Raw genomic sequence first — 72,089 nt, forward strand, 5'->3', positions numbered from 1 at the left:
CAATCCACTAGTCTTTCAGTCTCCTAACTGTTGACAACCATGACTGTCAGACCAATCTCACAAGCACTTCTTACCCACTCATACTAGCCAGCCCAAGATCCGTATACCTTCACCTCATGATACTGATGAGATCAGCTGACTCAAAACTAACTCTGTGTCTTCTTAACTAATTTTGACTTAGAATCAGTTCCCTAGCTGTCAGATTAGCGCACACAAGGATTCAACCTTCACAATCTCAATCAAAACCACACATACACCACCACAAAAACATCAAAATCAAAGATAATACCCAAATCCTCTGTTTGCTTTAGATAAACAAAACATAATAGTCTCTCAATAGCCCCGAGAGACTGGGGCTTCACAAAAAGGGAAAAAAAACAAAACTTTCGGAGGTCCTCCACCAGAGGTAGAACTAGGAAAGAACCTTTCACTGCTTCATCTTCATTTAGTTCAAACTAGCTTTTACTTGTCTGACAGAGCGGGAATAGATGAGAAAGATCTAACCTAGGCGAAGTATCTAACGAAGGGGCTACACAGAAAACACATGGGACACATCTCCTTGGCTTTGACTCTCCCTCTTCTCTAGCTCAAACCAACCTTCTCACACTACTTCAACCTTCTATTTGAAAACCTTTATCATCAACAACAAATCCAACTTGCAATCATTGCGGCAAATAATTAAACAACCTACAGGAGTCCACTCTACTACAGTTGCTCACTTTCTCTCCTATTGTTTGACATCTCTAAACCTTTAGACACCTTAGATCTCACCAAGATTTAACACAACCGACCCTTAGTTGACAACAGAGCTAAGGGATATAAACCTTCGACAACCTGCAGGAGTCCACTCTACTCCAGTTGCTCACTTTCTCTCCTATTGTTTGACATCTCTAAACCTTTATACACCTTAGATCTCACCAAGATCCACCATAATGAGCCCACTAAGGGCCCTCAGCTGGATAGCAGCTGACAATTTGCTACCAGAGACACTTCCAACCCACTAGTCTTTCTATCTCTTGATTGATGATAGCATAGACTGTGGCACCAATCTCACAAAAAAAGTACTTCTTACCCACTCATGATACTAGCGAGCCTAAGATCCCTATACCATCAGCTCATGATATTGATGATCAGCTGACTCAAAACTAACTCTATGGCTTCTTAACTAATTATTACTCAGAATCAGTTCCCTATTTCTCACATTGGCACACAAAAGGATTAAACCTTCATAATCTGAATCAAAACCGCACATACACCACCACAAAAACATCAAAATCAAAGATAACACCCAAATCCTCTATTTCTTTAGGTAAACCAAACATAACAATGTCTCAACAGCCTTCAGACATGGGGTTTCACAAAAAAGAAAGAAAATACAAAACTTTTGGAGGTCCTCAACAAGTAGAACTCAGCAAGAACCTTTCATTGCTTCATCTTCATTCAGTTTAAACTAGATTTTAATTATTTGATAGCAAAAAAAGATAAGTAAGATCTGGCCTAGGCCAACTATCTAACAAAGGGGCTACACAGAAAACCTAGGGGACACACCTCCTTGGCAACTCTCTTGTCTTTGACTCTCCCTCCGAAACCAGCCTTCTCACACTGCTTCAACCTTCTATTTGCAAACCTTTATCATTTATAGGAACTCTAGCCTGCAGTCACCGGAAGGAACTAAACAACTTAAAGGAGTCCACTCTATTTCAAATCCTCATTTTCTCTCATGGTAGTCACTCCAGCTACCTTCTCTTAGAGAGTCCCGCCCAATAAATCAAATCCGCTTCTTTAACTCACGTCGCCGCCTTTTCATCCTTCTAGAACACGCATTGCCAAGCTCTTGGGACGGCCATGTACTTGCTATTTTGATTTAGCGCACCTGCGCCTTATCACCTTGATTTCCACACATCTTTTGCCATATTGCATTCACCCCACACTATCATATACACTCATAATACATACATACATTGTGTTTGTGAGGGGCTTAGATTTCCCCTCACAACATGTTTCAAAAAAACTTTGGCCAATCCAAAAATAAATAAATTATAAACGAGAAATATAAAAATTTTCCAAACTTCTCTGGGGCATCTGTAGGATTTTCCTGCGCCATATAATCACATGCACCTATAATCTAGGCATTTACTAGAGGCCAATATAGATGATATTGCATCTATCAAGCTAGGCACGTACTACCGGCGTACATTGGACTCAAGACCTTTGATTAGAATTAGTTTAGTATTATACAAGAAACTCTATTAGGGACTAGTGATATATCGTCAGATTTCAACTCAATGTGGAAGGTCCCCAACCCAAAGAAGTGAGAACCCTAACCAGGTCTCACCAGCCAAACTAGCTACTAGTCTGCTGACCTCAACCGCTACCTTTGAACCAAATTGTATGACCTATAGGCGATATGATGAAGGAGTTGAGGTTAACTCTAGAGAGACACCTCGTTTACTCTCATACTTAGAAGGAGGGAGCGTTCATGTTGATATCCCTGTCCACACAGGTTTTGTTGCACTGCTGCACTATTGTGGACATCAAACCACCTCCTACACAAGTGATTATGTCCAATGGGAGGACATTAGAAGAAGTTCATGTGGTAGAGGCATTGATCCAAGCTTCTAGAGAAAAGGAAGAAGAGACCTTGTAACAAGCAATAACATTGCATCCACCTCTAGAAAAGAGATAGGCTTACAAATCTTGGATCAACATTTTCTCACAAATGATTGGGAGTATGATGCATCCACAGAGACTCTTGTGGATTTTGTCATAGGCTAAGTGTATGGTGTTATTTGGGAATGGACTGTACACATATTCAGGGCCACAACTAAGAAGGAATGATTGCAGGGTATCTACGATTATATATATAGGGTCATTGAACATAAAAGGATCCAAAGACCCATGGCACAATTTTGGATGTCCAAAGCCAGAATGCCCACAACGAGCAAAATGGTAACACCTCCTCTCAGCCTAGTGAATCCTACTTCTGTAGTATCACGAGCTTTGCCATGGACCAAACCACATCTTTGTATCCATGAGGCCATGTTGCAGGGACTCCAGGGAAGACTAGCATGATCTTTACCTTCTTAGATCCCAGAGCTACCCCCACCCAAGATAATAGTAGAACACTACCTCCTCCTATGGTTGGCATCACATTAACTATGACACCTAGGACTAATGTAGAATTGCCTCTAAGACACATGCCCATAGTTACCATGGTAGCCAACACCACTTCACACATGGAGCCCCCTGTATTGGCATGTCTAGTATGACCATTCCTAGAGGGTTCACATCTTATTATAGTGCACCCATGAAACATCCCCTCCCTAGAGTGAGTGTGCTACCAACTCCTGTTGCTAGACCAACTGCACCTAATGCCCACATGACTAGATTATCTATTGGGGCACTAGTAGGAAACATGCCTTATGTTGCACATCTACCCCCACCAAGGTTTAGACCAATGCATCCTCATGTAGTGCCACATGCTACACCTCCATTTGCTCCTATCATTGCTCTAGTTATGCCAGACCAGCTCTACCCACAGACCCATTTGCTTTTGCACAGGCCATGGGAAGAGTGGTAGCGGAAAGCATAGCACTCGTTGTGAGAAATGGTGGTGACAGAGCCATGGGAAGGCTGCCCAAATAGCCAAGCTAACCCACAAATTCATTGAAGATGTTGATCCTAGGAGACATCTAGAAGTATTTGATCAAGTGTGTGAGGCCCTAGGAGAACAAAATGAGGTTTGAAAGACCAATTCCTTTAGTCTAACATGAGATGGTAAGGTTGGGGATTGGTACAAAACTCTCTAGTTCAAGGAACGCTTGAGCTTCACCGCTCTTAGGAGATTGTTCTTGAAGCAATTTGTGCATGAATGAGTCCTATGGGGTGTAGCTTCCTAGCTACACAAAGCCAAGAGAGAGGAAGAGGAGTCAGTTAGAGATTTTATTAGCCCCTCAAGCATTTGAACTCTTGTTGCCTTCTTCATGAATGCTATTTGAATAATCAATTGTTGTATAGGTTCATCCACACGCTTAAACATGAAGCGATCTATAATGGCTTAGTTATTAGAGGGATAACTAGATGGGATGAAGTCAAAACAAATGCCATCCAACTAGAGGATAATCTCATGGTCAAAGGAGTTAAAGCATCAGATTCTAAATCTATTACCTCTGAAGTCATGCGACATAGCACTTGTATAATTAAACCCCTTGATAAAGGCATCGCATTAGCCGGAGATGAATTTCACAGATTTCATGAAATCACTACAAGAGAGAATGAAGGCCAATAGAGCCCCCAAAATGTACATATGTACCCAAGGCAAGAGCTTCAATGGTGCTCATTCTGTTGACAAGAACATTTGACCAGTGAATGCCCACTCCTAAAGGCACACTATAATGGTAATTGTACTTTTTTGGATGTTATGGTCATGAGGCATCACAGTGTTACACACGTTTGCAAACCCTTTCTAATGCTTCTAGGCCCCAGCAGTTGGCTTTGCCGGCTCCATCACAACAACCATGATCCAAATGCATGTAGCAACATCACAATTGAAAAGATGCAGGGGGGAAGAGAGCTTGAGCTCTTGCAAGCACACACACACACTCACAAAACCCTAATACAGAGCACACAAGGTGAGAGGCTAAAAATCTTCTTCTTCTTCACTCAACACTCAACACACCAAATACAAGAAAGATAATAGTACACATAATATGAAAGGTACTCAACCAATACATACAAGGGTTCTCTATAGTGTGAACCCAACTAAATGAGCTGGCGCTATAACTATGCCAGTCTCTAGAATGGCTGTCACATAGCTTGTCATCCCACTGGCCGCATATCACCCAAGATCTTCTTCTTCTTCACTCAACACTCAACACACCAAATACAAGAAAGATAATAGTACACATAATATGAAAGGTACTCAACCAATACATACAAGGGTTCTCTATAGTGTGAACCCAACTAAATGAGCTGGCGCTATAACTATGCCAGTCTCTAGAATGGCTGTCACATAGCCTGTCATCCCACTGGCTGCAGATCACCCAAGATCTCACCAACCATGCCAGTGGTATAAGTGTGGGACCTATCCCTGAGACGGGTCATCAATGTCCACCGCCTCACTAGATGAGCTCGATATCTCAATAACAATCCAATTTGGATCAAATGACACGACAACCCATTGCAAGGGGGATTTACAATGCATAAAATGTGTCATTACTTCCACCAGTTTTGGGACCTCAACCACCTGCCCCGAGGATCACACCTCTTAATCAAGTAAAATTTGAGAAGCCTATTGATTATCAAAGAATATGAGGTAGATGTCAAACCCACCCCCCACCTCTTTAAGGACTCCTTAGAGCTTCATCCTAACTAATATGTAGTGGATGGCAAAGGGGGGAGTTAAGCCAGTTTACCAACTTGTTGCGATGGGCAGGGGCCGGGACATTAATATCAAATATAGAAGACTTCCTCTTCAATGCTACCATTGCCAAGGTCCCCATCGAGTTTTGGAATGCCCTTGATGTCTCCTCATTTCAACCAATCAACCTCCTCAAACATGCTATCGGCTGTTGTGGCATAGATCATTGGATTAAGGATTGTCCCAACAAGATTGTGGTGACAAGTCCACAAACAAGACCCATCATCACACCCCTAAATATGATTGGGGAAAGTAATCAAACTCAAAGGCAGATACTTAAAAATCTAGATCACACATCATTGAATCCTATCACCTGGCTACTACATACCTAAAACCAACATGTTCTCTAGCAACCATTTGTGGCCTTAGTAGAGGAATCCAAGAAGAAGAAGAAAAACATGAGAAAAAAGTCACTTAAGAATGGTAAAATAAAGGAAACTAAAAAGACAAATCTCAGGATATCTCAAGAGCCATCCTTCATTAGGGACCTAGATGAGGACTCAGACTCCTCGGACACAAGGGCTGATTCTGAGAACAGGGTAGGGAAACACCCTCCAAAATGGAGAGCACGGGGAAGGATACCCCATGGGAACATGCGATTTGTGAAACTAGATTACACATGATAAAACTTGTCTCTTATCTTGACCCTTAGAAGGAAATTGAGAAACTCCAAGAATTTGGTGATTTAGTTACAAAAACCCAAGAGGATCTTGAATCAAAACCCAAGAAAGTGAGAGTCTCAGATACTCTATACCCTAGTACCTTAACACCTACTACTATTGAGATTTGAAAACCTCTAGATGTGCCTAGTGTCATCATGGAAGAGACTGAGGTATCCACCTCTCATAGTTTGATCCCATTGATTAGTTCAAGGAACAACTACCATATGGAAACTATGAGCCCATCTTGGAAATGGATTTTTCAATCTTATTGGCACCTAATTATGGGGAAAGGAGGTCATGAACACACCTCTAACACTACAACATGTCGAGGGCATAATAATGTTTTCTAGAGTAGCATTTATTTTGTCGGGGTGTTGTGGATTCCGCTCATTAGCGTTGCCGAGTAGCAAAATTTTGCTGCTCTCAACAGTGCTCATAATAGAGAATTTTCGTTGCTCAACAACACCGATCGCAACGAAATTTCACCTGCTATATTGTGATTTTACTGTTATTTTTGCTGCATGAAATTCCAGAGAGTTGTTGGATGCTGAATTTAAAAAATTACATATCACATACACACACAAAATGATGTATAGTTCTAAAAAATCATCCATTACAACCCTTGGAGCCATGTTTTGAGCAAAAAAGATAGTTGAACTGGAAGCTCAATGAAAAGATGGGGTTCCATATATCAATATTAATATCACTATCATGATCCAATTAAGAATTATCATGATTGATAGGTGACTTATTATCTTCTTCGGATTGATGTTCCTCCTGGTCTTAATCGGTCCCCTCCAAAATGTTTTCTTCATCGTCATCTTCCAATGAGCCAATTTGAGGTAGTACTTGGACCTTATCCAGAGATTGGCCTCCACATCTATATCTTGAAAGATATGTTTTGAAAAGGGGGAAACTTGTATAACATAGCACCACTTTGGATCAATTCAATTAGCATGAAACACAACCTAATATCACAAAGCAATGGGGTTACACTTTTATTATACTACATCAAGATTTAATTTGGGATTGGTTGGGTTACTAACTTGTGGACAGTGTTGAGGTAGTACGAAAGTATCTTTCTCATCATTCCAAAACTTGGTGGGTCACATACTCTTGCATACGCATGCTCTTCTCTTGTGATGACCTCTCCATTTTGCGATGCCATCGATATTGCTATACAAAGCCATTCTATATCGATCACATTTGGTAGAGGTTCCGAGCTAGTGGGAATGGCAAGTGTCTATTTGCTCTTCTCTCATCGTTTCATTTATTGATTGCATCCTTATATCTCCCAATCCACTTCTCCATGATGGGAATTTTTAGAATGCAGAATATATTTACCTTGTGGTGTAATGCTTCATCCAGTCTTTGTTGCCTTCCATTTCCCTCCTGAGGCTCATTAGTGATTAGTCAATCATCCTCCTCATTGCTCAACAATCGTGGCATGGAAGGATCTATGCGAGATAGATATTTTGAGATATACACAAGAGACTCTTGTATCGACCATCCCTTTGCCATGCTTTCTTATAGCCTTGCTCTTTGTCTCACAAAGTCCTTTAAGGTTTTCATGAACCTTTCAAGGAAAAACATCCATTGAACATGAACAACACCACACAATGCCACTTCATTACCCAAATGCACCACAAGATGCAATTGGCTAGTGAGAATTATTCTAGGAAAGTTTTCCTTGATCATACACACTTCCTAATTAGCATTGAGACGAGCCATCTCAATGGATGTAGGATTTATCTCCTTTAAGGATATGTACCTACATACATAGCAATCATGTGTACTATTTACCAATACATAACTTGTGAGCGCATGAGAATACCAATATCTACCTCTCATCATAAGTGGTGAGCCATCATGTGGCACATACTTGGGATGCAAAGGACGGAGAAATCGATGATGTTTGTCATACAGCACCTTCTTAAGTGTAGAGGGTCTTTCCAAAACAAGTGATGGTCCACAAATCAGACAAGCATGATGTCTAGAGGTTGCCAAATCTATTTTCAAATTTAGATGATTGAGATAGAGATATAAAATTAAAGTTGAAAGGTTAAAGCCTTATGCATATAAGGTTTAAGTAGGTACCTCAGCACTCTGAGAACCCGGGATAGTCATATATCATCCAAAGAAAAACTCATTTCACTTCACCTCACGCCTATTTATTGGCCATGAAACGTCATGTAATTTGATACCTTGTCATAGTGTCTCAAGCTCCTCAATCAAAGGCTCGAGGTACACATCCATGCTTTCCAGCTTATTCTTGCCTGGTACAAGGAGAGCAATCATGATATGACCTTTCTTGATTGCCACCCATGGAGGGAGGTTGTAATTCACCAATACAACAGGCCAAGTAGACCACCATTGTGTGGACTTGAACCCAAATGGTTAACACCATCCATGCCCAAGCCAAGACATAAGTGACGAGGCTCATCTTAAAACTTTGGTCATTGATGCTTCACATGTTGCCATGCTGGTGAATTAGCTACTATGATCCTCTCATGATGCCATCTATTGAGTGATGAGAAGCATGCCATGTCATGAGTTCTGTAATCCCTTTACATTTAAACATGTGTTGGATGCAAGGAATGATAAGGAAGTGTCTCAAAACCTTTTGGGAAACTTTATCTCCTTGCAAATTATCCCTATAGTGACTCTCCCCACATTGTAGACATTGTGTTGCATCTTTATTAACCTCTCTAAATAACATGCAATCATTGGGACATGTATGTATTTTTATGTAATCCATATCTAGCATAGAGAGAATTTTACCACACCCATCTCGTGAGTTTGGTAATAGATTTTGAGGGGGAAGAATGTTCTTCATAAGCCTACAACAAAACATAAGAAATCAAATGTCAAAATATTAGTAAGGAGAGTATATAGACATGAAACATTTTCTATTTGAGAGAATAGAATGAGATGGTCTTACTGAAGAAGACTTGTGACACTTGCATCACTCCGTCCATACGTTGTTTGCAAGTTTAATAGCTCTAAGTTTTCTCATAGTGTGGAGTACAAACATCCCTCATACAAAGGGGTGCTTGCCTCTGTATGCAAGGTTTCCTCCTCTTGTGACATTCGAGCTTGCTCACTATCATCTACTATGATCTACCGTCCAAAGAAGTCATTTACCATGTCGTCCATGATGAGATTCTCTTCCTCCTCATGTGGCAATGGTGGAGGCACCTCATTCATTGGTTGGGGAAGATGAGTCTTAGCCATGCTTTCCATATGAAGCCTTGCTACCTTCTGTACTCTACTCGATGTCATCCAATGGTGTGGCATGTTACCTAGCACTCTCCTATGGTTATCCTCCATGTCATCATCCAGACTTGGTCATGCCGATGCCTCATGAAGACCATATGTCTGGACATGCTCAATTATTATACGACATTGTCTTATATATTGGTCCTTGCATCAATCACACACAATGAATTTTTTCTCTCAACCATGCCTTAGAACCAACTTGCGGCTCTTGATGATCACTCTAAGACATCTTTAACTTGGCCAAAACCGATTTAGGGTTCATACAACACCATCCAGAACTATAAATAGAAAATTACCCAGGGTTTCGTACTGCACAACAACTATAACATGAAATTTCCTATTGAGTGTAGCAACTGTGAGTTGAGGCTCCCACCTAAAACGCCACTGAGACGGGTGTTAATAGGCTACCTACTTCCCCTATCCTACACATGCATAGGCTATGCCTCCTGTAGGCTGACTATTCCTCCCACCACACCTCTTCTTTCAAGGCTATTCCATCAATCATCTTTTCCTCTCCAAGGTAATCCCTCTTTCTTGCTTTCTCCAAGCTTTAATGGAAAGCTTTAATGCTTTACCTTATTCCAAGCTTTCATGGAAAGCTTGTTCATAGCTCAATATGAGGTTTTCTTCCTCTTCCTCTCTCTTTCCTTCCCCTCTCTTCCTCTTCCTTGCCTCACCCTAGCCTAATGCATAGAGCTCTAATAGAGAGCTTTGATGGAGAGCTCTCTATCAAAGCTTTCTATTAAGCATTCTATGCATAGAGCTAGGGTTAAAGATTAACATAAACTAATTTTTTCATTCACTTATGCATTAAGAGTAGGGTTTAGGGTACTCACCTCTTGTTCCTCTTGTTCTCTTTGCTCGCTAATATGTTAATGAGAATTAACTTTTTTATTTATTATGTTTCTTTTCTGTAGGTTTATTCAAGTGAACAAGGGTTTAGGCCAATCCTCTCAGACGAACGGTAAGCCCTCTTTTTTCATTTTTTGGTATGCTTCTTCTCTTTATGTTTTTGCACCCCTGGGTGTGCCAGGGATTAGGGATAGGTCAAAAGGCTATGCATAAGCCCTCTTGCAATAGGCTAATGCATAGCCTTATGAAATAGATTATGTTTCTTTTCTGTAGGTTTATTCAAGTGAACAAGGGTTTAGGCCAATCCTCTCAGATGATAAGCCCTCTTTCTTCATTTTTTGGTATGCTTCTTCTCTTTGTGTTTTTGCACCCCTGGGTGCTAGGGATTAGGGCTAGGTCAAAAGGCTATGCATAAGCCCACTTGCAATAGGCTAATGCGTAGCCTTAAGAAATAGGTTATGCATAAGCCCTTATGCAATAGCGTATTGCATAAGGCTTATGCATATTAAGCCTTATGTTATTGGCTATGCATAGGGTTTGTGAAATAGGTTTAAACATGCAATAGGCTATTGCATCAGCCCTTATGCATTAGGTTTATGCATAGTCTACACATTAGGATTATGCAATAGGGCTTGTGCACATAAGCCTTATGCATAGTCTTATGCATAAGCCTATTGCATAAGCCTCATGTTGAGGCTTATGTAATAGGTTTATGCATAGCTTATGCATACGTCTTATGCAAAGGTCTATGCAATAGGTTTTTGCATAGCCTTATGCATAAGGCCTATTGAAAAATATGTTAAAATGAACTAATATTTTGATTTATTATGATAACTTTTTGTAGGTCTATTCAAGAAGCTAACAACCACCAAGGGTTTAGACCACGAGCGGCTCATATGGATTCGGCCAGAAGAGGTAAGCATTATTTTTCCATTATTTGTTTATGCTTATTCTCTTTGTGTTTTTACACCCTTGGGTGCCGGGGGTTAGGGTTAGGTCAATAGGCATAGGCTACGCACAGTGCCTATGCATACCCGATACATAGTGCTTATCCATAGCATATGCATAGCCTCTGGATAGCCTATGCATAGTGCATATGCATAGCCTATGCATAGTTCCTATGCATAGTTTTCAATAGGTTTATGCATAGGCCTATTGTAATAGGCTATTGCATAAGCCCTTATACAATAGATTTATGCATAGCCTTATTTATAAGGCTTATGCCTCATCTTTATGCATAAGGCCTATTGCAAAATATATTAAAATGAACTATTTTTTATTTATTATAATAATTTTTTGTATGTCTATTTAAGCGAACAACCACCAACAGTTTAGGCCATGGACAGCTCATTCAGCTAGAAGAGGTAAGCCCTCTTTTTCCAGTCTTTGTTTATACTTATTCTCTTTATGTTTTTGTACCCTTGGGTGCCAAGGATTAGGGTTAGTTCAATAGGCTTATGCACTATGCATAGACTTTGAATAGTGCCTATGCATACCTGAGATATGGGGCACTATTGTGTAGGCCATCTACAATACTATTTATGTCAAGTTAGGAGTGGTTATCCATGAGTAGGTGGTTATAGTGGAGGGGGAGCCCTCGATCTTCTCACTATCCTTCTTTTGTAAAAGAGGAGTTGCCTTTGGCTTTAATAGTGGGGAGCATGTGGAAAGTCCTTAGAAGCTATCATCCGAAAGGGGCACTGTCCACCCTGCTTGTCTAAGGAGTATTATAGGAGGTCTCAACAATGTTCTTTAAATATCACATGTTACCTTTTTTGTCTAAGATTTAGGCATGGATTTTGTTACAAAAATCGTGTTTTGTTGCCTCATGTATGTATTTATAGGCAATGCCGATCGACCTCTCATAAGACCTAGATGTGGCAAATCTGCTATCTATTATAAACCAATCATATGGGAGCAAATCTTGGTCTCATTTTACTAAGACACATGTATGGTTCCATCAAACCTTTTCACATACACAAAGTTAACCTTTTATGCGTTCTATAAGTCTTATTTTTTAATCTTATATGTAGGGGCAAGCTTACAATTGGGTCAGTCAATGAGGTCAGTCAATGTCATGGGGGCAATCTACCCCACTTGGCCACTTGGGGAAAACCACGCCTTTGATAGGTGCAGGGCCGAGGGGGGCATGCCCATCACGATATGGTTGTGATGACCCCACACCACCTTGCTTAACTAGACCCACGCTCGCTTCTTCACATCTATCTTCACCCACGACAACAACGTAGTAGAGAGTTTGGGGGGCTAGTAGACGTGCTTGAGAGGGGAAGTAGGCTACTTTTGCTTTGGCAAACGCAGCACCACCAGGTCTCTCGATGCGTCTCCCTAGCAGGGGGCTCTTTATCTACACATTATGAAGGAGCAAGCCCCTACAAGACCAATTCCACCATTCAATCCACACACCCTACCATACATCGTGGACGTCAATGGTTCCCTCGTGATGGATGCACGAGGGAAGCAAGTCATGAACCGTATGCATATACTTACAAACCTTGTATTCATGGAACTCCTTCAAGAATTGGAAAAGCACAAGATAAGCTTTCAAAACAATACATCATTGATGTGCTTAAATTGGAGTTCCCTGTTCCACATGCGAGTCTTTGCTTCTCCAAGGAGTGGATGAAGAGATGAATAAAGTTTTTGCTCTCTAATAGGAGAACAAATATCAAGAGATCAGAAAAGAATAAATTGGAGAAGCCTAGTGTTTGCATGACCCAAGAGTGGAGGCATGCATGCAGTTTCGAGAAATCACCCACATGCTTTTCAACAACAAGCGGTGGCGAGTGCTTCCTGACTACGGAAGTGAGGGGCTTCACACTTCGGCTTAGGAGGAAAGTCCTCCTTCATTTCTTGTTTTGTAAGTAACCATTTGTTCTCATCTTTCATTTTGTTTTGTACTATATTGTTTTCTTTAACTAATTATATATTTTCTTAATTGTTTTTTGTAGAGGGAGGTTTTTGGTCATGACCCAACAAAGGAGGAGTATGACTATGGGTATAGATCCTCCCATTCGTAATTGTGGGTGTGGGCATGGATGTGTACGCGAGGCATATACTTGGATGAGTCTATTTTGGGGAAGCAAGAAGATGAGCTAAGTGAGCCTGAACCATTGACTTTTCTACATCTAATTGTATTGTATTGCCCTTGCTTACCTTGTGCTTGATGGCATGTATGTAGGATGAAGGGAAAGATGAAGAGGAGAGTCCTAATTATGAGCATGAAGCGATGGTGGAAGTGAAGTGGACGCCGAACATGATGATGATGATCACTCAGAATTTGATGAGGATTCCAGTTAGATACCTCTTCATTGTAGACATTTTATGTATATATGGACAAATCCTTAACACTTTGTGAACTAAAATAAAATTTAGGCTCAATTTCATTCTTCACAATCTATGTGTTTCTTATGTATGTGTCTGTGTCATAAAATTGAAACTGTGACTCTATTTTAATTTTAAAAAAGGGATGGGGTAGACTAGGGAGTCATGTGTAAACTCCCCAGTTTGCCTCAACTCTTTTTTTTACTATGCAAAGATTTTGCTGTACTAAGCAATGAAAATAGCAACAAAATATCGTTGCTATTTTTGCTGCTGTGAGCAGTGAACCCGTTATGAAAATAGCAATGTTTCTAGCAGCGATAATAGCCAGACATATTCCTACCCTTCTAGTTATAAAAACATTACTATTTTTGTCACTATACGCTTATTCTATTATAGTGTAAATATCCCCAGATTTTTAGACTTTATGGCCTCACAAACAGGTACAACTATAACAGCCCAATTGCGTGGAGATCCTGAATTGTTTGAAGTAATGAGAGGTATCCTTAATGGGGTGATCAATGTTAGATTACCATCATTTGCTTATGTGCATAAGGCACATCACCAATATATAATGGAGACACCTCGAGTTGTACCCAAATCAATAGTCCTGGTGGAAGAAGAAAATACTAAATCTATGGTCAACATTTCACTCAACAAACATGGAAAATATTTTGAAGGTAATGAATCTAACGCACTGCTACCAATTATGACCAAGGGCATCACAACAATGGGAGTCCTAGAGAGTAGTGCCCGAGTGAGCATAATCACCAAGAAATACTTAGATAAGATGGCCAAGACACATCTAAAAGTATTGGACATCATTGTCAAGATGGTTGATGGGATTGTCACCAAACCTATTGGGATGCTACAAGATTTAAACATCAAGGTTCTTAAACATCAGGTTAAACATACCTTCATTGTTATGGAATTTTCCAAACATAAGAATCATATGAAATGATCTTAGGATGCATGTTCATGAGAGAAGAAAATATTGCCTAAGAACCATATCTACCTCCATTTTGATGATTCCATCATCAAGGTTGATCTTGTGACTAGTCGTGTACATCTTATGGGTAGTGAAGGACTTTTTGAAACTATTTAGACACCACCACTCATTCCACCCCATTGCAATATTGATATAGTTGTAGAAAAGACACACTAAGGTAGGAAATGATTCAACCCATAAGGATCTAGCCCATAAGGATGCTAAAAAACAAACTATTAAGCCTAAAGATGATCTAAACTGGATACATATGATGGCTACAATCGATAGCTAGGGAGTTAGAGGATCTACATGGGTTACACCTGATGGTGAGGAGATCCCTAAGGTTGTGCCCCTACGAATGATTTGTGCTCTACCTTTCGATAGCGAGGGGATATGTTATATAGTGAACTTGATTCCACATGGGATGACTTAAGCTCAAGCACAAATAGTGATGAGGGGTTTGAAACAGAGACTGAAAGTACACCAACTCCTTAGTCACCATAAGAAAATATGGAAGAGACATAAATTCTATCAAGTGAATCATCATCATAAAAGGCTATACAAGAAAGAACCACTACCTCCCAATGGCTCTAGTACATGGGTGCAGTTTTGACTTACATCAAAACTTTATAGACGATTGGGTTGAAGAATTATAAAAGGTCCAATATTTTAGATGACCCGAAAATTGATGTAGCTGATGTGGAAGTCTCTAAAGAACCAAAATCAAGTCGCTCCACTAGAATGAAACAAAATCACAAACTCGCAGAGAAGGAAGGAGAGGCTAAAGCTGTAGCCAATGATTTTATATTCACGTGATCACAATTTTTTTTTGTTAATAACATGTGTTAACATGTTTTTAACATGTTAACCCCAAAAAAGCCGGTGGGAGGTTCCTTGGTAACCGGCTAAAATCCCGCCGAGATTTTTGCAATACCCGACGATCCCGTCGGGAATTTTAAAACCCCGGCGGGCCCGCTGGGGTCGTCATTTAGCCCGGTGGGCTACATTTTTGTATATATACGGGCCCGGGGGCCCTTTGGGAGTTCATTGCTGACAGTATACACAGGTAATGACAGTTGTGGGTGTTTGTGTTTGTGTGTGGGTGTGTGTGGGTGTGCGTATGCTCGTGTGGGCGGCTAGCCGCCCATGGTCGCAATGCGCGACAGGATGTGGGTGGTCCGCCACACGAGGGGTGTGTGTGTGTAAGGCCATTCTTCGGAATGGTGCTTATCATGGGGCACATAGTCGGTAACGCAGATGGTTTGTGTCCTATGGTAAGTATGGCACGCCGTAGCAGTACTAGTCGGTAACGCGGCAAGCATAGTATCATTATGGCGATGTCACCTTCCCTTCCCTTCCCTTTGTCAAATGCGGGCATATGGTCAGTAACGCGGCCAGTGTATGTCTGTATCCTATTTGTATTCCCATAGATTCGTGCGGCATTTTGTCGTTAACGCGGCAAGTTGGTGTCGTCCGCTAGTGTATATATTGTTTTTTGCATATTGCGGCATCTGATCGTTAACGCGGTCGAAAAAATGTCATAAATTTGCTTGATGCGGCTTGTATTGTTTTTATTGTGTGTGATCCATGCGATACTTGGTTGATAACGCGGCATGAGTATTTCATGGATCAAAGTTTACATCATATTGTCTTTAAGTGTAATTTCATGATGTCGTGACTCGTAAAAATGAATATCTCTCTCTCTCTCTCTTCCTCCCCCCTCTCTCTCTCTTTCTCATATACACTTCACAACTCTCTCTCTCTCTCTCGATACACTTCACAACTCTCTCTCTCTCTCTCTCTCATGATACACTTCACAACTCTCTCTCTCTCTCTCTGTCACGATAGGTGTGTAGATGAGGAGTTCTTTTTTTTTCTCTTAAAATATACATAATCCGTAATACATTACCTTTTCTCCCTCTATTTTCTTAAAATATAAAACAATACTAAACATTATTTTCCTCTCTTTAGGAACTCACAAAACTATTGAAAATGTCATCTAATGTTCCCTCTCTCTCTATCTATTAACGACTCTCTCTCTCTTCCTCCCCCCCTCTCTCTCTCTCATGATGCTCTCTAGTGATTATGTATAGAAGCTTATGTCTGATGCACTTGTTCGATCACTGATAAGTAATGATACACTTGTTGCGATTGTCTCATGTTCGATAACATTGATAAGTAATGACGCACTTGTTGTGGTTGTCTCACATTCGATAATGTATTGCATGATGTTGAGTTCAGTAATATTGTTTGATATTCCGTTTTTGTTTGATCATTGATAAGTAATGATACACTTGTTGCGGCTGTCTCACGTTTGATGATGTATTGCATGATGTTGATTTCAGTAATATTATTTGATATTCCGTTTTTGTTTGTCATTGATAAGTAATGATACACTTGTTGTGGTTCTCTCACCTTCGATGATGTATTGCTTGATGTTGATTTCAGTAATGTTGTTGGATATTCCGTTTTTGTTGTGTTTAGTGATATTTGCTAGATTTGCAAAGACGACCACCATGCTTTCCCCTGCAGAGCGTAAAATCATTCTACGAGCAATTCGCATTGAAGCAGTCATCGCAGTGTCACAATGTTCAGAAGACATCGTCAAAAAGATCAATGAGTCTGAGATACTCATGCGAGATCTATTAGAGCAGATATGGGAAAATGCATAGCGTCGACTTCGAAGCGGAGGAAATGTTGAGTTGCTTGATAGACAAAAGATAGCAGACTTCAACCATCAACATATAACACGAACTATTTTGGGGAGCATGCGTGTAGCATGCAATGATCTTAGAGATGCTGCCCCGCCTGAAGCTAATATGCATCGTCTACAGTTATGGGATGTTGTATGGAGCGAGTAAAGAGACGAGCAAGCGCATGAAGGCACTGGATGCAGAGTCACTCCCCAAAAGAGTGCGCATTGCCCAGGAAGTCGCTGCAACGTCCAGCTAGCCAGATCCGAGTGGGACGGGTGCCATTAATCGCACAATCTACAATTCTATGTGCACACACCTCATTGGTGTCCCACACGAGGCGCTGGTTGAAGGGCGAACAATAGGTGCCATTAATCGCACAATCTACAATTCTATGTGCACACACCTCATTGGCGTCCCACACGAGGCGCTGGTCGAAGGGCGAACAATAGGCTCTGGTGTTTTTGGCACAATAAAAGAGAATATAGTCAGAGGTATATCATTTTTGCCAGAGAGCTATCGGTGTCATTCACCCCAATTTTGTAATTTAATAGTATCAGGAGATTTAGTTTCAAGAATGGCTCTTTGTTTGTCTCTCTTCAAAATTTGATATGTGTGCACTGTTTGAAATATTTTCTCATGGAGTCTTTGCAATCTCTCTCTCCTCTTGTGGTGTTTAAGTTTATGTTTTCTCTTCAAAATTTGATGTGCGCGCATTGTTTGAAATATTCTTTGAGTCAAGTGGATATTTCTCATTGAGTCTTTGCAATTCATATCTCATCTCGTGGTGTTAAACTTTAAGTTTTTGAGGGTAATGGTCAATTTACCTTACGTTGATCTTTATAGTTCATTAAAATCCTAAAGTCATTTACGTTCATGCTGCAGATATGGTAGAAGCACAAGCAAACGAGCATCAAGAGTTAGCCAAGAAGGCATATGAGCGAATGAAGGCCCTTGCACATGGACTGACAGCCCGCGAAGCTACGAGAACAGCATGCAGGTTGTCGAAATGGACAAATCCTACTTATGCCCAATGGAAAGACATAAATAAACGCGTAACCACAGAGATGATCAAGGAAATATGGCCATGTCCAGATGGCGAGATTAAGAAGGGAAGATGGAAGGTTTCGCATGTTGAGATTCAAGCTCGATGTCAGTGTGAGCCAGCTATGCTATGTGCTGGCAGATTAGGTAGGAACATGTGTGAGACATAAATGACCGCGTGTTTAGCTGGTCATAGTGTGTGGACATTAGTTAGGGTTAGTAGAGTGTGGACACAACTCATTGTGTGTTGTGTGGATTATGGATTAGTGCATTATGCTTTGTGTGAGAGTGGACATGGCTTCCCTCTATGGTTAGGGTTTGCAATATACTTTAGGGTTTGCTCCTGTGTGTGTGTCTCCTCCCCCTCTACCGATCTTTCAACATGGTATCAGAGCCTTGTGCTGTTTATTAGGGTTTATGAGTGAGTGAGTGAAGAGGGAGAAGAAGAAGCTGTGAAAAGAAGCTGTGAAGCTGCCATTGGAGCTGTGAAGCTTGGAGCACACCAAATACTATCAGATCTGAGAGCTTGGCCTATCGGGTAAGGTCTTCTGAACATCCTTGAGCGGATTGCAGGTAATACAGGCAAAAACAAAGCAAAGCAAAGCAAATCAAAGCAAAGCAAAATTTTGGTTTTTGAAGCTTTCCATTAAAGCTTGGGAACATTGATGTATGGTGGAAATAAGCGTGATTCTGGCAAAAGACATATGCATTTGTCAAAGAGGGATGTATTGGCAACCCATGAGCAAGCCTTGAACAAAGTTTGGAGCAATTTGGATGTATTTGATTGAGTGAAAATTCTGGTTTTTTGACCTCTCACAAAACAGTGAAAAAGAAGCCAAAAATTGATCAATTTGGAGCATGTATTTGACAAAAATCCAAGCATTGATGGGTTACACACATGCCTAGGTGTGTTGGGCACCTATAGGCATCTTCAATTAGCATCAAAAACTCTTCTAAACCCCTCTACAGCAGGCGGCGCAGCCCATACAGACAAAACAGAGCATTTTTCTGGTTTTTTCACCACGAGGAGGTCGATTATCACTCGGTTGCTTGATATCTTCCACAACTCTCTTAGCAATTGGATGCTTTACATCTTGGAGAAGAGGGCTATGTGATTTTTTTGACCAATGATGCTTAATTGAGCTGGGAATGAGCTGATTAAAACAGGCTGTCCACTGGTTGCAGAGAAACAGAGCATTTTAATCGAGCAATTAATCTTTGGTGTTTTACAATTGGACAAATTCCTCTTACATGGAGTTGATGGACACTATTGCTAAGCCAATGAATGCCTGGTTGCTCAATTTGGTGAAATATTGAAGGAATTAGAGCCAAATCATTACTGGTTTTTTTGGTTTTTCTGGTTTTTCCAAAAACAGAAAAAGGGGTTTTCAAAAATTGATAATTATACATGTCAAATGGAGTTGATACTCAACATTGAGGTTCATTAGGTGTAAATGCAAGTTTCCTAGACTTGATTGCACCATTACATTGCGATCTGGAGCCTTGGAAGGCATGTCAATTCAGGGTATCTCGCACTGCGTGAGTCAGTTCATCTTGGGTGATTACAGGTTGATTTTCTACATCAAATTTGGAGTTTGTTGGCTACCTTGGAGTATCTGGAACATTAATTGGAGTGTGGTTGAGCTGAGGAAGGCTCATTTACAGATTTGAAGTGTGCGGAAGGTGTATGCATTGAGCAACATGTCGGACAATCCAGTTCAGATTGTTGGTGAAAAGCTGGATAGGAAGAACTTCCAGGCATGGAAGTACAGGATAAAGAGTTTCTTGAAAGGAAAAGGATTTTGGAATCTCATTACAGGTGCTGAGCCAGAGCCTGAGCTACCTCGGCAACCTACACAGCAGCAGCTTATTGCTCATAAGCAATGGTCAGAGAGAGCATTCAAAGTGCTGCATTATTTGTCTATATGCATTTCTGATGCTATGCTCATACACATTCAGGATGCTGAGAATCCCAAAGATGCATGGGATACTTTGGTCAAGATGTTTGATACAGATACGAGTGCTCGCAAGTCTCAATTGCGACAGCATATACACAATGTGAAAAGGAATAAAAGGAGCATACATGATTATGTGCAAGAAATCAAGAAGTTTGCAGATGCATTGGCCACAATAAATGCCCCCATGCCTGATGATGATTTGGTGGATATTACCTTGCGTGGTCTTGGCAAGGAATACAAATCTTTTGATACATCTATCTCAGTGAGGAGTACAGGTCTACCCGACTTCGATGAGTTGGTTTCACTCTTGTTGGTTGAGGAAATCAAGCTCAATGATTCATTTCTAGATGCATCTTCTAGCCATGATGATGGCAGAAATCAGGCATTTTACTCGCAGAGAGGTTTTAGAGGCAGGGGGAGATTCGCATCACGTGGACGTGGTGGTAATGGTCGTGGATGGCAGGATAGACCTCCACAACAGAATTTTCAGCCTTCTTATGGTGCTCGAGGTGGTCGTGGTTATGCACCTCAGCGAGGCAGAGGTACCCCCCGTGGTCGAGGACGTTGGCAAGGCCAACAAAATTCTATGCAAGATGTGGAATGCCATTATTGTGGCAAATATGGTCATATGGCGAGAGATTGCTTTCGCAAACAGAATGATTTGAGAGGGGGAAGAGCACAACGTGGTGGTCATTATGGTGGAAACTATGCACAACATGGTGGTAACTATGCATCAAGTAGCAATGATGGAACTGCAAATCATTTGTTTGCCATGAAGCATGTTGTGGGTTCTATGACAACAAATGCTGAGAATGATGATACATGGTACATGGACTCAGGAGCATCAAACCATATGACATGTCATGGTGAATGGTTTGAGCATATGAAGCCCATGGATGTGAAGGGCTATGTGGAAACAGGTGATGATACCCAGCATGTCATTACACATGTTGGAAGTGTACCATTGGTCATGCATAATGGTCAGACAAAGTCTATGTCAGATGTGTTGTATGTGCCTTCGATCACTAAAAGCTTGGCCTCAGTTGGTCAAATGGTGGAACAGGGATTACAGGTTTGCTTCAATGAGCATGGATGCTTCGTTGAAGATTTCAAACATGGATGTAGAGTGATTGCTAAAGGCAAGAAAGAAGGAAGACTGTTTAAGCTGGATGCTGGAATTCCTGAGCTAAAATCAGCCATGTTCTCAAAGAGCAGAAATGTGGTACAGGATATTGATATGTGGCATAAGAGGATTGGACATGTCAATATACAGATATTAAAGAACATGCAAACAAGAGGCATTGTCAATGGATTGCCTAGGTTCAAATATGATGGACATATGCATGTTTGTGAAGCCTGTCAGTTTGGGAAGCAGGCAAGATTGAGATTTCCTAGAGAAGGAAATATGAGTAACAGGCCACTTGAGATAGTACACAGTGATGTATGGGGTCCTGCACAAAACCCATCTATCAAAGGCAGCTTATACTATGTTACATTCATTGATGACTTTAGCAGGATGACATGGATATACTTTCTCAGGGAGAAGAGTGAAGTATTGGAAAAATTCATGGATTTCAAAGATTTTGCAGAAAAGCAGTATGGCTGTTGGATTAAATGTCTGAGGACAGATGGAGGTGGTGAATACACCTCAAAAGCTTTTGAGCATTTCTTGAGGAAGCATGGAATAAGGAGACAATTGACATGCAGGTATACACCTCAGCAGAATGGTGTGGCTGAGAGAAAGAATAGAGTTATATGTGAAGTGGCAAGGGCGATGCTTAATGAAAAGAGCATGCCAGATTACTATTGGGCAAAAGCATGTGCTACTACAGTATACATATTGAACAAAACACCTACAGCAGCCATTCATGGAAGCACGCCAGAGATGCGGCTCACAGGTTACAGGCCAGACATTGGACATCTTAAAGTTTTTGGATGCATAGCTTATGTGCATGTGCCTGATGAAAGAAGAAGGAAGTTGGATCCTAAGGTAGAGAAATGTGTATTTGTGGGATATGCACAGGATCGAAAAGCCTACAAGTGTTATAATCCACAAACTAGACAAGTGGTCATCTGACGTGATGTGGTGTTTGATGAGCTTGCTAGTTGGTATAAAGCAAAAGATGAAGGTGTTATTGAGTCACTGGAAGCAGATGTGCCTGTGAACTTGCCATCACAAGCAAGTTCTAGTTCTACTACTATATCTGGGCCAGCAGCAGCAGAAGCTGAGAGTAGCAGTGTACGTCCATGGTCAGGACGTTTGAGACATGAGAGTGTAAGCACTGGGAGTAGTGCTATGGATAAAGGCAAAAAGAAAGTTGAAGGAATTGGAATCACAGGATATGAGTCATCCAGTTCTGAGAGTTTGGATGAGGAGCTTGGCATACCTGTTTTACGCACACCTAGTGCTAGACAGGACAGATATGTGCCACCACATGCTAGAGTCACAGGTGTACAGAGTGACCCGCAGGCATTGCGGAGATCCCAGAGAGTCAGATATCCTGTTGACAGATTGACATATAGAGATTTTGCTATGCACTATGCATACATGACATCTATGGTGAAGCATGTGGAACCTACATGCTATACAGAGGCTATTGGAGAGCATGTATGGGAAAAAGCAATGGATGTAGAGATGGATGCATTGGTCCATAATGATACATGGGACTTGGTTGCACTACCAAAGGACAAGAATGTTATTGGATGTAAATGGGTTTACAAAGTGAAGTGCAAATCTGATGGTTCTATTGAGAGACATAAAGCTAGATTGGTAGCAAAGGGTTATGCACAGACCCATGGATTGGATTATGATGAGACGTTTAGTCCAGTGGCTACGTCAAAGTTCCGCTTGAAGGAAGATGTACTGGGTAGATTACTTTCTGGTTGCACATTGACGTTCGGAGTACAAGCAGGCGATGTAGCCAGAGTTTGATGATTAGAACAACAGTGTTCTTGCTGCCTTGATACATTAATGGTAGGAGTGTAATGTTTTCTTGCATCTTTCTTTTGAATTTCTTCTCTTATGCGTTTGGCCACTGCAGGTGCAGAGGGGTGGGTACATGACTTTTTCTTCGCTCCGCCTAAAAAGTGTTCTCTTAGGTGAGGTGCCCCACCTGATTTTACTGCGTGGCATAGCTTACACTCCCAATCTATGAATCGATCACCGACGTTAATTGCATATTGCCACTCTATCCCAGGTGCCTTTTTTTTCCTACTATTTGGAATTGGACTCTATTGGAGGTATCACTGGATCCAACATTGTCCTCCATCTCAAATAACCTATTCAAGCAAGCATATAACTCATTAAGATACATATAATTGATAGCATGCATACAATACACATTGCACCCCCAATGAAGGATGATCATCATATATGTAGTTTATTGTTTTAACTTTAGAAAATAAAGATATCCATGACGATTCATGCTAAATGCAAAGGATGACTGAAAGTTTTTAGACCATGAATTATTTTATTTGGATACTTACATAACCATAAATATTAATCCTTGCTAAACCTTTAGCATCACGACAAGACGAATGCATAAATGTGTGTTCTAAGATTAAGATACATATAATTGATAGCATGCATACAATGCACATTGCACCCCCAATGAAGGATGCCTTTTGTACCCAATTAAGGATACTTTACACAATCAAAGATCTATGCTTGCCCAATACTCTAGTATAGGACAATAGACCTTCTCTAACATTCACAAAGAAAATCAAAGATCTATGCTTGCCCAATACTCTAGTATAGGACAATAGACCCTTGTCTACTCTAAACTATATCAAGTATCAAGAACCAATACAAGCCCCTAAGCAGGACTCTTGGCTCCATCAAACCATTCATAAAGTAGAATGAGGTAGATTACCTACGTAGCTCAAATGCAAAGCTGAATGACTCCAACTTTGTCCCTAAATCTCCGCAAGTATTAGCTACGAACCACACCCTGCCCCCAATTCAAAGAACTAAGGACGAGTGGCTCAATAGCCTTAGGAGTGCCTACAAGGAAAGATGACAGCCCCTAAGATAAGGACGTTCTTCCCAAGAGGACACTTCTAGCAACTCAAGAGCTCTACAAGTACTTTGAGGAGAGATATCACGCCCCCAAAACAAGGACTATCTCCCCAAAAGTTGCATGATGGGTGTCGGGCAATGTTTATAAACATGACAGAACCCCACCGGGATTGTTTTCTCGGCGGGCCCGCCGGTATATTGAGATATCCCAGCGGGCCCGCCGGGAAACAAAAAAACCCGGTGGGATTACGAGACTAGTAGGTTTTGGCAGGTCATTGCTCAGGTCATGTGAATATACAATGTGATCACAAGTTTTAATATGTTAATAACAGGTTTTGTTAACGTGATCACGAAATTGTGAAGACGTTAATGCAATCCCTGGAGCCTGTAGCTAAAGCAACTGATGAAGAAAAGGAAAAGGAGAGGCTAAAGCTACAGAAGGAACAAGAGGCTAAAGCTCCACCTCATGAAGGAAAGGAAAATAAGCCTCATTTGCACCCAAGAACCTGAGAATTACAAATCATACACCATAGGGGAACACAAGTTAGTGTTTGATAATGCCAAACGTAACCCCACAAGTGAAGGTGGAGGAGTCTATGATAGGCCTGCAGAGGTCAAGGAAGAAGTAGAATTGGCTAAACGAGGAGAAGATCCTAAGCCTATCTACATAGCCAAGGACTTAAATAAGGCCAAGGAGGTTGAACTTGTAGCTCTTCTCAAGGAGTATAGGGAAATCTTTTGGTGGACATACCATGATATGAAGGGAATTCCTGCCGAAGTGGTTTAGCACACCATCCCCATGGCACCAAAAGTTAAACCAGTCCAACATCATAGTGTTTATGAGATTTTCTTGTAAAGACTATACTACACATAGAAAACCAATGAAGACTATACTACATACAGATATCTAGCTTATAAGAGCTAGAAGGGAGTGGAACACCATTGGTATTATGGTCATTATTAACATACACCATCGACATACACTAGATCTAGCTAATAAAGACTATATTATACATAGATATGTAACACATATTAGTCTTTCTTGTTACCTCTTCGTCTCACCATCACGCAGTCATCATCGACATGCACTAGAGATAGCCCAGTCAAGACTATAGTACACATAGATATCTGGCTTACAAGAGACATAAGGGAGTGGGACACCAATGGTATTAAGGAGCGTTCACAAAGACCAAAGTAACATGCTTTGGCCACTCAAAAAAATTGGTAATGTTCACCCTTGTAAGGAAGTTCAAGTGAGGAGTCATTATGAGAGATCCCACATGGAGTGTTACTATCTTGGAGCTTCCTTAGACCAGATTGGAATAAAGAGGACTAGCACTTCTTTGGATGCTCCATGGTGACAATGAAGTGAATATTTTCATCACAAGCTTCTCACAAGGATGTTGTTGCATGGCTAGTGAGAGCTTCAACCCCACGATAAAAGAGAGGTAAGATTTATGTTTCTATGCATTGCTAGTGTGCTTGGGTTTTTGAACCTTGGCTCTCCACTAGCATATGCTATGTAGTACAAGATGTGAACACTAAAAACTACAATATAAGGAATCAATACAACAAACTAAAAACATTAAGCTACCAAGCATTCTTTTATGCATAGGAACAGAGAAAACAACTACCAAGCATTCTTTTATGCATAGGAACAGAGAAAACAACTACCAAGCATTCTTTTATGCATAGGAACAGAGAAAACAACTACCAAGCATTCTTTTATGCATAGGAATAAGAGAAAACAACTACCAAAACTCACACAAATATCCATAAAAACCACTTCTTTTTTGTGAAAATCCACTACTAAAGCAAATGGGCAATGGGTTATTCATAGTTTTTGAGAACAAACAAGTGGAAAAATCCAAAAGATTGCTCCCCCACCACAGCGGTGCCAAAAAAGTTATTACCCGCTTTGCTTGGCATCTCCTAGAAACACATTCACAAGAGATTATGTTAGCGAGACACAACCATCATGGGGATATTTCTAATGGAAAGCTCGACCACACCACTTCAATAGATCCACACCTCCTTATGTAGAAGCTTTCCATACCATCTCCCCTCAAGCGTTGTCACACTATCACATTGGATTATGGGTCCTCCTCCCTCTTATCACCTCAAATCATTCATACACACTCACTAGAATGCCTTACATATCGTGTAAGAGGGTTAGCAAGAGCAAGAATTTATTATACACAATGGGAGAGTATATTATATTATAATAGAAAAATGACTTATATACAAGGCCATACGTGTTCACACACTTAAACTGGCTGACCAAGCACCCAACGCTTATAAGTGGCCTATTTCTTATACAATGCTTAATCTCATAATACATGTGTGAAGTATATTCGCAAGGAATCCATTATAGCTCATTGCCACACTCTTTTGGAGAGAAAGAATCACCCATAAGTGTTATGCAAGACCATTTCCGGATGCCCCTCCAAGTTGTAGATTTGGACATCATTGCTTCAAATGTTGATCATACATGCTTGTGGTATCTGTGTGTCTTTACTATCGAATGTAGAAATTTAGTAGCTACTCTTGTTAATCCTGAAATGGGTTAACAGATGCACATACTGATGCACATTTTGTGTATATTAATAGTGATAGTTAACGTCGATGAGTTAGCGAGGATGATACTAAGGCTCCTAATAGCACATGCCTAAAAAAAACTCTTTGCCAAAAACCATCAATATTGGGTAGATCTCTTGTAGTGTAGTAACACCGCAAGTAGAGATTTGAACCCTCAATGGTTGAGATCATTGCTTTAATGAAGCATTAATTAGTCTCTGAACTATTATAAAAATAAAAAGTAAATTGGAGATTTGGGCGTAAAGTGCAAATCAAGATATAATATTTGATGTAAGAATGAAGAAATGATAGCTAAACATTCACATAGCTTCACTTGCATCACAAAACATGATTTATACCGGTACCTAAGCCCATTTTTAGTCTACATGGAAACCTAAATATTGCTCTCTATTGATGTAAGTTGATGTGAATGATCTCCTATTGATTTTCCCCTGATGTGAGTTGATGTGAATGTTCTCCTTTCTCTTATAGGATTATGGGTTGCTTAAATCTTCTGTAAGAGTTCTTCGATCACTTGATTTAAGCTAATTTGAGTGAATGGGTAGAATAGGGAAATTTTAGATTAGTAAACTGATAAAGGATTAATAAATGGCCTATATTTCATAAATGGCTAAGGGATGGCGGTTTGGTCTAATAACAACTTGAAATTTACAAGTTGGGAGTGATTATGAGGGATATTGGAGAGCGATTAGGGTGGATAGTAATGGCTAACATTTTGGCATAATGTAAGTAGAGAAAAAATAATTAGCACTAATCACAAGATAATGAAAATGCAAGAGAGTTGAGGAACACAAAATTTTCCATTTGATGGGGGGCCTTTAAATAGGTTGAGCTACGACATCAATATAGCCCATGGATTAGATTAATATTTTCTTGCATCATCACAAGTCCATGGATTAGCTTAATCCTCACCTAAACATGCCCTAAATAATATCCCTTGATTCTAGGTCCACCTCCATTGGTTTGAGGCTCATTTGAATAATTTTGTGTTGTCCACTTCTTGTAACTCTTAAAGTAGGCACCCTCTTTGTGTGGGAATCTACCATGCATGGTTACATACCAATTGAGTTTTACATACCAATTGAGTTTTACATACCAATTGAGTTTTACAATGCTCCCAAACATTTACCATTGTGATTTCTTATAACGTTAGCATTATTTCATCTATGAGGTGCATAGTTCTCTTTAAAAAATACTATCAATGATTGTTCTCTTCCTCTTATGATGGCTGAGATGAGTGTTGCATCATGTTGCATGTGGTGTTCATTACATCTCTAGACTAGGTTTTTTATGACTAGATTCTATTCCTTTTTTAGTGGGTTATTGTTGCCTTTGATCAAGATTTATTTTGCATTTTGTTCTTCCTTGCAATATTAATGTTTCCCGTGCCTTTCAATTCTCATGCTTTGTTATGCTTAATGCATATATCATGCTTACATACAAGCATTCTTTATGCATTATACATAGCTCTATAAGGCATTATGTATGGCTTGTTTCTTTATAGGGCTTGCTCTATAAGGATTTTTTTTTCCATGATTTTCTATGGTTGGATGCAAGCATAGGGCATGCTTGGATGCAATCATGCCCTATAAGGATTTTTCTTCCTTGCAATATTAATGTTTTGTATGCTTTTTAAATTTCCCATGTTTCGCTATGGTTGCATGTGGATGCTTGGATGCAAGCATACTGTATATGCATTATACATGGCTCTCCCTCTCTCTATTAGGTTTGTTCCTTTGTTCTTGCATTAAGGCTTGTATAAAGGCTCACTTAATAATCTACCCTTCAAGCATAATGATTTGTTTTGTTATTCTTTAATGAAAGCATGCTCTATGCATCATACATGCCTCTATATTCCTTAGTTCTTGCACCAAGCCTTGTATAGCCTCTCAAGTAATGATATAGACTTCAAGCATGATGACTTTCTGAGTGTAAAACTTGGTGATGGCCAACCGTAATTGTGGTTTGTTTAGCATAAGCCATGTCTTTCATGAATATAAAGGGGAGCTTGCACTAATGTTCTCACATACATGAGGTCGTGCATGCTATCACATTTCTTGCTTATGTTTTCATGTATTTTTTAAAAGTTCTATTGAGTTATACATTGTTTTCATTTCTTGTAGCATTTAAATTGATGTATCTTGCATCCTTTCGCAAAGCACACAAAGCAACTTGCACATCAGTTTAATATATGATTATATGAATCGTGAGTAGGGCACTAATTTGATTACCTTAGCGTTGTTCATGCACATATGAGGATCTAGGAATTCTGAAGATCTTTAAACACTATGTGCATCTTTAAGAATTTATGGTAATATGTTTAAAAATGGTTTAAAGTGTTACCGAATTGTAGTTGAATGTGTGACCCATTTCCAACTATCAACACCATGTTCTAACTCACTTTTGTTTATGGATGGTGGCAACTATGTCCCCTCACATTTATGTGTTTTTTACATGATAGTGGCCCCATTGGTTTATGCATATTAAGCTTCTCACTTTTGAACTCCTTTCTATTTTTTATTCTTCTTTTACTTTTGTTTAAATGTTGGGCTTTGTTGGCCATGATAACCTGCCATGTATCTGTAGCCTAGAAATCGGGTGTTAAAAGATAATCAATTAATGTAATTTCTAGTTTTCATATGAGTAAAATTCAGTTGTCTATAGTTTGTGGTCTATGGTACGTATTGATCTAACATTTTGAAACACACACACACACATGCTCGTGCATGTGAGCAATAACTCCCCTACCCCTTTGTGTTGTGTACATTAGGTCAAAGAAACCATGACTAAAGTTGAGGTCTAACTCCCAAGACTATAGAGTTCTAACATCTATGCTATGTATCTAGTAAACCCCTCTCGACTACAATTATATATTTAGCAAATCATTCTGAGTGGATTATATATATTGAATAATATTATCTTCAATCTCATCGTAAAAGTTTATATTTAATATTGAAAGTTTGAGGATGTAAGTAGACACTCAAAATGTATGGTTTTATACTATTCACGATATTTGTAATATTTCACGAAACTCATATTAAGAAAGAGACAATAAAGACACTTTTTTCAAACTAGAAACTTGACACATTAATAACATTGTCCTTAATGCATTACCACATACAAAACCATTTAAGTTGAGAAATCGTCTATTTATTAATTAATTCTTAAATCCACCAAAGAGAGAAATCTCATCTAAGTTTCATTATATATACCTTAGCTTTGATAATTTCCTTAGTGCTTTAAGAAAACAATTATATGTCAATCTCTCTATGCAAAAAAACATAAATATATACATGGAAAGATAAACTTCTGAACATAATAACATCTTATTATCCTAGATTAGAAGATATGAAAAAGAAGTCATTCTAGCAATCCAGTGCACTATTTGTTCAAATGACCTTTGCCAACAAAACGAAGGTAATTCCCAGCATCTCTCTATCTCTCTCCAACGAGATTATTTCTCACATGATTTCACTGAAATGTATAGTAGAAAGGATATTTAAGAAAGATACAAGTAAGTAAAATCCTACATTAAAGAAAAGAAGGAAGTGGGAGAGTAGGTTACGGATTACGATTATTTCTCAAATGTTTTTATTGAGACATATAGAAAAAAGGATAGTGAAAAAGTGCAGCGAGCTAGTGAAAGCCTACATTGAAGAAAGAGAGAGAGAGAGAGAGAGAGGGAACACTTTAAGGGAATTAAAATATGAGAGAGAATAAAGGAGAGAGGAAAAACTAAAGTGCAGTCAGGACTAAAGTGAAGAGGGGCCAATTTGTGACCTATCTATAGGCATTACATTAGGAAAGGAACATGTCCATAGAAAAGTGACTGCCAAATGGCTTACATCTTCATGATTTTGTTCATTGTTTGATAGTGCTTGACACTTATTGTTCACACTTGGTGCATCTTTAAGTTATTCTTCTACATTATTTCGGTTCAAAAGGAAATTGTCATCTCTTGAAGTAAGAGGCACAAAGTTTAAGAAATTTGAAGGTATATATGAATAATTCATGAATTTCCTTCCACATGTAGTTCAAAAGTTTGGGATACAATAACCCGGTTTTTTGTCACGTAATTGGAGAATCCCAAGTGTCAAAAAAAAAGAGAGAAAGAAAAGTGGACGCAAAAGCACCGAACGCCACTAAATATCTAATTGAGGGGAATGAGGCGTGTTCGCATTAGGCACCTGCTCAGTGGTGCAGAAAGTCTCTTGAGTGCGGGTTACTTAGTAGTGACGTAGTGTCTGTAACTGCGTGCATGTTCGGGTATGCACAGAAGTTGACAGGATAGGAGTAGGAGAAAATGGAAGTCGCATCGTGTTAGCCGACTCTTTCAAGTGTACCCTTTGCCGTCCGTTTCGCCTTTGCTGACTCCTGCTTTCATCCGTGTTTTTCTTGGCCTGCTGACACCTTGGGCTTCACCCAACCTCGTCTTTGAACGCCTTGCGACAATGGCCCGTAACCAAATCTAGTACATGTACAAGTAAAGTCGAATCACCTCTTCGATTCTGCATCGTTGTTGACGCTTGTAGAGTTATATGAATATCCACAAAGGTAGTGGAGCTGTTCCTGTACGCCGCCTTCTTTTCTCTTTTTTATTGACAAATACAGCACAGCTCTCGCGTTGCGCCATGATGAGAGCATCTCAACAAAAGCTAGGGTTTAAGCTGAAACAAGCTGCCTTCGGAACCCTTCCTCAGGCCTTTTAAAATGAAAAACAAAACACTCGTAGCGGGTTATATCAGTTGGGGGATCATGTCAATGCCCATGTGCGTTCTTTCATCTTCCTTAGTTGCACACCCCAAGTGATCAACCATATACATGAAGCTGGCCTAAGGGATTTGGCAGCAATTAGCTTCTTTGTACAATAGGGTATCACCCATGAAGAAAATTTCCTTGGAAGTATAGATGAGAGTGATGAATCTTGCAAAGTGTTCGATGATGCAACAGCACATCAACAAACTCCATGCTCTTTAGCAAGAGGTTCTTTAGGCTGGGAAGGAGATATCTTCCGAGGATATGGCCATCACTTTGTTGTCTCATCTCTCCCCTCAGTACTCAGCTTTCTATTCTTCTTTGATCACCAGTGGGAGGCTCTAAACCATTACATGGGAGGATCTTGTGCTGATGGTTTTGGACTAGGAAGAGAAATTTTTGAACCCTCCATAGGGTGGAGGTTCTAAGGCTTTGACTTGCCAACAGCAGTCAAAAGGCCACAACAACAATAACAACAACAATGGCAAAGGGAATTCTTCATCGAAGAAGTCTTCTAAGAAGGATCCCGACTTAGAGTATGATGCTTTGAAGGTCGAGCAAACTTGTAATCATTGTGGCCAGAAGGGTAATTATTGGAGGCAATGTCCAAGTTAGTGGTGCACTAAGAAAAGTGTTGATTCCTCAACTCTGTAGCCGTAAAGATTCTATCTTTTGTGCACTTGGAGATTATGGACACAAAAGCTTCATCTTCTTTGTGTAGGGAGGCAGTTGGTCTCAAAGTTGGGGATAGTCAGGAGTGGATTCTAGATAGTGGTGCTTCTAGGGGTACATGACTCCTTCCCAAGAGGTCACATCTTTATTATAGGATCTTTGAAGGCAAACAGGTCACATCTTCATTGGTGACAAATCCACTACCCCGATTCAAGTGAGGGCACGAGATCATTCCCAATGATAGAGGAGGGAAGCATTCCTCCCAGGTTCTTTACGTTCCATCTCTTGGTTTTCATATTTTGTCAGTGCATTAGGTTTGCAAGACCGGCATGCGGGTGGATTTTGATAAGCATTTTGTTGCTCACCGAGACAAAGCAATAGGCCAAGTTATTTGGGAAGGTGGAGTGGAGAATGGGATTTAAAAACTCTCAACACTCTCTTCTCTTACAGGTACTTAGCTCGATGATTTGTGGCATTTTTTATTTGGCCACTTGAATGTGGATGCGCTACAATCTTTCCAAGACCGGATGGTCGATGGCTTGCCAGATGTTGGCAGCAAGTAGGGACATTGCAGTTCTTGCATCCCTGGGAAGTAGCACGAGAGTCTTTTCCAAAGCAAGCTGCTAGGAGGGCTTCAAAACCATTGGAGTTGGTACACATTGACTTGTTTAGACATATGCAGACCCCATCTTTGGGAGATTCTTTGTATTTCATAATACCTATGGATGATTGTAGTAGGTTCACATGGGTTTATTTTCTCTTACAGAAGGACCAAGCATTTGCTCGGTTCAAGGATTGGCATGCTATGGTGGAAAAGGAGTCTGGATTGTAGGTGAAGATTTTTGAGGCTAACAAAGTAGGGGAGTTTTCTTCTAATTCTTTTGTGTGGTTTTGTGTGGAGCATGGCATCAAGCGGGATCTAGCCAATACAGGGTCACCTTTAGAGAATCGAGTGGTTGGGTGAAAGCATAGGACTATGGTGGAGATGGCGAGGATGATGTTGGAGAATCATCGTCCACTTTGGGGAGAGGTTGTGGCTACGACTATCCATACCCTGAACCGATCCCAATGACTTTATTATCTAAGATGACTCCGTTTGAGATTTATTTTGGTAGGAAACTAGATGTCTCCCATTTCCATGTTTTTGGGAGTGATGCCTATCTTCACAAAGCAAAGGGGGAAGCTTGACTCAAATTCCCAGAAGCTTGTTATTTTGGGATACAACTCTTTGTACAAAGGCTACAGGGTATATGACCCAGAGCGGAATGAGGTTGTTGTAAGCAGAGATGTTATCTTTGATAAGAATGTTCCATCTTCCACTGTTGAGGAGCCACAACTTCTTGGAGAACTAGATCAGTATGAGGATGATTCCCATGCTATTGTCCCAGCTAGCCAACATCATTTTTAGAGGTTTGGGAGTGAGGTGTTGCGGAGTATCGCTCTAACTGGACCACTAAGGATGGACCTTGAATTTGCATAGAGTTCATGACAAAGATCGATCAGAGGAGCTTTTACAGGTAAACAATGCAAATATGTCTCATATCATTCAGGACAAAGAGCCTACTTCAGTTAAGGAAGCCCTTTCCTAGGAGACTTGGAGAAAAGCCATGCAACTAGAACTTGAAGCCATAGAGAAGAAGAAAACTTGGGATTTAGTTCCAAGGCCATCAAAATGGTCAGTCATTGGTGTCAAGTGGGTATAAAAGACCAAGTATACGTCTGATGTGTTGGTGGACAAGCACAAGGCCAGAATTGTGGGTAAGGGCTATGCTCAGTGGCTTGGTAGTGACTATGAATTTGTGATGACAGATGTAGGCTTACTCCATTTCTTTTTGGGATTGGAGGTTTGAAGCTTTTACAGGTAAACAATGCAAATATGTCTCATATCATTCAGGACAAAGAGCCTACTTCAGTTAAGGAAGCCCTTTCCTAGGAGACTTGGAGAAAAGCCATGCAACTAGAACTTGAAGCCATAGAGAAGAAGAAAACTTGGGATTTAGTTCCAAGGCCATCAAAATGGTCAGTCATTGGTGTCAAGTGGGTATAAAAGACCAAGTATACGTTTGATGTGTTGGTGGACAAGCACAAGGCCAGAATTGTGGGTAAGGGCTATGCTCAGTGGCTTGGTAGTGACTATGAGTTTGTGATGACAGATGTAGGCTTACTCCATTTCTTTTTGGGATTGGAGGTTTGGCAGATCTAGAGGGGGTTCTTTGTTTCTCAGCTGCTGGTATGTTCATGAGTTGCTGGAGGCCTTTAGGATGGAGAACTAAAAGATTGTTTCATCTCCGATGGACCCGAATACCAAACTTACAGTACATGATCCTTGTGAGAAGGTTGATGCCTCCTTGTATCAGAAGCTTGTTGGTTCATTGATTTGGTTGCTGAAAACTAGATTGGACTTGAGTTTTCCTGTGGGGATGTTGAGCTCATTTATGTAGACACCTTTGAAGACTCATGTTGGGATGTAAGATTTTGGATCTTATAGTATCTCCATGGTACGAAGGATCTTGGACTCTTTTATAACACTCAAGGGGGAACAAAGGACCGAGTCAATCTCCGAGGTTAGAGTGACTCTTATTGGGGAGGATATCCAGACACTAGGAGATCTACTTCAGGCTACAACTTCACCCTTGGCTCAGGATCTATTTCTTGGAGTAGCAAGAGGAAGCCAACTGTTGCCTTGTCTTCTACTGAGGCAGATTATTGGGCTACTTGTGGTGCGGCTTGCGAGGTGGTGTGGATACGGAGGTTACTTATAGCGAGATTGGGTTTCCACAAAAGGAACCCACGATCATCCAATGCAACAACTAGAGCGCTATATAGATATTGCTCGGAACCCAATTATCTACGCCCAGACCAAGGACATAGAGATACAATATCACTTTGTTTGTGAGAAGATTTTGGCTGGTGACATCTTGCTTATCTTTTTTATGATAAAGGACAATGCGGGAGGACCTCTTCACAAAGCCTCTACCTGAGCAGATGCTCCGTCTGCACTCCAACTTAGTGGGGTTGGGTCCACATCAAGGAGCTTGGCTGCATGAGTTGGTCGAATGCTGTTGTACCTACTAGCCAACATGTACCTCCTTCTTTCTCCTCTCTTTCATTTCTATACTTCTACTCTGAATACTTTGTCTCATTTCCGCTACCCATTTTGACAGAGGCGACTTGTTTATAGGGTATTTCCAACCATCCTCTCCATATTCTCCACAAGCACTTCCAAGCAATGCGTGCCTCCTCTTTCTCTCCTCCTCTGAGAATCTTTCCATAAAAGATTATCCCTCATGAGAAGGTTTGTTTGTTCACCCTTTCCATCTCCATCTTCTCCTCTCCTTCTGCTCTCCTCCCCCTCTCTCTCCTCTCCTCTCCTTCCCCTCTCCTTCCTCTCTCTTTTTCTTCCCCTCTCCTTCCCCTCTCCTTCCCCTCTCCATATCAATCTCTTTCACCTCTCTCTTGGATTTTTTCCCTCAGATTAAGATTAGGATTAGGGCAAGAATTAGGGATAGGATTGCTAACCTTTATTTTCTTCCTTTACTTTCTGTAAAGTCTCCTTTGACACTGAATGATCACTTGTTGCAAGTTTCATTGAAGCTAAGAGATCTCTCTTTATTGTGTTGATTCTCTTTTTTGGGGGGGTTTTGTATATTTTAGGGTTTTATGCATAAGTATTTTCATGTTTTAGGGTTTTATGCATAAGCCTAATCAAATGCATAAGGCTTATGCATATGGTTAGGCATGCATAGGCTTATAAAAAATCCTCATGCTCTTGTTTTTTTCACTTTTTTTTTGTAGGTTTTCCATTTTTTGGAGCTAGGGTCCCTTCTCCATTACTTGAGGTAAAATTGTTCTTATCCATTTTATTTTTTATTGCACCCTCGGGTGCTAGTGTGTAGAATATAGTAATGCTTAAGCTTATGCTCATATCCTTATGCATATGTTTATAGCTTATACATTAAATCATATGCATAAGCATAAGTCTTGTGCATGAAGCATTTATGCATAAGCCATAAAGCATATGCTTATGCATAAAGCTTATTCACAAGCATGAGGCATAAGCATGTGCTTATGATGCATGCTGCTGCATGCTTATTCATAAGCTTATGCTTTTGCATAAGCATAATCATAATGCTTAAGCACAAGCATAAGTATAATGTGTAGGCACATGCATGAAGCATAAGCATGGGCCTTATGCATAAGCAAACATTTATTTGCTCATGCATAAGCATACGTTTATTTTCTTATGCTTGTGTTTTTTTGCTTTGAATTGATTTTTATATCTTAGGATTTATTTATATACCATAAGACATGCATGAGTCAGCATGAGACTAATGAGGATTAGGCTAATGCATGAGGCTCATGCATAAGCCTCTTGCATTAGGCATGAGAATTGTGCAGCCACCATGATGCTAATGCTTATGTATAACCATGAATCATAAGAATAAGCTTATGCTTATGCATAATCATAAGCCTTATGCATAAGCCATAAAGCTCATGCTTATGCATAAGGCATACATGCATAAGAATATGCTTATGCTTATGCATAAGTGGAAGAATAAGCATAAATATAAGAATATGCTTATGCATAAGGATAAACATATGCTCATGCATAAAGCATGATCTCATGCTTACCTCTAGGTATCTTTACTCTACTTTATGTTGAATATTTGAGCTGTGGGTTTTATTGATGTGTATGTATTTTTATTTATGTTAATTTATCTCTCTAAGAGGATAACAATAACAAGACGTTGAAAGGAATATCAATTTAGGTAATTGAGGAGGAGCTCTATAACTAACATAGATGGTTACTAACTACTTCTAAAAGGGCTTATACAATATGTTATGAGGTCATAATAGCACACATCCTTTTAATTTGTTTATGGGAGATGGAGGTAGTTACTCCATTAGAATTCCAAATTTCAAGCTTGTGAGTTGCAATGGTACATTGTATTGTCTATGTTAAGGCCCTTCACAAGAGGCTTTAGCAATCATCTAAGTTAGACGTGGCCCGATATGAAGGTTTCATGGACTCAACCTACAATACAAATTACGAGGATGGTATGGCACAATAGGCACATTAAGCTTTAGAAGTTCACCAAGAAAGATTTTACGGTTTTGTACTAGTCTAGACTTAGGCCCAAGCAAGGGCATATCTTAAATTTTCAATGTCTAGACTTTAATATATTCGCCATTTCTATACTAACAAAATTGTAGAGAGGCCATATCTTAAATTTTCAATGTCTATTCTTCAATATATACACCATGTCTATACTAACAAAATTGTAACATTGAAGGATCTTTTAGGAAAATTTCTTCCACTCGGGATACACAATATGTTAACCCTATATCACCATGGTAGCCTAAGTGACCTATGCCAAGACATTGATGAGTTGATAAAAGAATCAAAGAGAGAGAGAGAGAGAGAGAGAGAGAGAGTATTTTAAGCTCCTATCTGTAGTTATAGTTTGTAGTATGGTAGGACGTAATATTAATTAATGGAATTTTTACTTGTGAAAGCCATGAATATTGAATATCAGTTGAAGTGTGGAAATCCTTTTTCCTTATAGTATATTCCTTTATAGAAAATGGGAATGTGTTGGCAACTCATGTGCAAGCCCTAGAGTGAATTTGGAGCAAGTTTAATGCATTGAAGTGATTGGAAAAATATTGTTTTGAGGCCCTCACAAAAATAGAGAATAGAGGTTCAATTTTGATGCAGTTGGAGCTGGTTAATTGCAAAAATCAGCAAATTGGTGGCTTAGGTGCATGCCTAGGAGTGTTGGGAACTCTTATATAGCTTCAATAGCCACAATCAACCCTCCAAAACCCCCTAGTAGCAGGCGGCGTAGCGTGAAGGCCAGAAACAAGGCAAAATTGCATAGTTTTACATAGTGGAGGTCAAATACTAACCTCAAAATTGTCTTAGCGCAATAGTGTGATACACATAAAGGAGAAGGTTGCTATGTGGTTTGTTGGAGAAATTATGCATTTTGAAGCTAATTACGAGTTGATTAAAAAGGGCTATAAATAGTGATTAGTGAAACAAAGGGTCATTAATCGACTAATTACTCTCTCAACTTTTACAATTGGTCTAATTCCTTTTACATGGTGTTAGTAGACATCATTGATAAGCTAATGAATTCTTGGTCCCTCAATTTGGAAAAGAATTGAAGAAATTAGAGCACTTTTCCTACTAGTTTTACTGGTTTTTCTCAAAACAGAGAAGGGGATTTGATATTTCTGGTATGTATGCACCTTGGTTGGTGTTAATATGCAACATTGAGCTTGTTTGGGTGTCAATGTGAGTTATCCACACTTGATTAAACCACTATATTGCAATTTGAAGTATTTGGAAGCTTTGGAAAGCATGCCAAAACAGGGTATTTTGGATTGAGTATGCCAATTCAATTTGAAGGCAATCAGTGTGATTTTCTACATCAACAGTGAAGTTGGTTGAGTACTTTGGAGTATGTTAGATACTTATTAGAGTGTGGTTGAGCTGAGGAAGGCTCATTTACAAAATTGGACGTGTGTAGAAGGTGCATTTGCATTGAGCAAATATGTCATACAACCCAGTACAGATTGTGGGTGAGAAGTTGGATAGAAAGAAATTCCAGGCATGGAAGTACAAGATTAAAAGCTTTTTGAAAGGAAAAGGATTTTGGAATCTTGTTATAGGTGCAGAGCCAAAGCCACCCTGACAACCTGACAAAACAACAAGTTGTAGCTCATAAACAATGGTCAGAGAGAGCATACAAAGTTTTGCATTACTTGTCTATATGTGTCTCTGATGCTATACTCATACATATACATGATGCTGAGAATCCCAAGGATGCATGGGATACTTTGGTAAAGCTATTTGATACACATTCTAGTGCTCGTAAGTCTTAGTTGAGACAACAGATTCATAATGTGAATCGGAAAAGAAGGAGTATTCATGATTATGTACACGAGATAAAGAAGTATGCAGATGCATTAGCAACTTTCAATGCCCCCATGCCTGATGATGATTTGGTAGACATTTCCTTGCGTGGTCTTGGCAAGGAGTACAAGTCTTTTGATACGTCTATCTCTGTTCGGAGTACAGGTTTACCAGATTTTGATGAGTTGGTTTCACTCTTGCTTGTTGACGAAATCAAACTCAGTGACTCTTTTCATGATGTATCTACTAGCCACCATGATGATCATGGCACGAATCAGGCTTTCTATTCACAAAGGGGATTTAGAGGCAGGGGGAGATTTGCATCATGAGATCGTGGTAATGGTCGCGGATGGAAGGATAGGTCACCACAACAGAACTTTCAACCTTCATATGGTGCTAGAGGTGGTCGTGGATATACACCTCAGAGAGGTAGAGGTAATCCTCATGGAAGAGGATGTTGGCAAGGCCAACAAGCATGTATGCAAAATGTGGAATGCCATTAGTGTGAAAAGTTTGGTCATATGGCAAATGACTGTTACCGCAAACAAAATGATTTGAGAGGAGGTAGAGCATAACATGGTGAAAATTATGCAAATAGTGGAAATTTTGCACAACATGGTAGAAATTATGCAAACGGTGGAAATTTTGCATCAAGCAATCACGATAGAAGTGCAAATCACTTGTTTGCCATAAAACATGTTGTGGGGTCTATGATGACACATGGTGACAGTGATGACACTTGGTATATAGACTCTGGAGCATCAAACCATATGACTTGTCATGGCGAATGGTTTGAACATATTGAGCTCACAACTTCTTTCCAGTTGTGGCATAAGAATTTACAGAAGGAGAAGCATCCTACTTTTAGTGGAGCATAAGATAGAATTTTCTCTCTCCAGTTGAGTCCAAGCCATTTTCCTTTTTAAGTTGTACATGTGCTCCTTCTATCTCTTCTTTGAGAATCCCATCCCAAATACTTTGTTTGAGAAACTTGGAAAGGCTAGTTAGTATTTTGACATCTTGATATTTCTTCCACTATCTTTAAAAAAAAATGAGGAATATGGACCGTCTTTTGCATTGAGCAAAATCGATAGGAGTGCAATTTGCGTCAACAAACACCTTCCAAGCTTGATTGAGCCCCAAAGCTTGATTGCGTCAACAAACACCTTCCAAGCTTGATTGTGCCCCAAAGCTTTTTAGGGATGTAAAATATCAATTTTCGAAATTACTGTATAGATTCTCAACACGTGCGCCGTTGTGTATATACAGAAGGGGGAGCCTGCGAGGGCCCGTGGGCCGTGGCTACTGGCTTGAGAGGAATGGCAAACTCCTTGCTAGTGGCCACTGCAAAGCTCGTCCTTCGTTTTATGAAGATGGGCACCATCCTCACCGTCAACAATTTGGCCCCCTTCCTTCTTCTCATAGCTCTTGCCCTGCTTATTCCTTTGTCCCCCACCCTTGTTGATCCTTCCTCACTACATGATACATTAGCCGGTCTCTTCCCTTTCGTGTGCAATATGTCTTTAACGCCAGGACCCATTTTTCTCGTCGCTAACCTCATCGTCCTTGCAATTGTGATTTCTTCCTCCTTTGATGAGAATGAGTTCATGCCCTCCTCCACGCAAGAAATCTCCTGGATCACCTGTTATAGTTCATTGTATAATGAGAATGGTAGTAATTCTCATTACAATGCCCTTGAGAGCGGACGCCAGCTTGTCCCCTATTATTCCAAAGCACGGCTCGCCCAGGTTGCTCTGCAAAAACATGAGTTCAAATTGATGGAACCAGAGCCACATCCTAGCGCTGGAGGGCCTGCCGGCCCCTCTCCAGGAGTTAGCCCTTGTCGTGCTGTAGCAGTACTACCCAAAGAGAACTTGGCTATGGTTGTAGTTAGATCTGAAGAGGCAGGCGACCATGGCCCCCAAGAGGTAGCTGGAAAGGAGGAAAAAATGCCCGTTAGTAAGTATGGAAAGGATAAACTATGGCCATCCAAAAACAAGAATTTCAAGGAGAGAGTCTCGTGGGCGACGGATAGGAAATCAGACCCTGTAGATGAAGAAAGCTTGACCCTCCCCTTGCAGAAAGGAGACCAATCAAAGGAGCCACATGGACTTATACGACACCAAGTCCGTCTGGTCCCATCTAATTCTTCGTCCACCCTCGGTCCTGACTTTGCTATGGTTAGAAGCAAATCCGATCAAGCAATCTCCCGGCTTTCCTCTCCAGCTCATAAAAAGTTGAACAGAAGAGCCGCCTCCGTCGGTTGCACAGTCTCCGATAATGCTCTCTCCTTGCCGCCGACTGATAGCCTTAGCCTTGATGAAGTTAATAAGAGGTTTAGCGACTACATCGCTAACTTCCATGCAAAAATAAAGGAAGAATCGCTTCAACTCCACTAGTTTTATGTAATTATTTTCTGCCTTACCAAAGAACCTAGAAAGAAATCCAATGAGCCAATGAGACCTGTTTTTGGACAAGCTCTCAGAAAATACTACCCATTTTGTCCTTCTGAGCTATCTGCAGGACGGCTTAAGAGTTATCAATAAGTTATATATGTAGCTCTTCTGTTATTATAAGCTTTTGATAATGGATTGCTTAACCATTGTACTTGGGCAGTCTCTCAGAACACGTACTGGGAGTGGAACAGTATTATAGCATCCTCATACAGAGCTTAGCTGTCGGCTCAAAGCATTCTCTAGTATGTTATTATTTTCCTTTTTAAAAAAAACTGTCGGTAATCACGGTGTATTGATCATTGATTATAATAACAGGAGTTTATTATTATTTGATTGAATCCGTGATAATGCTAGAAGATTAGTTCTTTAATCAAAGAGCTGTTGAGAAGATATCAATAAATTGAGACCACGTAATTAGCCCTTGCATGAGGATAATACAATGTGGGGTGCTAATTATCCCTTAAATTACGAGAATACAAGTGCAGGACAAGTTTGCCTGATGCCACGTGCAAGATTATAAGCAATGTGATAAATAATATCACAACAAGTAGCCTTGCAAAAATCTTTGGGAATTTTATACAACATAGCTTTTGGTACAAATGATTCCATGTGCAAGATTACACTCGTTGACATCTTTCCTGGAACTACACCATAAACCATGCACAAGGCTGACCCATGCTTCCCATCTGCTCGTTTTTGGGCATCTCAGCTACACGGGCGTAAAAAAATACAACAAGAATTCCAATAGCTTTTTGATTCCATGCATTCCTTGTCATTTTTGAAGGGTGGGGGCACTGCCAAACACCAGTCTTATGGTGTCCCATTTCTAAAAATTGTCCACTCAATAGTGCATGCTCTCCATTCTACTGTACTTTCAAAACAAAACAGATTCTCTAGTGGGCCAAGGCCACCTCGACATCACACTACAACTGAGAGTGCAAGTTGTTGCTCTGGGAAGTTTAACTGCCAAGGATGGAATCCATTGTCTACTAGGACCCAAATATGGAGGTCGGAGCCCTCACTTTCTCATTCAAGATTGCACATGACAAGAAAACCCTAAACCTTCCGGGGGTGTGCTTTTAGGAAAACCTACATATGTGAGTTCAAATCTTTTCTGTGAATTTTGTCTTATTAAAATGATCCCTTTTTCTTTATAAACTTACGGGTTTTTTTCTAAAATGTCATTTAAACCCCCCTTATGGAAGTAGGTTTTTTTTTAAAAATTTCTCAAAATCTTGGTTAAAAAACCCCCTCCTAATGATTGCATGTAGCAGACTTACATATTTTTAAGTGAACCCCCCGAGCTAATAACCTTAACCACATCTGACACAAAAATCCCTTCACAACATGCACATCAAATATGACACAAGCGATACTCCTCACAATAGTGGCATTCCATGAAAGATAAGACAAATACTTGTAGCTAGCCACCCAACAATATACAATAGCTCTAGTTTTGTAAGGTTAACTTACATGGGAAACACCTTTCTTCTACCACCTTAGGGATTCCACATTCAAGAAAGAGGAAGTCCTTAACAAGTGTTATCAAGTGGTGAGGAGGAGAGCATGGGGGAATGTGTCATCGAGACAGAGGAAACTACAACCCCCAGGAGGATCTTCCTGCTGCATAAACCAACAAACTTTAGGAAAGAGAGTGAAGTGAAGAAAAAAATAATAATCATATTATGAAGGGTGAAGAAATATGAGTAATGAAAGATTAAATTTTTGGGACATAAGAAACATTGGTTGCAACAATAACATTTCCATCAATTTCTACCATTGAAGGAGAAGCAGGGATTTCATTAACGTCTTCACAATTTCGTGATCACGTTAACAAAACCTATTGTTAACATAAAAATTCTTGTGATCACAATGTATATTCACGGGCATTTTTTATGACCTGCAAAAACCTTCTCTGCCAGTAATCCCGCCGGGAAAATGTTCATTTCCCGGCGGGCCCGCCGGGAAAACCCATTTTCCCGACGGGCAAATAAAAAAAATAAAAAAAAATAAAAAAATAAAAAAATAAAAAAAATAAAAAAATAAAAAAATAAAAAAATAAAAAAATAAAAAAACATGTTCACAGTCATTCTTACCATTTTTGGGCCTTCTGGACTCATTTATGATGTCAAAAGTTCAAAATTATTGGCACAAAAAAAGTTTTGTATAATTTGCTAGCCTTAAGTTCAATTGACACACCAATTAAATCTAACTATACTTACATCAATTGACTCAATTGTCCATGACATCATTGCACTCAATTGAGCCCAATTGGACTCAATTACACTTGATTTACACTCAATTGATATTAATTGGGTGTCAATTGATGTCAATTGTGCCTAATTCGACGCAATTGAGCCCAATTTACACCAAATTTACAAAAATTGGGTGTAAACTAAGTATCAATTGAGTCGAATTGGACTCAATTGATAATAATTGGATGTTAATTGATATTAATTAAGTCCAATTGACTTCAATTGGGTGTTAATTTATTACAATTAATGTCAATTAAGCTTAATTGAGCTCAGTTGACATCAATTGGGTGTCAATTGAGCTCAGTTGACATCAATTGGGTGTCAATTGATATCAATTAAGCTCAATTGAGCTCAGTTGACATCAATTGGGTGTCAATTGATATCAATTGAGCTCAATTGGGCTCAATTGCACTCAATTGACACTCAATTGGGTGTTAATTGCATCCTATTGTGCTCAATTGAGCCCAATAGGATGCAATTAACATCAATCGGGTGTCAATTGATCACAATTGATATCAATTGGGCTCAATTGCACTCAATTGTGTGATCGATTGTGTGTCAATTAATGTCAATTGAGCCTAATATGATACAATTGAGCTCAATTCACGCCCAATTGGATGTAAATTGAGTGTCAATTGAGCCGAATTAGACTCAATTGATAGCAATTGGGTGTTAATTGATATCAATTAATATCCAATTAACACAATTGAAGTCAATTAAGTCTAATTGACTTCAATTGGATAATTTGGGTGTCAATTGAGCTCAATTGGACGTAAATGACATCAATTGGGGGTCAATTAACATCAATTGAACCTTATTGACATCAATTGGGTGCCAATTAACATCAATTGGACTCAATTGATATCAGTTAGGTTTCAATTGAGCCAAATTGGATGCAACTCACATCAATTGGGTGTCAATTGATTACAACTGAGCTGAATTGGGCTCAATTGCACTCAATTGATATTAATTGGGTGTCAGTTAAACCTAATTCCATGCAATTGAGCTCAATTGACATCAATTCACATCAATTGCTCTCAATTGATATTAATTGGGTATCAATCGATGTCAATTGAGCCTAATTCGATGCAATTGAGCTCAATTCACATCAGTTCATATCAATTGGGTGTCAATTGATGTCAATTGAGTAAAATTGAGTCTAATTGGGTGTCAATTGATATCAATTGAGCCAAATTGAGTCTAATTGAGTCCAATTAGACTTAATTAAGCTAAATTGAGTCTAATTGGGTGTCAATTGATGTCAATTGAGCCAAATTGAGTCTAATTGGGTGTCAATGGAGCCTAATTGACATCAATTGGGTGTCAATTGATGTCAATTGAGCCCAATTGAAGCTAATTATGTATCAATTGACACACAATTGATGTCAATTGGGCTCAATTGACATCAATTGGATTCAATTGACACACAATTGATGTCACATGGGCTCAATTGACATCAATTAACACCTAATTGATGTCAATTAATATCAATTGGGTGTCAATTGATTATAATTGATGCTAAATTGAATGAATTGAGTCCAATTGACATCAATTAAGTCTAATTGGGTATTAATTGATCAATTGGACTCAATTGATATCAATTGACACCTAATTGGACTCAAAAGGGTGTTAACTGATGTTAATTGAGCCCAATTCACATCAATTGGGTGTTAATTGAGCTCAATTGGACACAATTAACAATAATTGGGTATGAATTGAACTCAATTGACATCAATTAGGTGTCAATTGAGCCTAATTGCATCCAATTGAACTCAATTGACATCAATTGGACAAATTGCATCCAATTTAATTCAATTGACATCAATTAAGCCTAATTGCATCCAATTTAATCCAATTAGACTCAATTGAATCCAATTGGACTCAATTGACATCAGTTAGGTGTCAATTGAGCCTAATTGTATCTATTTGGACTTAATTGACATCAATTGGGTGTCAGTTAAACCCAATTGGAGTCAATTGATATCAATTGGGTGTTTATTGATATTAATTGAGTTTAATTGACATCAATTGGGTGTTTATTGATGTCAATCGAGTCCAATTAGATGCAATTGGACTCAATTGGGTGTGAATTAGACTCAATTAATATCAATTGGGCTCAATTGATATCAATTAGGTGTGAATTGATGTCAATTGAGCCCAATTCGATGCAATTGATATCCCTTAAGTGTCAATTAGACTCAATTGGCACCCAATTGATGTCAATTGAGTCCAAGTGGATGTCAATTGATATCAATTGAGCCCAATTGATCAATTGATACCCAATTAGACTTAATTGATATCAATTTGACTCAATTAGGTGTTAATTGATATCAATTAGACTCAATTGGATACTAATTGATATTAATTGAGCTCAATTAGACTCAATTGATATCAATTAGGTGCTAATTGAGTGTAATTGATGTCCATTAAGCTCAATTTGGCTTAATTGACATCAATTGGGTATCAATTGACTACAATTGATGTCAATTGAGCTCAATTGACATCAATTGGGCGTTAATTAATGTCAATCGAGTCCAATTAATATCAATTAGGTATCAATTAAGCCAAATTGATATCAATTGGGTGTCAATTGAGCCCAATTGGGTGTAAATTGAATCTAATTGGACTCAATTAACATCAATTAGGTGTGAATTGATGTCAATTGACCCCACTTGGATGTAATTGATATCAATTTGGTGTCAATTGGACTCAATTGGCACCCAATTGATGTCAATTGAGTCCACTTGGATGTCAATTGATATCAATTGAGCCCAATTGATCAATTGACACCCAGTTAGACTTAATTGATATCAATTTGACTCAATTAGGTATTAATTGATGTCAATTGAACTCAATTGGATGTTAATTGATGTTAATTGAGTCTCAATTGACATCAATTGGGTACCAATTGAGTGCAATTGATGTCAATTAAGCCCAATTTGGCTCAATTGGGTATTAATTGATGGTAATCGAGCTTAAGGTGATAAATTTAGAGATAACTTTTTTTGTACAAAGAATTTTGAACTTTTGACATCATAAATGAGTCCAGAAGGCCCAAAAATGGTAGGAATGACTGTGAACATGAATATATTTTGACCATTTTTTTTAAACTTTTTTTCCCACCGGGAAAATGGATTTTCTCGGCGGGCCCGCCGGGAAAACAAAAAGCCCGGCGGGCTTCGGCAGGTTACCAGGTCACTGGTAACCTGCTATTTTGAGAACATGAAAACATGTGAACATGTTAATAACATGTTCACAAGTGTTATTAACAAAAAAAATCTTGTGATCACGTGAATATAAAATCCCTGAGGAGAAGCTTCAGGATTATTCAAATAGGCTCATTGCGGAAGGGGCTGCAAAAATAGAATCACAACCATTAAGCATTTTGAGAGAAAAAGGATGTTGGGCTTCAGGCTCATGCACTATAGGAGTAGGGTGGATTGGAGAGGTAGCTTGAACATTTGATAGGTTGGTACTTTGATAAGATCTCCATTTGTTTGATCTAGGTGGATCTTGGGCGTCAGATTTGGGGTGATCTCTTGACTTTTTAATAGTGAGAGATCTCAAGTGTTGAGATGAAGGTTGTCTTGGCCATAGATTTGTTACAAATATTAGTTGTTACTTGTATCTTCTCCACCATTGTTGTTTATGAGGAGCGATCCTTGTCCATGGAGACTGTCTGCACATGATTGAGGATCAAAGTAATGCCAACAGGAGTAGCGATTGACAATTTCATGAAAGAAGGATTGATCACACCCACTTGGGCTAGTTGTTGATGTGCTTTAGAAGGCATGAAATTCATGATGACAAATAAACTAACCTTAGTGAGAAATGGCAAAGAGAAACCTTACAAATCGTGTAGCCTAGACCAGCTTTCCTTGCAATACATACTTTGTCGCACAATACTTTAGCAATTGACTCCCATGCACCGCCTTTTGTTGAGGGTGTTGAGTACCCTCTCTGGCTTCTTCCTTTGCCTTCTACCACTCTTTAATGGTGTAATTGGCAGGCATTTATGAACCATCTTTTGCGCATCTCCTTGCATGAGACCCCCTATTATTAAGGATCTTGATTATGTAATCCCTCACCCACTTGTCGAAAAAATGTATGTGTGGTGGGTTTAGGAACCGCTCATACATGCATTGCACCACATATATGAAATCTATATCCTTATGCTCTCCCCATGGTTTGAAGGCATCTTTATAGGTTTGGTTGACTGATTAATAGAAGATAGAATAAACACTCCATCCTGTGTCATCCACAAAAGGCCCGCCCTCCTCATCAAGGGTATAGTACAGCATATCACCCTGCCTAGGCACGTCGTCTATCACCATAGGTGAAGGTACCCATGCAAGTCCCCCAAAGCATCCGCTGCACCCACCTCCCTCATTACTAAATTGCCACCGTCAACTTTGAGAAACTATTGCCCCCAGCAGCTCAGTGGTGGTAGAGCGCTTAGTTTGATCAATCTGACCACTTTCCACGTCGTGAGCACCACCTTGGTGCTGCACGTGTGAAGATGGCGGGTTGTAACCACCAAAGTAGCCATTTCTAAGATCAAGCAGACAAAGCTTAAAAGGATGGTGTAAGGCAAGCATCAAGTAATGAATGAATGAATGAATGAATGAATGAGAGAGAGGAGAAGGCCCCAGCTAAAGATTGTTGGAGAGCATGTCTTAGTCTTATGTCAAGTAGTTGTTCAATTGTGTGTTTGTACTAGTTCTAGAAGTAATACAAGAATAATGTCGTTTCTCTTTTCATCTCTATGTAATTGTTGCAATGTGTTGAATAGGAATGTTGTGACTCTGTCCTCTAAGAAATGCATTGTTTACTTGAGAGACAGAGGGAGAGAGTGAGAGAGTTATGTGGTGGTGTGAGATCAGAGCATGAGTGTGAGAAGTTCCAAGATGAGCGGTGTTTTGTGTCCCCATGACCACACTAGAGTTGGTGTTCAAATGTCAAAAGCTCTAGCGGGTGTCTACATGTCTCCCACGGGATTGCTTGAATGGTTTGTTACCCCACACTGCTATCTTGCCATTCCACTAAGAGTGAAAGTAGTGAGAAACATGTGGCGATCTTGTTGGGGATTTACTATCGCAAAACCACTAGGAAATGTCATGTTAAAAGATATTTACTCTTTCTTGCGGGATACACAGTAAAGCAAAAACTCTCCTCTAAGTAAATCTCTTGGAAAAGGAAGAGAAACTCCTATTGAAAGATATTTACTCTTCCATTTTTCATCTTCTGGAAAGGAAGCTTTGAAAAGGAGAACTCCGGTTCCACACAATTGTCTCTATATCAACCTACGGAGAAGCCATAATAGGGAGGGAATTTTTTGGGAAGGTCAACACGGAGAACTTGTTGCCACACTACCCAACCAGCCAGAATGGATTCAGGCATACCTTCTCCATGATGGTGAACCTAAGAATGAATGAAAGTAATGCCTTCCAAGAATCCCTCTAGGAAGCTAGCTGGGAGTGCCTCACACCGTTCCAAACAAGGAAGATAGTAACACCATTCCAACAAGGAAGATAGTAGGGAAACTTCCACAACACCACACAAGAAAGTGGGAGTCTCAAGGTTCAAGAATAATTTGGACCAAGAAAAGGAGTGCCAAGAGCTATAAGCTTTGCACAGTCTGAGTCTAAGAAGCCCAAGAAGGGTGGATCAACAAAATCCATAAGAACAAATACAACAACAAAACCCTTAGAAAAGGTTCAAGGGATCCATGGCATCATTGGCAAAAAATTTCTTGGTGTTCTCAAGAGAGAAAGGGGAAACTTGGTTGGGACACATAGTGTTAGCCCAAGGATTGGGCATAGATCTTGCTAAAACTGAGGCCATATCCAGAATGTTTGCTCCAGGGAACATCAAGAAACTAGAGAGATTCCTTGGTAAGGTTAAGTGGCATGCTAGATTTTTGAAGTATTTAGCACATGTGGTCGACCCATTGTATGCGCTTACCAAGAAAGATGCCAAGTATGAGTGGAGCCCAAAATGTCAAAAAGCATTGCAATGGCTAAAGAGAATGGTATCAACGACACCAGTGGTGATGACCCCAGACTGAAATGAGATATTCCATGCATATGTAGATGCCTTAAACAAAGCAGGAGGGGTACATGCAACCCATTCATTATGCTAGCAAGGCCCTCACAAAGGTAGAAAGGAACTACATCACAACAAAGCGGGAAGCTCTCTCTATGATTTATGCTAATGAACAAGTTCCAACACTACCTCTTGGGAAATAAATTTGTTTTCCATGTGGACCATCAAGCCATGATTTATTTGGTGAACAAAGCCTTTCTGGTAGGAAATATGGCAAGAAGGATGCTCCTACTACAAGAATTTGAGTTCACCATCCAACACACACATGGAAAAGAGAATGCAGTAGTAAACTTTCTATCCAAACTAGATTCTGGATAGTCGGGGCCCTAGATGGAGTGGATGATAAACTCTTGGATACCAACCTCTTCACACTAGGAGTTGCAGGAGTAGAGGAGAATTGGTATTATGATACGATGTAGTTCCTAGAGGATGGAACATTCTCGGAAGGGTACAACACTGACTGAAAGAAGAGAATTGCCTTAAGGAGAAGAAATTTCACCATGATTGCCAGACAACTATACAAAAGAGGCATAGACTATATCTTGTGCCAGTGTGTCCCACATCATGAGTAGCAAGCGGTTCTAAGAGAAGCACACTACGGCATCACAGTAGGACACATGGGTGGAGGAATCACAGCCCAAAAAATTTTACAAGCAGGGCAATGCTCATGAGGGATGCTAATAGTGAAGTAGAGCAATGTGATGTTTGTGAGCAGGGATGGGTCAAATCGATGATTCTGATAGATTGCCCATTTTGCCACTCTTTCCATTTATCAAGTGGGGATTGGATTTATTTGGACCAATCGAGCAACCCACAAAAGGCAGAATACACGGTGTATGTGGAGGGGAAGGAGCCCATAAAGATTTTGGAGCTTGCAGTGCACCATGCATTAGGGTTGCCAATGGATGGGACATGAACATAAAGCCTAGGGTGGAGGAAGACATCCCAAAGATACGCAACATGCACTAAGTAAAGGATGTGGCAGATGATACTCGGAAAGAGCAATTTGTCTTCTTCTTACAAAATTTCATGTTCATGGGAAAGCCGGAGGACATGTCAAACAAGGTCTACAGGCTACTCAGAGCAGTAGAAGCAAGAGAGAAAATAAATTGGGCAACCATCTATAAGGAAAATTTGGCTAAATGCGCAGCCACGTGGGCCAAAGAAAAATAGCCAATGGTGATGCATGCACACTTAAGGGCAATCGCCGAAGCTATCATGCTCGTGGGTCCAAAGAATCCACTATGGGATGATCACACCACGAAGTCAAAGGATCCTCGAAGACCACCAAAATGACTTTCAGTTTGTTTGAAGATGATGTGGATGATGAAGATGAATGGTAGTAGATAGCCTAGAAGGCCAGCAAAAAGAGAAAGCACAAGGTGGATGTAGACCTATTTCTAGACCTGGAAGAGGTGAAGAAACATAAAAAGAAGCTGGAAGAAGAGAAAAGGGAAAAGGAGGAAGGATAGAAGAAACAAAAAGAGGAGGAAGAGAAAAAGAAAAGAGAAGGGGGACATCAAAAAAAGAGAGAAGAAGAGGCAAAGAAGGGTAAAAAGGCGACAGGGGTGAAACTTTGTATACCACCAGAACTTCGGCCTTCAGTGTTTAACACAAAAAATACAGGAAGGTCCGAGTCATAGTCCCAACCTACCCAGATAAGGCGAGGTGCAACTCCCCACTCAACAACTAAGCATGAATAAAGGGCTAATGACCGTAGCCCAAAACATCCTTTCTCAGGCAATCATTGTAGTGGAGGATTATGAGTCAAAGGCCCAGAACACCATTCATAATATGTGCGCCGTGAACCACATCTATGGAGGGCAGCCAATCACCACCTGTCCTGCACCCAACACACTTCTGGTACTCTTGATGTCAGTGGACAGTACTCCCTGCCAGCCAGCCGACTACATCACCCCTCCATGATCCCAGTTTGTCCTGCTTCAAGTCAACCACAAATGCTACACCTGCTGAGGTTCCTAAATTCTGGTTGTTCTCTTTATCTGGTTGCCTCTTCTGGATCTAGCCTCGAGAATCTTCATGGCATCTATGATGCACATGACATCCCCCTCTGCTAAACTTGATGACGGGATTCCAACCTGCTCTTGGATGACTGTCATCATCCGAATCTTGTCCTGAAGTCCCTCTGTCATCATCCATCCCCTGGCAACCCTGTTTCTCTAGAATTTTGGCTTGTTCTCCAAACCACTCTGTTTCAGACGAATATCTATGCATCTGATCTTCCTCTAGTCCATAATCCATTCTTGCCTTGACTCTGAACACGGTCTTGGTCTTCTTTCCTGGGAACTGAGTCTGGCACTCTCACCCTTGGAGGATCAACCTCCCTTGGGACCATTACCTGAGAACCTATCTGGCTCACGGAACTGCCATCCCCTTTGGCCTCGTGGAACACCACCAACCAACTTCCTGGGAGTTCTTCCCGCTTCTGTGATCCTTGCCTTGGGCTTCGCATCTGTGTACTTTCCTGTACCTTGGACCTGTACACCATCGTATGTGACTGATTCAGTATTATTTAGCTTGGCTGAGCGTGATGCTCTGATACCAATCTGATACCAATGTAACATGCGGAAGCTTTGGGAGTCTTCTTTCAGCCCTAAACACTCTTGAAAACCATCTGCTTCCGCACAAACGTAGATATAGAGAGAGAGTAGAGAGAGAGAGAGATGTGCTAGAAATTCAGTATATTCTATGGTACAAAAAGGTACATGTCTGCAGCCCTAGGTTGCCTTCTTGAAAAAGTGGTAATACACCAAAATCTATTCCCTATGGGACCCCTAATGACTCAAACCCCTAGAGGGAATGAATGGTTAAAGCAATGAGCACTTGGGCTATTTTTAGTCCCTTGAAATCCATGGGGAACTGGCCGACTACTGGTCGGCCAGTCAGCCAGTCATAAATTCATTAATATATTTTTGATGTAGCCCGATTGGATCTACACCTTGTTCTTGATGCACCTGCTCTACTGCTCCTATTTGCTAGTTTAGCCGACCACATCTATGGGCAGCCAATCACCACCTGTCCTACATAGCCAACACACTTCTGGTACTGCTGATGTCAGTCGATAGTACTCCCTGCCAGCTTGCTTACTGCATCACCCCTCCATGATCCCAATTTGTCCTGCTCCAAGTCAACCACACATGCTACACCTAAGGTTCCTAAACTCTGGTTCTTCTCTTTATCTGGCTGCCTCTTCTGGATCTAGCCTTGAGAATGTTCATGGCATCTATGATGCACATGACATCAAAAATGGATGTAGAGTCATTGCCAAAGGAAAGAAAGAAGGCAGGTTATTTAAGTTAGATGCTGGAATTCCAGAGTTGAAATCAACCATGTTCTCTAAAAGCCAAAATGTGGTACTACAGGACATTGACATGTGGCATAGAAGGATTGGGCATGTGAACATACAAAGGTTAAAGAACATGCAAGCAAGAGGTATTGTTAGTGGGCTACCTAGATTCAAGTATGATGGGAATATGCATGTTTGTGATGCCTGTCAGTTTGGAAAGCACGCGAGGTTGCCATTTCCTAGAGAAGGCAACATGAGTAGTAGGCCACTTGAGATAGTTCATAGCAATGTATGGGGTCCTTCACAAAACCCATCCATTAAAGGAAGCTTATATTATGTGACATTCATTGATGATTTCAGCAGAATGACTTGGATTTACTTTCTCAGAGAGAAAAGTGAAGTATTGAGAAAGTTTATGGACTTCAAAGCTTTTAAAGAGAAGCAATATGGCTCTTGGATAAAATGTTTGAGGATAGATTGGAGGTGGTGAATACACCTCATATGCTTTTGAGCATTTCTTGAGAAAGCATGGCATAAGAAGGCAATTAACTTGCAGGTATACACCTCAGCAAAATGGTGTTGTTGAGAGGAAGAATAGAGTCATTTGTGAAGTGGCCAAGGCGATGCGAAAAGAGCATGCCAGATTATTATTGGGTAGAAGCGTGTGCCACTGCAGTGTATATACTTAATACACAGTAGAGCCATACATAGAAGTACGCCAGAGATGCGGCTTATAGGTTTTAGGCCAAACATTAGACACCTCAAAGTGTTTGGTTGCATAGCTTATGTACATGTGCCTCACGAGGCAAGGAGGAAGTTCGATCCTAAGGTAGAAGAGTGTGTGTTTGTTGGATATGCACAGGATCGCAAGGCATATAAATGTTACAATCCACAAACTATGCAAGTGGTTATCTCACGAGATGTGGTGTTTGATAAACTTGCTAGTTGGTACAAAGCAAAGGATGAGGGTGTCATTGATTCTCTTGATGTTGATGTGCATGTGAACTTGCCACAAGCAAGTTCTATTTCTATGTTTGGGCCAACAGAGTCTGAGAGTAGCACTATACGTCCATGGTCAGGACGCTTGAGACATGAGAGTGTCAGCACTGGGAGTAGTGCTGTGGATAAAGGGAAAAAGAAAGTTGAAGGAATTGGAATTATAGGTTATGAATCATCAAGTTCAGAGAGTTTGGATGAGGAACTTGGAATACCAGTTTTACGCACACCTGGTGCAACGCAGGATAGATATGTGCCTCCACATGCTAGAGTAATAGGTGTTCAGAGTGATCCGCATGCATTGCGGAGATCCCAAAGGGTCAGGTATCTAGTTGTTGGATAGGTTGACATATCGTGATTTTGCTATGCATTATGCATATATGACCTCTTTGGTGAAGCATGTGGAACCTACATGCTATATAGAAGCTATTGGAAAGCATGTATGGGAGAAGGCAATGGATGTTGAGATGGACACATTGGTTCATGAAACATGGGATTTGGTTGCATTACCGCAAAACAAAAACGTTATTTGTTGCAAATGGGTTTACAAAGTGAAATGCGAGTCAAATGGTTTGGTTGAAACATCATAAAGCAAGATTGGTAGAGCTAAGGGTTTTGCATAAACCCAAGGCTTGGACTGTGATGAAACATTTAGTCCACTTGTTGCAAAGATGGGAACAGTGAGAGCAGTCATTACTATGGCTGTAGCAAATGGTTGGGAAATGCATCAAATGGATGTGAAAAATGCATTTCTAAATGGTGATCTATAAGAGGAAGATTATATGGCACAGCCAAAAGGATATGTACACCCGAGGTATCCCACTCATGTATACAGATTAAAGAAAGCATTATATGGTTTGAAGCAAGCACCTCATGCTTGGAGTGATAAGATAAGCCGATATCTTATCTCCCTTGGATTTTAAGTTTCTTCAACAGATTCTTCACTCTATGTGAAGAAAACAGATCATGGGATCGTCCTATGTGGATGACTTGATTGTCACAGGAGATCATGCTACAGATGTTATGCATGTCAAGAAGGCATTGAGTGGGCAGTTTGACATGAAAGACTTGGGTGAATTGAGATATTTTCTTGGGATTGAAGTGATCAAAGACCATGCAGGTACATGGTTAGTGCAACGCCAATATGCATTGGATATGTTGGGATGATAGGGTGTAAGCCAATGATTGGAGCAGAATGTAAAGCTACGGGTTGATTTTGGTGAAGGGTTGGATGATCCATCTATGTATAGAAAGATGGTTGGAAGCCTTATTTACATGACTTCCCTCTATGGTTAGGGTTTGCAATTTCAACTTAACAAGCTTAAAAGGATTAGAACTAGGACTTTCTATCCCCATCATATGGGACTCCATCATATGGGACTCCTCTGGCCTGATTGTGCCTTTCAGAGCAAAACCACTCGACGTCTTATATTCCACCATATCCTCTGTTTCATCTACCTTGCTCTGAAATTTGGACTTTTCAGCTATAAGTTGTACCACCTCAGCCTCCAATTTGTTGAAAAATAGGTAGAGGGAGAGGAGACACACACACAGGAGCAAACCCTAATGTATATTACAAACCCTAACCATAGAGGGAAGCCATCTCCCTACTCACACACTGTATAAAGCCATAATCCATAATACACACAACACTATGAGTTGTGTCCACACACATCTAACCCTAGCTAATGTCCACACACTATGACCAGCTAGACGCGGTCATTTATGTCTCACACATGCTGCTATCTAACATGCCAGCACATAGCATAGCTGGCACACACTGACATCGAGCTTGAATCTCTACAGCCCCTCTCAAGCTCATGATGTACTGCCATAGATGAAGATGTAGATGAGCTTGGGATATCAAGGCTCTCAACACTCCCCCTCAAGCTCATCCCACGTACTCCCAACATAGTACGGAAGTACTCAAAATTCTCCCTGCTAAGTGGCTTTGTAAAGATATCTACCACCTGCTCATCAGTCTTCACATACTATAGATCAGCTGTACCATCCAGCACCTTCTCTCTGATAAAGTGATAATGGACCTCTCTGACAAAGTGTTTGGTCCTCGCATGAAATACTAGATTATTTGCCAACTGTATATATTGCTCATGTTGTCACAATGAATGACAACCATGCCATCAATAGGCTCACCCAAGTCTGCCAAGAGTCTCTTTAACCATATTCCTTCACAAGTAGTAATGGCTGCACCTCTGTATTCAGCCTCTGTACTAGATAAAGCAACTGTAGGTTGCTTCTTGCTACTCCAACTCACCACGGCACTTCCAAGTGAAAAGGCATAACCACTAGTAGCAAGAAGCAACTGTAGGTTGCTTCTTGCTACTCCAACTCACCACGGCACTTCCAAGTGAAAAGGCATAACCACTAGTAGACCTCCTGTCTTATGAGCTACCTGCCCAATCAGCATCTGTGTAGCCATGTATATCCAAGCCTTTACTACTCTCATAAAGAAGACCATAATGTGCAGTGGTCTTTACATATCGCATAATGCGTCTCACTGCATCCAAATGAGGTTTTCTGGGGCTCTGCATAAACTGGCTTACTAGCCCCACAGCATAACTCAAATCCGGTCGTGTGATAGTCATGTAAATGAGACTACCAACCATCTTTCTGTACATAGATGGATCATCCAACTCCTCACAAAAATCAGCCCGCAACTTCACATTCTGCTCCAAAGGTTTACTGATAGGCTTACACCCTATCATCCCATATTTTGCCAACATATCCAATGCATATTGGTGTTGCACTAACCATGTACCTGCATGGTCTTTGATCACTTCAATTCCACGAAAGTATCTCAACTCACCCAAGTCTTTCATGTCAAAATTCCCACTCAATGCTTTCTTGACATGCATATCTGTACCATGATCACCTGTGATAATCAAGTCATCCACATAGATGACAAGTAAAACAATCCCATGATCTGTTTTCTTCATATAGAGTGAAGAATCTGCTGTAGAAACCTGAAATCCAAGGGAGATAAGATATCTGCTCATCTTATCACTCCAAGCACGAGGTGCTTGCTTCAAACCATATAATGCCTTTTTCAATCTGCATACATGAGTGGGATACTTTGGGTGTACATAACCTTCTGGCTGTGCCATATACACTTCCTCTTGTAGAGCACCATTTAGAAATGCATTTTTGACATCCATTTGATGCATTTCCCAACCATTAGCTACAGCCATAGCAATGACTTCTCTCACTGTTCCCATCTTTGCCACTGGACTAAATGTTTCATCATAGTCCAAGCCTTGGGTTTGTGCATAACCCTTAGCTACCAATCTTGCTTTATGTCACTCAATGGAACCATCAGACTTGCATTTCACTTTGTAAACCCAAAAGAGGGCAAAAAGGAAATAAAGGAGAAATATTAAGCTCTGAAAATTCCCTGAGGTGTTATACTTTAGTCTTTTTTTTGAAACGTCCCATAACAGATAGACGTGGGTGGAGACGTGGGTACAGACGCAGGTGGAATGCAAGGAAGCAGATTTCTCTCTCTCTCTCTCTCTCTCTCTCTCAGACCTCCCCTCTCTGTCTCTCTCTGTCTCTCTCTCTCTCTCTCTCTCTCAGACCTCTCTCCTAGACATCCTCTATCCCCTGCGGAACACCATAGCCCTCTCTCTCTCTGTATAAACATGACAGCTCAGGCCATCACCATATTTACAGAGACGATGCTGGAGGTTGAGTGTGATTCCTTCACTATTCTTGAGTCAGGGATACCTACATTTACAGAGGATACTATCAATGAAACCCAAGCTGCTCACGAACTTGTCGGTAACCAAGAATTTCTCCGAGGCTATTGGGCGCAAAAGAAGCGTGAGCAATGATGCAAGGAGCGCAACCCTGCTAGGGAAGGTAGCCTTTCAAGAACTAGGTCAAGGAACAATATATGCAAAGCCATGGCTAGATGTTGGCATCGACAGACCCAAGGACTAACAACAGTAGAACAACAGGAAATTCTAGAGCAGCTCATGCATCATCAGCCGTTTTCCAAGTTGAGGAGTTCGGATGTGCAATCGACTCTTCTTTCCAACGTTCGCAACACATTGACTCAATTGAAAGTACCTCACTCTGCAAGTGAGCTGTTTGTAAAGAGAGCCTCTTTGATGATGATACTGAACAATGGTGATCAGAGAACAATGTCAGTGAACCAGTCCAAAATTGCTGCTGTCTTGGGTGTTCATCGACGGAATATAGCGACAGCAAGCAGTCGACTGGAAACGAAAGATGAGAATGAAGTGTTGCCACTTAGTGCTTGTCACAAACAATTGCCTTTGTATACAAGTATCACAAGTGAAACTAGAGATTTGGTGACCGCTTTTTGGAAATCTGAGACGAGAGTTTCACCAAACAAAAAGGATATTTGTAAGCATAGGATCGAGGCAAAATGTGTCATCAAACATCCAATTCATCTTCTAGATGACTCTCAGGTAATATGTTTTTACTACAATGCAATCCATGGTGGCCTTGATTTTTGTTGGAATAGTTCAAAATTTGTAGTCTTTGGGCAGCACTAAAAGCTTGGCTGTTCAGTACCAAACTGGTAGTTTTTTACCAGCAATCACTCTAGGCCATAAGTACCAATTTGGTACTGCAATCATTGTAGGTACCAATTCCCATATCCAAGTACTTACCATTGTTTGAATTCCCAGCTCCATAATAGTATCATTGTAGGTACCAATTCCACCTCCATAGGATTAAATTTGGCACTTCTCTGAATTTTGCATTGTACTCAACAGGATTCACGGTACAACTTTTGGTTGCAATGTCCAAGAGTAAGGAAGCACAGTCTCAATTTGGCACTTTTGAGAAGCACTCACACTTGGTAGTGTAATACCAAGTTAGGTTTTGGAGACAGATTTGGTGCTTTCAATGTATCTTGCAAAGTACCAAATGGATGCATAGTACCAATTTTGGAGCGTTTTATATCCAGAAAAGTATCCAATTTTGTACTAAGCATCCAATTATGGTACTGTAAAGTATACAGAGAAATAGCCAATTTGGTACTATGGATCAAGTTCGGTACTATGGATCAAGTTTGGTACTATGCAGGGTGCTTTAAGTGTGCCTGGTTAGTACCTAAGGTGTTCCACAGCTCCAATTTGGTTTTTTTGGACACCACTTACACTTGGTAGTATAATACCAAAATGGGTTTTGGAAACAGATTTGGTGGTTAGAGGATACTGAAAAGTACCAAACTAGATGCATAGTACCAATTATGGCGCTCTTTGTATCCAAAAAAGTATCCAATTTTGTACTAAGCTTCCAATTATGGTACTGTGAAGTATACAGAGAAATAGCCAATTTGGTACTATGGATCAATTTTGGTACTATGCAGGGTGCTTTAAAAGTGCCTGCATAGTACCTAAGGGGTTCCACAAATCCAATTTGGTGTTTTTGGGCACCACTCACACTTGGTAGTATTATACCAAATTGTGTTTTGGAAACAGATTGGGTGCTTTTAGTGAATAATGCCATTACACATGTTGGAAGTGTACCATTGGTTATGCACAATGGTCAAACAAAATCTATGTCTGATGTATTGTACGTGCCTTCTATCACAAAAAGCTTGGCCTCAGTTGGTCAAATTGTGGAACAGGGATTACAGGTTCGTTTCAACGAGCATGGTTGCTTCGTTTAGGATTTTAAACATGGATGTAGAGTCATTGCTAAAGGCAAGAAAGAAGGCAGGTTGTTTAAGCTGGGGATGCTGGAATCCCTGAGTTAAAATCAGCCATGTTCTCTAAAAGAAGGAATGTTGTACAGGACATTGATATGTGGCATAAGAGGATTGGACATGTCAATATACAAAGGTTAAAGAACATGCTGGCAAGAGGCGTTGTTAGTGGGCTGCCTAGATTCAAGTATGATGGGCATATGTATGTTTGTGAAGCCTGTCAATTTGGAAAGCAGGCAAGGTTGCGGTTTCCTAGAGAAGGAAATATGAGTAGCAAGCCACTTGAGATAGTACATAGTGATGTATGGGGTCCTGCACAAAACCCATCTATCAAAGGCAGTTTATACTATGTGACATTCATTGATGATTTTAGCAGGATGACATGGATATACTTTCTCAGAGAGAAGAGTGAAGTGTTGGAAAAATTTATGGATTTCAAAGCTTTTGCAGAAAAGCAATATGGCTATTGGATTAAATGTTTGAGGATAGATGGAGATGGTGAATACACCTCAAAAGCTTTTGAGCATTTCTTGAGGAAGCATGGAATAAGAAGACAATTGACTTGCAGGTATACACCTCAGCAGAATGGTGTGGCTGAGAGAAATAATAGAGTCATATGTGAAGTGGCTAGGGCGATGTTCAATGAAAAGAGCATGCCGGGCAGAAGCATGTGCTACTGCAGTGTATATACTAAACAAAACACCTACAGCAGCCAATCATGGAAGCACGCCAGAGATGCGGCTTACAGGTTATAGGCCAGACATTGGACACCTCAAAGTTTTTGGATGCATAGCTTATGTACATGTGCCTGATGAAAGAAGAAGGAAGTTGGATCCTAAGGCAGAAAAGTGTGTATTTGTTGGATATGCACAGGATCATAAAGCATACAAATGTTACAATCCATAAACTAGGCAAGTTGTTATCTCACCAGATGTGGTGTTTGATAAGCTTGCTAGTTGGTACAAAGCAAAGGATGAGGGTGTCATTGAGTCACTTGAAGCTGATGTGCCTGTGAATTTGCCACAAGCAAGTTCTAGTTCTACTTCTATGTCTGGGCCAGCAGCAGAGCAGAGGCTGAGAGTAGTACTGTACGTCCATGGTCAGGACGTTCGAGACATGAGAGTGTGAGCACATGGGAGTAGTGCTGCGGATAAAGGAAAGAAGAAGGTTGAAGGCATTGGAATTACAGGTTATGAGTCATCCAATTCAGAGAGTTTGGATGAGGAACTTGGCATACCTGTTTTACGCACACCTGGTGCAAGGCACGATAGATATGTGCCACCACATGCTAGAGTGACAGATGTTCAGAGTGATCCGCATGCATTGCGAAGATCCCAAAGGGTCAGATATCTCGTTTACAGGTTGACATATCGAGATGTTGCTATGCACTATGCATATATGACATCTATGGTGAAGCATGTGGAACCTACATGCTATACAGAAGCTATTGGAAAGTATGTATGGGAGAAAGCAATGGATGTTGAGATAGACGCATTGGTTCATAATGACACATGGGATTTGGTTGCACTACCACAGGACAAAAATGTCATTGGTTGTAAATGGGTTTACAAAGTGAAGTGCAAGTCTGATGGTTCCATTGAGCGACATAAAGCAAGATTGGTTGCTAAGGGTTATGCACAAACCCAAGGTTTGGACTATGATGAAACATTTAGTCCAGTGGTGGCAAAGATGGGAACAATGAGAGCAGTCATTGCTATGGCTGCAGCTAATGGTTGGGAAATGCATCAAATGGATGTGAAAAATGCATTTCTCAATGGAGATCTACAAGAAGAAGAGTATATGGCACAGCCAGAAGGTTATGTATACCCAAGATATCCCACTCATGTATGCAGATTGAAAAAGGCATTATATGGTTTGAAGCAAGCACCTCGTGCTTAGATTGATCAGATGAGCAGATATCTTATCTCTTGGATTTCATATTTCTACAGCAGATTCTTCACTCTATGTGAAGAAGACAGATCATCGGATTGTTCTACTTGTCATATATGTGGATGACTTGATTATCACAGGTGATCATGGTACAGATGTGATGCATGTCAAGAAAGCTTTGAGTGGGCAATTCGACATGAAAGACCTTGGTGAGTTGAGATACTTTCTTGGAATTGAAGTGATCAAAGACCATGCAGGTACATGGTTAGTACAATGCCAATATGCATTGGATATGTTGGAAAAATATGGCATGACAGGGTGTAAGCCTATGAGGACACCTTTGGAGCAGAATGTGAAGTTGCTGGCTGATTTTGGTGAGGAGTTGGATGATCCATCTATGTATAGAAAGATGGTTGGTAGTCTCATTTACATGACTATCACACGCCTGGATTTGAGTTATGCTGTGGGGCTAGTAAGCCAATTTATGCAAAGCCCCAGAAAACCTCATTTGGATGCAGTGAGATGCATTATGCGATATGTAAAGACCACTGCACATTATCGTCTTCTATATGAGAGTGGTAAAGCCTTGGATATACATGGCTACACAGATGCTGATTGGGTAGGAAGCTCATATGACAGGAGGTCTACTAGTGGTTATGCCTTTACACTTGGAAGTGCCGTGGTGAGTTGGAGTAGCAAGAAGCAACCTACAGTTGCTTTATCTAGTACAGAGGCTGAATACAAAGGTGTAGCTATTGCTACTTGTGAGGCAATATGGTTAAAGAATCTCTTGACAGATTTGGGTAAGCCTATTGATGGCAAGGTTGTCATTCATTGTGACAACATGAGCAGTATACAGTTGGCCAAGAATCCAATATTTCATGTGAGGACCAAACACATAGAGGTCCATTATCACTTTGTCAGAGAGAAGGTGCTGGATGGAACAGTTGATCTACAGTATGTGAAGATTGATGATGCAGGTGGCAGACATCTTTACAAAGCCACTTAGCAAGGAGAAATTTGAGTACTTCCGTACTATGTTGGTACTATGTTGGGAGTACATGGGATGAGCTTGAGGGGGAGTGTTGAGAGTCATGATATCCCAAGCTCATCTACATCTTCATCTATGGCAGTACATCATGAGCTTGAGAGGGGCTGTTGAGATTCAGGCTCGATGTCAGTGTGAGCCAGCTATGCTATGTGCTGGCATGTTAGGTAGGAACATGTGTGAGACATAAATGACCGCATGTCCAGTTGGTCATAGTGTGTGGACATTAGCTAGGGTTAGATGTGTGTGGACACAACTCATAGTGTGTTGTGTGTATTATGGATTATGGCTTTATGCATTGTGTGAGAAGGGAGATGGCTTCCCTCTATGGTTAGGGTTTGCAATATACATTAGGGTTTGCTCCTATGTGTGTGTCTCCTCTCCCTCTACTTGTTTTTCAACAGCCCTAACTTGAAATTGTAAAGCATGACCCAATCTCCCACTTTGAAGACTTTAAACTTGACATTCCTATTTACCCAAGCTTGTCTCCTTTTTTGAATGATCTCTGAAACATAGGCACTCATTGCTCTGTCTTCCTCCAACTGATTCAGATTGTGCTATCTATAGATCAGAGATTCTCTGAGTGGAAGTCTGCTTTCTGCAGCAACTCTCAAGCTAGGCACCACAAACTCCATGGGTACTACTGCTTCTAACCCATAGACAAGCCTAAAAGGAGTCATTCCAGTGGTGGTTACTTTAAAGGCTATTCGAAATGACCATAAAGCTGAGTCCAATTTCATATCCCAATTAGACTTGAAGTTGCTAGCTGTTGCTTAATGCTTTTATATATGTTCAAGTGTGTGATTAAAGGTTCACTTTCCTTCATATCCAATTTGCCTGAACAATCTTCTTAATGATTTTAAGCAAGATTTTGTTTGAACTCTCAGCCTGTCCATTTGCCTGAGGATGATAGGGAGTGGACTTCTTATGCAAAATCATATGGGTTTGAGTCAGCTCTCTGATAACATCATTCAAGAAGTGTGTTCCCTGATCATTGACAAGCTCAATGGGACATCCAAACCTTGTCATGATGTTACTATACAAGAATTTGGCCACACTAGCTGCTTTATTATCTCTGAGAGCCACTGCTTCCACCCATTTAGTACAGTAATCTATAGCCACCAGAATGTCACTCTTACTTGTCTTGCTCTTTGGCTTGATAGGACCCACAAAATCTAATCCCCATTTTTGAAATGGATCTAGAGGTAGCACAGTGTGGTCTAACATCCTATCTTTAGAATTGGGTTGGCCCACTTGCTGACAAACAAAACATTCCTTGGCATATGTGTGAGCATCCTTCAAAACTGTTGGCCACCACAGACAGGATTGTAAAATCTTCTTTCCTGTTATTTCCCCTGAGAAGTGACCTCCAGACAACCCTGCATGTGCCTCTTGTACCACTATTGCTTGTTCAAAATCAGGAACAAATCTTCTTATTATCTGATCTATCCCCTTTCTAAACAATGCTCTTGCAATGACTAAAAATGGCTTGTTTTTCAGCATAAACTTCCTTTTCTGATCCACACTCATCTCTTGTGGTAGCAATCCATCAGTGAGAAACAGCAACATTTGATCTCATACATTTGATCTCATAAAATGATTCAGAGCTCCAGCTCTGAACAGCAAACAGATCAGAGTCAGGGAAATAATCATTAACTCGTGCAGCATCCTCTTTACTTTCAAGTCTGCTTAAATAATCAGCCACCACAGCATGCTGATTCCCTGGAGTATGTACTATCACAAAGTCAAATTCTTGCAACAACAACATCCATCTTGCTAACCTTCATGTCAACTGTGGTTTCTTCACACGAAATAACAGAGCTTGATGGTCAACATGGAAAAAGACTTTGTTAGCCAAGAGATAATGTCTAAATTTCTGTAAAGAGAACACCATACCCAAAGCTTCTCTCTCTGTAACTAAGTAATTCCTCTCAACTGAAGTTAGCATTCTACTTGCATAGTAGACAGGTCTGAACCAATTCTTGATTTTTGCCTGCATAAGAACAGCTCCTACTGTAATGTCTGAGGCATCAACAAATACATGGAATGGTAAAGACCAATCAAGAGGCTGCAAAATTGGAGCTACCACCATCATCTTCTTTAAAGTCTGAAATGCCTTTTCCTGGGCCTCTGACCACCTGAATTCTACTCCTTTCTTGGTTAAATATGACAAGGGTGCACATACATCTGACAAATATCTTAAATGTCTACTGTGCCACTTGATCTGACCCATAAACCTAGATGTTTCCTTCAGATTCACTAGGCTCTTGGACTTTATGATGCTTTGAATTTTTCTTGGATCCACCTGTATACCTTCCTCTGAAATTACGTGGCCCAACAAGACTCCTCTTTTAACTGCAATTGCACATTTGTATAGATTCAATGACATACCATACTTCCTGCATCTCTCAAAACCTTTCCTCAAGTGCTCCAAATGCATCTCTTTGGATCCAAACACACAGAAAATATCCATAAATACCCTCATAAAAGAAGACAAATAGGGCTCAAACACTCTGCTTGCCACCTCTGAGAAAGCTGGTGGTCCATTTTTTAATCCAAAGCTTACTGTGAACACAAATGCTCCCCACTCTGTAAATGAAGGCTATTTTCTGTTCATCATCAGGGTGCATCCTGATTTGATTATATCCTAAGAACCCATCGAGAAAACTATACATTTGATGCCCTGCCAACTGAATCTGCTAGCAGAGTATCTGCAAAAGGTAATGGAAAAGGATCTGTGATGGTGGCTGCATTGAGCTTTCTATAATCCACTCAAACTCTGATTCTTCCATTTTTCTTGGGAACTACTGCAATTGGAGATAGCCATGTTGCTTCATGTACAGGCTTAATGAACCCCACCTTGAGCAGCTTGTCAATTTCATCTTTGACCTGCTTTGCATAGTTAGGATTCATTTTGTATCGGAGTGTTGTTGAAGGTTTAAAAAGGGAAAATAAACTTTACCATTTATAGAAAAATCTAAGAAAGAGCATGAACGTATTGTGTTTTTATTCCTTAATCTTCATTAATGAGGATTAAATCTAAATCGAAGTATCAGAGTGTTGTTGAAGGTTTAAAAAGGGAAAAAAAACTTTACCAGAATTTTATAGTAAAAACTCAGAAAGAGCATGAACCTATTGTGTTTTCATTCCTTAAACTTTACCAAAATTTTATAGTAAAAACTCAGAAAGAGCATGAACGTATTGTGTTTTCATTCTTTAAGCTTCATTAATGAGGATTTAATCTTAACTTCGGTCTTCTTATTGGGTCCTTGATCCTCCTAGGGATTCCAGATTCCCTTTTTTGATTAAAAAATATCCAAGTTTTGTCGATGGATATTTTCACATTCTTTCTCCAATTTCTCAAATAAGATATATTCAATATTCTTCTTTTTGAATAAAAGATTCATGGGATTTACAAAATCAATTCTACCAATATTTCTCAATAAAGATGACAATACTCAAAATTCCACTTTTGATAAATACTCGTATTTTGAATTATGCCAAAAATTCCTCTTTTAATATTTAATTGTTTGGATCTTGAATATCATGGGAGTTTCTCTTTTTGCATAAAAATAAATTTATAAAAAATAACTATTTTCTCATAATGAAAAAATTATGCATAAATACTAAAAAAATATTTTCCATGAATATCATGAAAATCATTCTTTTGCATAAGATGTCTAATCCTAGAATTTGGTAGGAATTCCTCTTTTTATAGTATGCATAAAAATAAGATATGTATTATTTTCTGAAAAATTTTCCATAGCTTCGGTGCTATTTACTGATTTTTTTTATTTTTTTCTACTTAAATAAAAACTTGTAATGAATATATGATAGAAGCTCTTCTTTTCTACTTAAATAAAAACTTGTAATGAATATATGATAGAAGCTCTTCTTTTAGGCTTAAAATCAAACTATGTATACATATCATAATTTTAACCATAATTATAAACATAATTTTGATTATTCCTCTTAATTAAGCTAAATTAAACATTCCTCTTTTCCCAATTTGTTAGGATAATCCACTTCTCTTTTAGAATGAGTTAAGTAATTCTTTTCTACTCATAAATAATCTAAAAAGGATAAACGATATTTTTAATAACTCAAAATCATGAAAATATCAATTCCCATCCTCTAACTCATCAAACTTAGAGATTAGATTGAAAATAAGAGACTATCATTGGGAAGCATCCTTTTCCAAAAGATTTAGCCATAAAGATGACTACTCTTTTAAGAGTAGGATTTACTTAAGGAAAGCATTACATTTAAGCATAAAGATTAATTTAATTCTAATTAGACATTAAAAATATTTGGGAAATCTTGATTTGAATAAAAACAATCATTTTGAAAGCTTCTCAAGCTTGAGAGGGGTTGAAAAGAAGAAGGTCATTGAGATAATTGGAAAAACCCATAAAAATTAATCTTACCTTCAAGTTTGGCTTGATTCTTAATTGGCAGTGAAGCCCCCAACCAATCGATTGGTCCACCAAGAGGTGAAGAGCAAACTTCAAGAGTTGTTTAAGAGAGAGAGAAGCTCCAAGATCCCAACAGAAGAGCAAAATTAAGGGATAACAAAAATATGATTATTTTAAGATAATATTAGCATGGTATAGCTCCAATATGAAAATACAAAAAAATGAGGGTCTATTTATAGGTGAGGGAGGCCACTAACCAAGTCCAAGTGGGTTCTAGGATTTTCCAGCTTCAATTTGACTCAATTTAGATAAGATTTGCACCAGTTTGGCTCCCTTTTTGATCTAGTTTGTTCCCGGAGAGAGGAGAGATAAAAATATCACATTTTTTTGAATTAAAAAACCTAGCCACACATGTGAAAAAGGTGCCTACCTCAAGAGTCTCCCTCTCCTTACCAAGGTGACAAAAATGCATCATTTCTCCAAAATATCTCAATTTTTTACTAATATCTCTTAATTTTAAACTAATAAAACTTGTACTCAATCAACTCTTCATCTTATGTCAGCATTTACTCATTTTTGGGTATTTTCTTTTATTCTTTGGATTTATCTCATCCCAACACTTGGATTAATCCAATTGGCCCATTGGAACCTTAATTGGACCACCACCATAATCCAAATTTTTTTGAAAATGTAGACCCTTAGGCTAAGGTCCCTTATACCATTTTCAATTCATTATTAATGCACATTGGAAAGTTCATTTTGAACTTAAGAATCATGAAAATCCATTTTAGACATTAGGAGAATTTTTGTATCCAAAGATATCTTGATTTTGAATTACCTCTCTCTAGACATTTTCTCTCTCTAGGCCAAAATAGGGTAAAACAAGATCTTTCTTATGTTTCAGAGAGGGGATGATTACAAGAATAGAAGGGGAGGTTCTTACACCTTTACATCTCAAAATCTGGAGGGAGGAATCTTACATAGGGAATCTACTAGTGATTTTATGTTCTCATTTGGGAGTGCTGCTTCTGTGAGTTGGAGCAGTAAGAAGCAGCCACCAACAGTTGCCTTGTCGGGTACAGAGGCACAGTATAGGGGTGCTCCTATGGTAGGTTGTGACGTAGCTTGGTTTCAGAAGCGACTTGGTGACATGGGATAGCCCATGGATATGGCAGTTTTGTCATATATTATGACAACATGAGCAACATACAGTTGGCCAGTAACCCAATATATCATGCTAGAACGAAGCACATTCAAGTGCATTATCACTTTGTGATGAGGGAGAAGGTTCTATCAAAAGATGTAGATCTGGTATATGTCAGCACCACACAGGATCAGGTGTGGCTGATATCTTCACAAAGGCATTGAGCACAGATAAGCTCCATAGGTTTAGGAGCTTACTTGGAGTACAGTGTGGAGTTGAGCTCAAGGGGGGGAGTGTTGAGATATCGAGCTCAAGCGGACATTGATGACCTGCCTGGGTGATAGGTTCCGCATCTACACCACTGGCATGGTTGGTGAGATTATGGGTGATACGTGGCTAGTGGGATGACAGGCTGTGTGATAGCCATTTTGGATTACTAGAGACTGGCATAGTTATAGCACCAACTCATTTAGTCAGGTTTACATTTTGGACTGCCCTTGTATGTTGTAGTAGTTGAGTTCCAAATGTGCAGTGGTGGTGGAGAATACCCGCCCCACTAGTATGCAGCATCCTGATTCATGGAGGGACTTTCGGGTGGGAGATGCCAATCAAGACACATTGGTATCAGCATGTATGCAATATTTACTCTCTATTTATGTACTAGTGTCTCTCTTAAATCTTAGGACTAAGTACACATGTTTTTTTATTTCGAACATATGCCTATAGGATGCAACACAAGCTAGGCTATAGGTTGGGCATACATCACGTTGTGAGAGGTGCTCATGACACAAAACAAATATGGAAGGTGCCAATAAATATGATGGTGTGTAAAGGTTCCAAGGTGGCAAGTGTTGAGAAATGTGGTGCCAAAGAGCACAAGGAAAATATGAAGTGAGTGAGAGAAGCCACATCACCTAGTGAAAATTATCCCACATGCATGAGAAAGGCGAAGTTGTACTCTCCTTATATAAAAGGAGGACATTTCAAGCATTGGAATACAAGCACAACATCTCAAGTCTTTTTATGAGTACAAGTTTCCATCTTGTAGCCTAACTGAACTTGAGTCTAAACTTATTTAGCACACACTCATCACAATGAGTCTTGTTCATTTTTATCCACCTTAGATTAGTGTTGTCATTAAAGAGAATGTGGGGGAGAGGGACGTTGAGAGCTTTGATAGCCCAAGCTCATCTATATCTTCATCTATGGTAGTACATCATGAGCTTGAGCGGGGCTGTTTTGAGATTCAAGCTCGATGTCAGTGTGTGCCAGCTGTGCTATGTGCTGGCATGTTAGGTAGCAGCATGTGTGAGACATAAATGACCGCGTCCAACTAGTCATAGTGTGTGGACATTAGCTAGGGTTAGTTGTGTGTGGACACAACTCATAGTGTGTCTTGTGTATTATGGATTATGGCTTTATGCATTGTGTGAGAAGGGAGATGGCTTTCCTCTATGTTTAGGGTTTGTAATATACATTACGGTTTGCTCCTCTCTCTCCTTCTCCCACCCACTTCCCTCCCCCTCTCTCTTCCCTCCCTTTCACTGTCCCACCCTCCCTCTGTCTCCTTCTCTACCCTCTGTCTCTCTCCTCTCCTCTCTCTCCCTCCCTTTCACTCTCCCACCCCCTCTCTCTCCTCTCTCTCCCTTTCACTCTCCCACCCCCCCCTCTCTCTCTCTCTCCCCCTTTCACTCTCCCACACCCTCGCTCTCGCTCTCCTTGTCCCACCCTCCATATGCATAATCTCTTCTTCCACCTCGTTTCTCTCTATCTCTCTCATCTTCACATGCATTTGCATAGCATTGCATGTGAGTTTATTTTCTACGTTTGTATTTTCTACGTTTGTAAGACATGGGCTGCTCTTTATTATCCAATTGCATGACATGGTCTGCTTTTTATTATCCAATTACATGTCAATGCATGTATATACCATTACAATAAATTGCATTGCATAGCATGGCATTGCATCTAGATATTATTACATGTGCATGTCATTGCATGGCACTCTATGCCCTTTGCATAGTGTTACATGCCATTGCATGCCTTTATTATCCAATTGCATGCCAATTCATGTATGTGTCATTAAATACATTGCATTACTTGGCATGGATTGCATCTAGATGTTATTACATGTGCATGTCATTGCATGGTACTCCATGCCCTTTGCATAGTGTTGCATGTCATTGCATGCCTTTGCATGTGATTTCATATCATTTAAAGCCTTGTTATGTGATGGCATATCATTGCATGTGAGTACAATTAACAAGGTGATGGCATATCATTGCATGTGAGTACAATTAACAAGGTGAATAATTTAAAGAATTATACATACAAGACAAAGACTTTTTATGTGATGGCATATCATTGCATGTGAGTACAATTAACAAGGTGAATAATTTAAAGAATTATACATACAAGATAATTTCATTCTAGGCAAGATATCTACTATGCCTTGAGTAAGAAGTAATGAAGAATGTAAATTTATTAAGGTCAACAATTGAGATCATGCCCTAATTATTTGAGAGGAAGAGGGAGTGAGAGAGATAAGAACATGATGAAATTACATCCTTAGGATCAAAAATACCGCTTTCATTTATAGATAAAACCAAGTTCATTCACATACACCTTCCAAATATAACTCTTCTATCGTAACTATTATTCAAAACATACAATAAATCAAGAATTTGACATAATAAATCAAAACAACAGCAAACCAAAAATTTGCCAAGGCAATTAATACAAAAGATAAGGCAATCTATAGTTGAGACCACTTTATTCCAAAAACTATTACTACGTGGGCTACTCCAATCTAGAATTGAAACAAGAATGCTCAAAAGCTCAATTGTAGAGGATTCACTCATTGATTTAAAAGGGAGAGGAGGGTTCCTTTTATAGATGGAAAAGTGAGCCCCTCTCACCTTGTTACAAGTTACAGCTGTAGAATCCTTCAACCTCCCATGACACATGTGAGGAGGTCACATGAAATGTCTCTTTAGGCAAAGTCTTTTTTCTAATTTTAATTTGGAGATATTTGACTAAAGATACTTGCATGAGACAAGATGTAGCGAAGTTAGCACCTATGTGGCATCTTCACTTTACAAATTTCAAAAGGCTCCTCTTCCATGTAGGATTTCTAGAAGAATCTTCCCTAATTATGCACCTACACACACTTCTCCACATGCCTTCCACATGCTAGATTGTGGCAAATAGCATTTAAATATTACAAGGGTGAGCCATGCATACATTTAGGCCCACTTTTACTTTCCACATCACTCACCTATATAACCATACCAAAGCATTTATAGAACATACTTGGTATTTACAATGGGGACATCCACACATTACACAAACTTTAGGAAATGCAAAATATTGATGAGAGACACCCTCGGGGTAGCCGCCAAGCTGCCACCATGATCTCATTTTATTACGGGTCCGCCGCAATCTTCTTGGACAAGATTCCACCTTATTTCCATTGCAAAGCCACAAAACTATATACAAAGTTGAAAATGGTTTGCTGGTCATGGTGCTCTGGGATAAAATATTTTTAGCCGATATACTCATTGACATGTCCTC

This window comes from Cibotium barometz, chromosome 28, assembly GCF_041138505.1.
Source record: "Cibotium barometz isolate CiBa-2024 chromosome 28, ASM4113850v1, whole genome shotgun sequence".
Classification (NCBI taxonomy): domain Eukaryota; kingdom Viridiplantae; phylum Streptophyta; class Polypodiopsida; order Cyatheales; family Cibotiaceae; genus Cibotium; species Cibotium barometz.